Raw genomic sequence first — 67,500 nt, 5'->3', positions numbered from 1 at the left:
GACAGATGCACTTTTATGACGGATAGATGCACTTTTATGATGGACAGATGCTCTTTTATGACGGACAGATGCACTTTTATGACGGATAGATGCGCTTTTATGATGGATAGATGCGCTTTTATGACGGATAGATGCGCTTTTATGATGGACAGATGCTCTTTTATGATGGATAGATGCGCTTTTATGACGGATAGATGCGCTTTTATGATGGACAGATGCACTTTTATGATGGACAGATGCGCTTTTATGACGGACAGATGCACTTTTATGATGGATAGATGCGCTTTTATGACGGATAGATGCGCTTTTATGACGGATAGATGCGCTTTTATGATGGACAGATGCACTTTTATGACGGACAGATGCGCTTTTATGACGGATAGATGCGCTTTTATGATGGATAGATGCGCTTTTATGACGGATAGATGCGCTTTTATGACGGATAGATGCACTTTTATGATGGATAGATGCGCTTTTATGACGGATGGATGCTCTTTTATGACGGACAGATGCACTTTTATGATGGATAGATGCACTTTTATGACGGATAGATGCGCTTTTATGACGGATAGATGCGCTTTTATGACGGATAGATGCGCTTTTATGCCGGATAGATGCACTTTTATGATGGATAGATGCACTTTTATGACGGATAGGTGCACTTTTATGATGGATAGATGCACTTTTATGACGGATAGGTGCACTTTTATGATGGATAGATGCACTTTTATGATGGATAGATGCACTTTTATGATGGATAGATGCACTTTTATGATGGATAGATGCACTTTTATGATGGATAGATGCACTTTTATGACGGATAGATGCTCTTTTATGATGGATGGATGCTCTTTTATGGACTTCAAAACAGAAACAGTGATTCACTGCCATTATAAAGAAGAATGTCATACACACCTAGGATGACTTGAGGGTGAGGAAATCATGGGTAATCATCATTTTTGGGTGAACTATCCCTTTTGTGTCGTGTCGAGCCCAGCTCAGCCTCACGTTGTTCCTATATATATATATGCATAGACACGCGCACACACACGCATTTTATGCACATTGTATTTATATTACAAGCATCAGAATTTCATCTTACATTAATATATATATATAAAACACAATTTATGCACTAAATGTCATATTTTTGCTTTTTGCAAAAGTTGAGCGGTTTTTCCCTCTGCGTTCTAACTGTTATACTATGAGCACAAATGTGTCAAATATGATACTAAACATAAACATATATGCAGGTTTTATTCTGTATTTTGGTCTAAATCTAATGAACTGCCAGAAGGTTTTACAGGTGAGTCGCGTGACATACTGGTTCATACTGTTTTATGTGATATGTGTAAATAAAACATTCTGAATCTGCACGTGTTGCTGTGGCGACCGCAGGTGAAACCCGCTCACGCCGCCTAGTGGAGCGGATGGAGAACTGCACTTTAGTTTCTATGTTCTGCTACTACTAGATCACATTTCAGTCTAATGAAACTTCGAATCCGATTCAGAGATGATGTGGATATGTACATTTTCTGACCAGAAGGATTTTAAAAACATCTTGTCGCGGGATTCGAACCAAATTTTCCTGACACCACTTGCGCATTCACGAACTCGAAATGTGTCCGTTTTTAAAAAATCGTTTAAAACCAGTGAATCTGCAGCATCACAAGAAGATAACTCTGATCATCTGCATGAAGAGACAACTTTGTCTCAATATTACAAAACATATATGTAACTTCACTTTTTTTCCTTCACCGGACTGAGACTCGAACCCATACTCGTCTGTTTGACGGTAAGTGACGTGACGACTGAACCACGTGACTCTACACAAGAAAATGAAAATTAATTTACATAAAATTATCAAGATGGAATTGGATTCAGCACTTGAGGGCTAAACTGACACCTTTACCAAAGACCTATATGATATGAGTCTTTGGTGTGTGTGTGTGTGTGTGTGTGTGTGTGTGTGTGTGTATATATATATATATATATATTTGAGGTGCACTCCGATTACTTATGAATGGGAGAAAGTCCCGCCTTCTAAATGAAAGAGCCAATCATTGATTAGTAAAGTCATCACGTCACTGCAGCTACCGTTAGAAGCGCCGGTTGCTATAGAAACAGGCAGAGTTTAGGCGCACGTTTAGAACTGAGCATGCGCAGTCCAGGCTGAAAATTCAGTTTTTTTTTTTTATCATGATTGGAGCGTTTAGAAAATAAAATGTTTGAGACAGTTGTTGTCAGATTTTATTGGGGATTTCAAATATGAAATTTATTCGTTAGCTTGTCAAACAGTTTTGGAGAAATCGATGTTTCCCTATTCAAACGGATGAGGCGTTTCTAAGATGGCCGCCGCCTTTACTGAATATTTTTGGCCACTTGTGTCAAACAAATATAGCAAAATATGTAATTTAATTTGCATTGATTTGAAATGATCTATTTTTTTTATCCTTGGCACTGCAAACATAGATAGATAGATAGATAGATAGATAGATAGATAGATAGATAGATAGATAGATAGATAGATAGATAGATAGATAGATAGATAGATAGATAGATAGATAGATAGATAGATAGATAGATAGATAGATAGATAGATAGATAGATAGATAGATATAGATCTATAGATAGATAGATATAGATATAGATCTATAGATAGATAGATATAGATATAGATCTATAGATAGATAGATATAGATCTATATATAGATAGATATAGATATAGATCTATATATAGATATAGATCTATATATAGATAGATATAGATATAGATCTATATATAGATAGATATAGATATAGATCTATATATAGATAGATATAGATATAGATCTATATATAGATAGATATAGATATAGATCTCTATATATAGATAGATATAGATATAGATCTCTATATATAGATAGATATAGATATAGATCTATATATAGATAGATATAGATATAGATCTATATATAGATAGATATAGATATAGATATAGATAGATAGATATAGATATAGATATATATATATAGATCTATATACCGAGGATAAAATGACAATTCCTATTTAATAAAATTATTTAATGATTTATTATAATGTGTGGGGCAACAAAACATGGCATGCTTGTCTTCTTAAGAATAAATATTGTGTTAGATGTATAAACAAGTTCTTGTATGGACTGTTATTATCTGTGTTTTATCTAATACTGTGTTCAAATAAATAATATAATTTAAATAAAGCGAGTCAATGATTCTTCACTGAACGCCCTCCTGTGGTGAATTAAATGAATAACAGGGCTGTTAATTATAACTCGAGTTTGCATTGATTTCATATTTAACTAATTAATTACACCATGTAAAACGGCAGAATTGCTCCTTATATTTAGTTGTAATGTTTACATCTGTAATGTACATTTAAATGTGGTGAACTGTGTGAATTAAACTCCTGGTAATAATGTGTGTTTTTGTGTATTTTATTGTAATTTTCTCACAGTGCTGAAAGCCTTATGGTGACTTTGAAACACTGAACACACTTAGTTACATTTATTATGAATTATCCTGTGTGGAAACATTTTTTTTAAAGAACTATATTGTTAATCCTATATAAAAATGACCTTGTATGGATTGAAACATCGCTGTGTGTTGTTTTTTGTCCTAGTTTATTATCATAAAGACGAACGGAGCCGTGTCGCCCTCCTGTGGTGAACTGCGTGAATTACACAGCCGCGGTCAGAGGAAAACATCGAATTAAAATATTTTTTAAATATTTAATAAAATATTAATAACCATGTCAAGCAGTAAAACATCTGGAAAATTACCTTTTTTATTTTCTATAAATATATTTTGCGTCTGATGCTGCAATATACTTTTTGAACGGGAGTTTGGCGTCATCCTGTGGTGAGCTGTGGGAATTACACCACCGCGACTTATTCAGAGCCAGAGGAGAACTTAACTGCATTCAATTAATTTGAATTGATTTCATATTATTTAATACATTTATTGATTACCCTGTGAGACAATAATACAACTGGAAAAGTTCGCTTTTGTTTAATAGAAATATATTCTTATAAGATTCGCGTGTGAACGCCCTCCTGTGGTGAATTCTGTGAATTACACTTAATTATTTCTTTTTTTTTTATTTCTTTTTTTTATTTAATAAATTACTGATTATGCTGTACGGCAACAAACCATCTGACACGCATTGAATGTATAAACATTATGAAAAATGGATTGTATTATTCTGTGGGTATTGTTCTGTTCTTCTACCTCCCGATTTGTTCAAATAAAAACATAATATAATTAAAAAAAAGGTAAGTCCAATGTCTTAATCGAATTCTGTGCTGTTAATTATTTGTACCATATGATTTCTAGTAATAACTTGAGTCAGAGGATACTGTGTTAAAATAAATTAAATAAAGCGAGTCAAATGACTCCCGTGGTGAATTAAGTGAATAACAGAGTCAGAGGAAATTATTTTGCATTGATTTCATATTAAATAAATTGTTCGTTACTATATGAAACACATAGTACCCCTTTTATTTATTTAGTAGTATAGTTTTACATCTGTAATATACGCTTGAATTGTAATGTAAACGCCATCCTGTGGTCAAATGTGTGAATTACATCACAGCAATTTATTTCTACAGCAGTAACTCTTGAATTAAATCATTTTTAAATAGATTCAAATTTATTTATTTTTTTAAAAGTATAATGATGTGCACGGATAAATCATTTATAACAAACACGGCAACATTCCATCAATAAACAATTCAAATACATTCATATTTCACGGCCACAACAGTATCAATTATGTAACGTAACATTTTAACGTTATTCGACAGACAATCTTTTTCTCCAGTTCTTTTGTGTTGAATATCACAACATATACACTTTAATCCACGATGTATTTGTTTGTAAAGGCTCTCTTTTTTTGGTAAATAAAAAGACTTTTATTTTGGAAAACGAAATAAAAGCCACCCGGTGGTGACGCTGACCGAGCTCATTTACTTTCTCCCCAGTTATTAAATATGATTTTAAGCGGATTTTGTATAAAGAGTCAGACCTTATGAAGTCCAGCGGGGCGTTTTGGAGGATCTGGATGAGGAAGATGAGCGCGGACTCTTCATCTCTGACCTTCAGACAACAGCAGGACGGAATCAGGTGAGGACTTCTGGCGTGACCTTTGACCCGAATCAAGCCCGCTGGAAATTCATCAGCATCGCACCTTTTTTGCATACACAAAATCGAACAAAAATACACCGATTGTCAACAGAACACACACAGATAGAACAACAGAAAACAAAGTAAATAAATACATTTGTATGTCAATTAAAGTAAACAAATCAAAGGCACTGCAAAATCAAGTCATTCGACTTGCTTTATCATTTACTGAAGATGAAACGGTGTTCAAATACTTTTAAAATACTTCCAAAAAAACAAGAACAATCAGTTTGTTTGTGAAGATATAGTGGAGTCATAAGAGTTATGGTTACATTTGGTAGGATATTATCATTAATAAATGCGCCAATACCTTTCCAAAGTTGTTCAGTGTAATGACCAGCTCAAAATAAATGCAAGACGCTGATTGATATTAATACACAGAGCAAAACTGCATTAAAAACAGTAACATAAAGGGCCCTATTGTAACTGATCTGAGCGCACAATCCGTTCATGTGTTCATAAAATACAGCAATTTAGCACCTAATTCAAAATGGCCGACAGCCGGCTCAGGTGCTCTTAGGGCGTGTCCAGATCATAGACTGTAAATAAATATGGATGTAGTGTCCGTGACGTCACCAATTGGATTCTGAAGAGCAGTTTTGAAGCGTAAAGTCGGGTCGAGCTGGCCGTCGCCATCTTGTCAGCGCGTCATCGCGCGCATAGATATTATGTATATCTATGATCGTGCGTCTCTAATTGAAAATTTTCTAGTGAGCGATCACATCTAAAATTTTCAGTTGGCCAAATTGAATTTTAATTGAATTAAATTGCATCAATTCACAGAAATTAAATTAGGCCAAATGAAAATTTTAGATGTGATCGCTCACTAGAATTTTTTTTTTTACAGTGTACTTAACGTAAATGCAGCTGTTGACTTGACTATTTATGCCATAATGACACAGTAGTTAAATAACTCAGTGTTTCTCAAACTTTTTCTGCCATTCCCCACTTCGGAGGTAGGAAAGGGTTCCGAGCCCCACCTGTCCCCAACAAAACCCCAACAAAATAAGTTAATAAGTTAAAAATAATACAAGTTAATAAACTAGGCTTTAAGTTTAACTGTTAAAATGTATTTTATTAACATCACATTTTAAAAACTTAACATCAAATAACCGCATTAAAAACTTTCAAATAGAGAAAATGAAAGTGCAATTATATTATCACTTTGCATGAAATAAGACTCAAAAGTAGATAAAAAAAATTGTGTTTGCATTTAGCCTCTGATAACATCGAATTCAGAAACTGAGAAAAACAAGTGTGGACTAACGTTAACGTTAGTTGTGCTTTGATTAATTTTGTCACTTTGCAAACTCCATGCATAAAAAATATGTAAAAAAAATTATCTCAAATTGAGCCGGAGGTGGTAAATTCCTAATAATGTACGTATTTTTTTAGGTATTTTAATAAGATAGATACCTAAAATACGTTGCGCATACAGCTCAACTAACGCGATCGTTATAAAGGTGTTTGAACAACAAAACACATCCACTTGCACATATTTGACAATCGGAATATCAGATATATCCTGCTATAGCTAACAAATGTGTGAAATTTTGAATAAAAAAGGAATTAAAAGCAGATCATCAGTCATTCAGCGCTATTGTGGCTGCGGTGTGACAAGCAATGAATGACGCGTCTCCATGGGAACCATAATGTGATACTAGGATCAATAACGGTCGCCTTGAAAAACGTTTAAACTTAAGTGTGAAAAGGTTAAGTAAGGCTTACATTTAAATGTGTCTTTGTTTTTTTGTTTTGAGTGTATGGTCAATAAATAAAGGAATTAAAAAGATGGTCATGTCTCTATTCCCACCCCACCACACTTTGAGAAACGCTGAGCTAACTTAACAGCTAACTTAGCAATACGGGTACCTTCGTTTGGTCAGGATTTTTCTTTTTTTTGCCTGGTGTCGACCAACAATGTCGATTTTCCGTCAGCTTTCTCCAACAATTCACACTCCAACCATTCATCCCAGCGACTGCGCAAAGTAGTGAACAAATTGGTGTGGTGGGCGAGGGGGTACATTACAGATTATTTAAAATATGATACTATCTTTATTGCTGGCAAATTACATTACGGTAATAAAGAAAATGAACAAAAGTATTAATTCGGAATATTTCTTATTTATTTTAATAGACTTTTTAAAAGACTCAATTTGTAATTCACTCAAATCACCACAGGAGGGAGAAACTCTTTTAAGTTCATTAAACTCGATTTGTGATTCACTCAAATCACCACAGGAGGCGAAACTCTTTTTAGATCTTCTGATATTTTTGTATATATACATTTATTTAAAAACCTACAAAATTACACAAAATTGATAATATATTTATTTATAACACAAGCTTAGCATTTATAAGTTTGCATATTTCAATGTCAAATTTCAAGCAGCTTTCACACATCACGTTAGAAATAATTTCTACAAGTGTAGCTCTGGTTTTCCCATAATTTAATAATAAATCATAAAATATGTTTGGTGTGTTTGTTTCTGGACAGAGTAGGCAATGAGTTCTCAATCAATGATGAGCATCTTTTACCAGCTTAAACACATTAAGATGAACTTTAAATCTGAAGCATCATCTCTCAGCGATACACACCTAATGAGTCGATTATAACACAAAGATCTCCATAAAACTCAAGAACAGCGTCAGCGTCTCAGACTCAGAGGCTCATGAGATGAGCTGTGGATCTTCAATCATTGAGTCCTGGTGAAGCCGTTCCTCATGAAAGGATTTCTTTAGTTTCATTGGTTCTGAATGATTAAGACAAAACTCCTGCCAAACAGAAGAGATTTCCAGACGATCACTTATTTTGCACTTGACTTCCACTTACCCTAAAAAATACGGTGTTTTGCCTGAGTATGCAAGTGTTAAATTAGGCTAGATGTTTTGGAATTAGGTCAGTGACCAAACTTTTACCCAAAAGTATATTGGCAATGTGGATGTAGAAACTGAAGTGCAGTTCTCCGTCCGCTACACTAGGGGGCGCACGCGGCTTTCACGTTCAGTCTGACACACCAACAGATTCTTGACAACACGACGACGCTTTCCCTGTTTCACAACTAACGCGTGTAGGGACTGTTTTAAGTGCAGATGACAGCTCAGCGACAGACTCTAATGTTACTCAACAGCTCATAAACAAACAAAACCGGCACACGCTGCGATAAAGTAACGCGACAGGAAACCGGGTGCCGCGCGACTCACCTGTAAGTATCAACAAACATTTCTCTTTTAAAATATCTAGTACAAACGGGCAACTAGTACATGGGATCTCTAACCAAAGGTGTTGTTGTTTGACAGCTAAGCATGTTTGAATGCATTTGCATCTTCTATAAAGGGTTATCACATGCTTTGTTTGCATGGGCTGAAACCGAAAATCAATAGGGCATTATTTGAGGGGCCATTTGTAGTGTGTCCGAAACCATAGTGGACGTTATTGAGTGCACTCATTCTATCCCACAATGCACCGTTTGAACAGCCGATGTACATCATCATATATCAATCCATGTGTCTTTGTTTACTGTTGCTTATTGTGAAGGAAAATCTCATTTAACTCTAAATGGACAAATATTTCTAATTATATACTGGAACAACAAACATTTGTTTTGTTAAAACTGCAGTTCATAACTGCGCTCTCGCCGTTAATAAACAGAACTGCGTCTTGCGGATGAACATTGCAGCCGGAGCTACTTCTCTCTGTTTATGTTTATGGCGAGTTGCGCAGGGACTGTGCTCCTCCGCGGCGGTTCCTACCAGACCGGCCTGAAATAGTCCCAATGTAAACACTTATTATAAGTGTACCACAATGATTCAGGGTAAGACAAAAACAGCGTTTGGAAAATGGATTCATGTTGTACATTCTCATTATATAATTTTTGTAAATATTGAACACAAAAAAAGTTAGCTTTAAATATCATCATCATAAACAAAACAAAATCTATGCTTTCAGGTTCCTTTAATCCCTCCCTATTCTAGTTTATGCTACTCTAACCAATGCATTTTGAGCACTTTTGTGTTTATTGTGTTTATTTGTGTACACTTTTACTATAGTGTTCTTGGGATTAGTCATCCTGTTTTCATTTGATTAATGAAATAAACATTATAGCGTGCCTTCCATCCAATAAATCACAATAATCTTTGTGCTTTTTTACTATTGATATGAACAAAGTCTCAGATTTCAAATTACGTCCATTTTATTACGAAATTCAAAAACATAAATACCATTTTGTCGCACTCGTGCGCAGCTCAAAAGAAGCGTGAGCGCGCACCGCCCATCTCACGTGAACTCATCCGCTTTAATATCGGTTTCAGCGCAAAATAAACATGAATGAGCATCCGAAAGTGTTAAAAGACACAGTACAACTTTCCAAAATCTGTATCATGTCACACGGAATCGCTTAGTTTTTCAACTGCGTCAGTCAGTAAAACAGCTTGTGAACAACGTCATGTCACATTTACCTCAGAAAAACCACATCCAGTCACTAGCGTAGCTAAATTATTATTTTTTTAATAATACTATTTTCTAACGTTTAACAATTCTTCAAAAATTATTTTAAATGTGATTTATTTTGTCATGCATTAGAACTCCGTTCTAATATTAATACAAATATGCTAATTCGTATCTTCAGTTATGTCACGCCAGTAGTAATGTTATGTTCTTCTCCGCTGCAATATCCGGATTCGAATCCAACTAGCAGCGCGTCGCACTCAAACACCAGCACTTATTTTAAAAATATATATAATTTAAGCAAATTTTATACACTTAAAGCAATATCATATCGCATATCGCATTATTTAAGCAGGTATTGCATACCGCATTTTTCCTCAATATTGCGCAGCCCTAAGAATCAAAATCGAATCGAATTGTGAAAGTTGTGTCAATACTCAGCCCTAATATACACTGCTGTATTGCAAAGAATTGAATTAATAACATTGTAGTTTGTACGATTAATGAACCACCAGTTTATCCAGCTCTACTGGTGTATATCATTAGGTCAGTTCATTTCATTTCATTTTAAAATAAATGTATTTACTTTTTAAAATATTTTCAACATATTTTAATTAATAATAATATATATTTTTTAGAAGCTTTTAAAAACGAATTTTATTGAATAATTTTTAATTTAATGTTAAACAATTGGATTTAAGATACTTTTTTTTTTTTTTTTTTTTAATGTGTGCCTATGGGTTTACTTTAAAACCAACAAAATAGCCTCTCTCACTGTGAGACGGCAGTGGTCCAGTGGGCAGAGCTTGTGCTGTGAGAATCAAGCCTGACGCAGGAGACCTGGGTTCAAACCCCAGCCCTGCTACAGAAATTTTGTGTCCGCATGTTTTTTGGATTTTTTTTTACATTGTAAATTATTATTATTTTTTTTATTAAAAAAAGAAAAAAATTTAACAAAAAAAATATTTCCCCTCTTTGCTGTCCTCCCTTCCTTCCTTTCTCTCTCAGGCCCGCCTCTCTTTCTCTCAGGCCCGCCTCTCTTTCCTCCTGGCACACGCCCACCTCTCGATCCGGCCTTCATCTCTCACACTGTGGTTGTTTCACCGCCCCAGGTATGTGTGTTAGTCCGTGTCTGTTTTGCTTCTGGTCCGTGTTTTTCTCGGCTGTAGCCGGTCTGTTTTACCGCCCCAGAGAACCCGTCTCGTACTGAGTATCCGGTTTCCTTCGCCACTTCACCTCTTATTCTGTGTACCGCCCCAGGTACTTTTGCTGTTGCCACAGCTTTCTGTCTTTGGTGTGATCCCCACACACACCGAGGTGGGGTTTGAACCCATGCCTCTAGCGCAGCCTTGTCCGCAACCAACGTGTGTTTAGCCACTAGTGCCATCGTGGCTTTCACACTGAGAGCTGCCGTTTGGGCCACTTTGTCTGATTTCACCACAGCGATTTAACTTAAGAAATATTGGGATTCGAACCCAGGTCTCCAAGATGAAAGCGCAACGCTTTAACTCCTGAGCCACTGACTCTGAGGAGAGTTTGATGTTCTGCTCAAGCTTTTATTGAGAGCTCTGCTTTAAATAATGAAAAACACTTACATTTGTGGGGTTTGAACCCAGACTTTCATGCTTGACAGATGAACAATCATCCACTGAGCCACAGAGCTTGTGATTTTGGGGTTTTTTGATGTTAAGTTTTGCTGCAGCATCAATAACAATTTAACGTAAGCAATAGTGGGATTTGAACCCATGACTCCAAGACGAAAGGGTAACGCTTTAACTCCTGAGCCACTGAATCTGTGGTGTGTTTTGGACGGTGTTTTATTGAGAGCTTTGTTTTATGTAATGAAAATTATGCACATTGGGGGATTTGAACCTAGACTTTCAAATGTAAAGACAAACAATTCTCCTCCAGCAGTTTGATTTAAGGATCATTAGATTTTATGTCTAGCTACAGCATTAATTACTGCAACATTTGAACAAGCTCTGAATCTGTTCAAGTGTGTGTGAAGGCTGTTTTGGATGTGGTTTTATTAATGTCATGAGATATTGAAACAAATGTATAATCGTTGTACATGTATGAAACATTATTTGCTTATTCAGTGAGTTTTTCTTTCATTTAGATCCAGAGTCCATCACACCTGCCTGAAGGTTCTAGTAATGCTTGATTTGCTGCTTCAGGTGTTTTTGATCAGGTTGGAGCTAAACTCAGGAAAGTGGCTCATCAGGATCGGTGCCATTTGGGACAGGGCCAAATAAAGCACTTCATGTGCACTTTCAGTGTTATTTTTAAATGTAAATGCAGACACACCTAATGTCCACAAGGGGGACACACTGATCAGATCTCACTCCTGTGCCTGAAATATTCATCAGTTTAGTTGTTATAGCAGTGATTAGTTTGTACATATAACATTTTGATACAGGCTTCATACAAGTATATTTATTCAATCAAATAACCAATAAATGCACAAAGAGTGACCAATCCCTCTGACCTGCCATATGCTCTGGGACCATTTTTGGGATTTCCGCCTGGATTTGCCCTACCCAAATTGAAAAGCTTCCCATAAACACATACAGTGGTCTAAATACACAATTTTGGTGATTACATAATTTCGGAAAAACTCATATTCCTCCATTCAGATTCATTTGAATAAATCTTGCATACATGATCCAGAAAAAAATATTTTTTAAAATCTAGTGGAAACGGCCAAAACTGTCTGCAGTCTGAGTTACACACTTTCAAAAATGAATTTATAACCAAAAGAAAATCAAAAAGCGCCTCTTTTTGGGGGGGGGAGGGGGGGGGGGTAGTAGTATTACAGGTCAGACAACATGTTTATCACTTTTAGCAGTGTTTTATGTAACTTCAAATGGTTTCCTGTAAAATGACGCCAACATTGTGTATTTAGAGACGACTGTATGTGGGTATAGGAAGCTTTTCAATTCGGGTCGTCCAAATCCAGGTCAGAAATGGTACCAGAGAAATTTAGTGTAAAGTTACTTTGTGTAAAACAAATGCCAAAGTGATGCACATGTCCATGACTCTAAGCTTTCAAATGGTACCACATGGTCAGAGCTCCTCCACAGACATTTACAATGTAAAGTATATACTTGATGATATACTGTGCAGAGGTTAAGAGGTTAACCTGTGTAAAAAAGTGACATTTGTCTTTGTATTTCTGTGTAGATCAGTTAGGCTGACTTTCCAGCCCGTTCCCCCAAACAAACATCTGAGAGGTGAATATACTCCTGCTCACTGCCGCCCTCCTCCATCATATGCCAGAGCTTCAGAAAGAGCCGTGGATTGGGAAGCGCTCAGCATCAGATGCTCCTCCAGGAGGCGGTGAATCTTCTGATCTCCTCAATCTGCTATGATCATCAGCAACAAGAGGATCTCCAAGAGCCACCTCAACACATTAGCATCATGTCATGATAATATAGTCATACATGTCATTTAACAGTCAGTTCTATGCCCATCCATTTACATAAACAAACTCACAACTACTTTTACCCAACTAAAAGTGTTTTGGAAGATCTTTTGTCCTGTATTTTGTGTGTTTACCTCTGAGCGTGTGCTTTTTAGCTCAACACAACACAAGTTTTCCCCTTCAGTTGAGGCTGATCTGGTTCATTCACTGAAACTCACAGATCCTCCATGTTTCTCTGCTGTTCTGATAAACCGAGACATTTGTTGTGAAATGTATTACATTTAAATCTAACTCTCACCTTCGACGGCCATCTTGTTTGTCGACTCGTTTGACGTTGATACACTTGTTGACCACAAGAGGAAGTCGTTGGTAATTTGGCGTATGCGCTTTTAATACAAGAAATAGGGACTTTTGCTTAAGTATGAGTATGTTAAAGTATGCATGACCTTTATAAAATATAGCCAGTGACCAAATTTGAAACATCTTTGAAACTGCAGGCATAATAATTCGAATATGATTTGTGTGGTAGAAACGGAAGCGCTGTTTTTCATCCGCTCCACTAGGCGGCGCAAGCGGCTTCTGCTTCGGGTGCTTGGCGACATGAAGTTTGTTTTGTGCCAACAACACGTATAGTAAACAGTTTAAATACATATCCTGAGGATGACAGCTTTATGACAGTATTTTAATATCAATAACCAGCACATATCCCAGCCATCAACAAATAAAACCGACACACGCTTCGATAAAACGCAGGAATCGAGTGACGCGACTCACCTGTAAGTATCATGTACAGTCTCTTGCATTATCCTTATTAAGTCCTTATTCTTTGCGCTTTATGTTTAATTTTAGATAAGTCATTAAGTATTGATACGTCATTGTGTTTTGTGATTGATTATAGCAGGCCTGTGTGTGTTTATTCAATGTTATGTCAAATGTAATGTGTTGTTGTTAATGCGTTTCCACGCGAACACTCAAACACAAACATGGACTAAAGCCAGATTTCCAGAGAATCACGATGAGGTTTTTAACCTAAAAGCTTATTTAAAAGGATATCAATTTTTTATCACGGACTTTGTTTACTTGCTAAACTCACTGACAGCTTTAGAAGAACCAATGAATTGTTGCTTTACCTTTATAAGTGTTCAAATAATCATCTTCTAATGTTCGTATGATGAAATAGATGTCTGCTGTTCCTGCTGTTTCATGCTTTTGTAGAGTTGTTGTGTGCAAAATATTTAAATATGTCTACATGTCATTTTTTTACGTGTGACCCTGGACCACAAAACCAGTCAATATTTTAAAAAATTGAGATGAAAGATGAATAAATAAGCTTTATATTGATGCATGGTTTATTAGGACATGACAATATTGGGCCGAGATATATTCAACTATTTGAAAAATTCGAAAATAATCAAAATGTTTTATGTTGTTTTACTAATAATTTTTGATGTATTATTTATGGTAGGAAATGTACTAAATATCTTAATGGAACATGATCTTTACTTAATATCCCAATGATTTTTGGCATAAAAGAAAACTCGATAATTTTGACCCAAACTATGTTTTGTTGGGTATTGCCACAAATATACCTGTGCGCCTTATGGGTCACATTTATCCATTTTTATTTAGACTAGCTTTATAATTGTGATATTGAGATATGAAGTGATGCCTGTATTGATGTTCCTCTACAGAATACAGGATGTGTTTGGATCATCAGAAGCAGACTGTGGGACGTGTGGCCGGTGACTGTAATGATGGACTTCTGCTCATGGACAGGTCATGTATATCATGTTTGTTGTTTGCTGCTAAATGTGTAGGTTAGCATCATTTTCTTTCTGGAGGGTCACCCCTTTAAAAAGCAAATGATGGGAACCTAAACGGGTGGGGTAGGGACGGCGGGGCAAAATTTTTATACAGCTAATTTTCTTTTTCATTAAATAAAGTAGCATAACCCCTGCTGGACATGGTGGTGGGGATCGGGGGGGACCCGAATCATCCCCGTCCCTTCACACACACACACACAGCATTCACCCGTATCGCGGAGATCTGGCTGGGATCGAACCAGCAACCTCTGAACCCGTGAGGCAGCGCTCTTACCTGTGAGCCACAGATCTCTTACTGAGACATGTGCAGGAACTTATATTTCACTTTTCACATCGATGATGTTACAATAAAACACACCGAGGTGGGGTTTGAACCCGTGCCTCCTGCGCAACCTTGGCCACAACTACATGTGTTTAGCCGCTTCACCACTGTGGCTTTCACACTGAGAGCTGGTGTTTTGGCCACTTTGTTCAATATCATGGCAACAATTTAACGTAAGCAAGTGGGATTTGAACCCACGTCTCCAGCGCCACCTCAGCATCAGAGAACGTGTGTTTAGCCGCTTGTGCCACTGTTGCTCTCACACTAGAGCTGGTGTTTTGGCCACTTTGTTTGATCCATTGGCAACAATTTAACGTAAACAAGTGGGATTTGAACCCATGTCTCTTGCGCAACCTCAGAATCAAAGACCGTGTGTTTAGCCGCTTGCGCCACTGTGGCTTTCACACTGAGAGCTGGTGTTTTGGCCACTTTGTTTGATCTAATGGCAACAATTTAACGAAAGCAATAGTGGGATTTGAACCCATGTCTCAGCACAACCTTAGCATTAAAGAATGTGTGTTTAGCCGCTTGCACCACAATAAACTTTGCAACCTGCTGGATTTGATCCAATACTTTCACACCTAAAAGCGGACGTTGATCTGCTCGACCGTAGAGATTGTGTTCAACTCAGCTTTAGCAAGGAATTATAATTATATTTCACTTTTATTATCTATTCATACTGAGATATTCTTGACGGAAATTCAGATGGATTTTAGTGTGAAAATGTTTCTTCATTTTGTCAAGCCAATCTTATATTCCAGCTTGTGACTGCGCCTCCTGTGGTGATTTGTGTGTGTTACAGCTGTTTGATCAGATGAGTTTAAATGCGCTACACTTCTCTAAGACGGTGAGAGCAGAAAAACATTTGAACTGCCAATTAGAACTGTTGACACTTTCTATGTTCAGTCCTGTCTTCTGCTCAAACAAATATATTTGCTAATAAATCATTAGAATTAATCAAGCTGTGCATTCTGTCACGATTTAAGCCAAAGATTTTAAATGTGTTTCTCCCTCCTGTGGTGATTAATGTGAATTACACCACAACAGATCAAGTGTAATGAACTTTAGTTAAATTAACTACACTTCTGCAAGAGGGTGACAAGAGGAGAATATACTCATAACATAAAAGAGTTTCGCTCTCCTCGATTTGTAATTCACTCAAATCACCACAGGAGGCGAAACTCTTTTAAAGGGATAGTTCACCCAAAAATGAAAATTCTGTCAGTAATTACTCACCCTCATGTTGTTCCAACCATGTAAGACCTTCGTTCATCTTCGGAACATAATTTAGTATATTTTTGATGAAATCTGAGAGCTGTCTCACTCCTCCATAGGCTTTCAGAGGGAATGAAACTTGATGGCCCAGAATAGTAAGTGAAAACGTCATTTAAGGAGTCCAAATGACTACAGTGGCTCTGTATTAAGTCTATCATGCGACGGAAATACTTTTTGAGCGGAAAAACAACAAAAATAACGACTTTATCACACTATTATTGTTGTTCAATTTGAGCCTCTGACGAGAGTTCGCGGGAGTGCCACGACACATACGCGAGAACTGAGATTACGGTGTTCTTCTTCTACTACTACTTGTTACTGGCTGCTCACTCTTTCGGAGTAGGGTTAATCTCAGTTCTCGCTCATGCGTCGTGGCACTCCCGCAAACTCTCGTCAGAGAATATAATATACTAAAATATACTAAATTATGTTCCGAAGATGAACGAAGGTCTTACATGGTTGGAACAACATGAGGGTGAGTAATTAGTGACAGAATTTTCATTTTTGGGTGAACTATCCCTTTAAGTTCATTAGACTCGATTTGTAATTCACTCAAATCACCACAGGAGGAGAAACTCTTTTATGTTATGAGTATATTCTCCTCTTCTCACCCTCTTGCAGAAGTGTAGTTCATTTAACTTAAGTTCATTACACTTGATCTGCTGTGGTGTAATTCACATAAATCACCACAGGAGGGAGAAACACATTTAAAATCTATGGCTTTAGTTTTTTCTAGTGTAATTCACAAATCGTGACAGAATGCACAGCTCGATTAACCTTAATGGTTTATTAGCAAATATATTTGTTTGAGCAGAAGACAGGACTGAACATAGAAAGTGTCAACAGTTCTAATTGGCAGTTCAAATGTTTTTCTGCTCTCACCGTCTTAGAGAAGTGTAGCGCATTTAAACTCATTAGAAATTCATCTGATCAAACAGCTGTAACACACATAAATCACCACAGGAGGCGCAGACTCAAGCTGGAATATAAGATTGGCTTGACAAAATGAAGAGACGTTTTCACACTAAAATCAATACGATTTTCCATCAAGAATATCTCAATATAAATAGATAATAAAAGTGAAATATAATTATAATTCCTTGCTAAAGCTGAGTTGAACACAATCTCTACGGTCGAGCAGATCAGTGTTCGCTTTTAGGTGTGAAAGTATTGGATCAAATCCAGCAGGTTGCAAAGTATCTTGTGGTACAAGCGGCTAAACACACGTTCTCTGATGCTGAGGTTGTGCTGGAGTTATGGGTTCAAATCCCACTATTGCTTACGTCAAATTGTTATTGATGCTGCAGCAAAACTTAACATCAAAAAACACCAAATTCAAAACCACATAAGCTCTGTGGCTCAGTGGATGATTGTTCATCTGTCATTCATGAAAGTCTGGGTTCAAACCCTACAAATGAAAGTTTTTTCATCATTTAAAGCAGAGCTCTCAATAAAACCTTGAGCAGAACATCAAACTCTCCTCAGACTCAGTGGCTCAGGAGTTAAAGCGTTGCGCTTTCATCTTGGAGACCTGGGTTCGAATCCCAATATTTCTGAAGTTAAATCGCTGTGGTGAAATCAGACAAAGTGGCCAAAACACCAGCTCTAGCGTGAAAGCAACAGTGGCGCAAGCGGCTAAACACACGTTCTCTGGCGCTGGAGACGTGGGTTCAAATCCCACTCTTGTTTACGTTAAATTGTTGCCATGATATTGAACAAAGTGGCCAAAACACCAGCTCTAGTGTGAAAGCCACAGTGGTGAAGCGGCTAAACACATGTAGTTGTGGCCAAGGTTGCGCAGGAGGCACGGGTTCAAACCCCACCTCGGTGTGTTTTATTGTAACATCATCGATGTGAAAAGTGAAATATAAGTTCCTGCACATGTCTCAGTAAGAGATCTGTGGCTCACAGGTAAGAGCGCTGCCTCACGGGTTCAGAGGTTGCTGGTTCAATCCCAGCCAGATCTCTGCGATACGGGTGAATGCTGTGTGTGTGAAGGGACGGGGATGATTCGGGTCCCCCCCGAACCCCACCACCATGTCCAGCAGGGGTTATGCTACTTTATTTAATGAAAAAGAAAATTAGCTGTATAAAATTTTGCCCCGCCGTCCCTACCCCACCCGTTTAGGTTCCCATCATTTGCTTTTTAAAGGGGTGACCCTCCAGAAAGAAAATGATGCTAACCTACACATTTAGCAGCAAACAACAAACATGATATACATGACCTGTCCATGAGCAGAAGTCCATCATTACAGTCACCGGCCACACGTCCCACAGTCTGCTTCTGATGATCCAAACACATCCTGTATTCTGTAGAGGAACATCAATACAGGCATCACTTCATATCTCAATATCACAATTAAAAAGCTAGTCTAAATAAAAATGGATAAATGTGACCCATAAAGCGCACAGGTATATTTGTGGCAATACCCAACAAAACATAGTTTGGGTCAAAATTATCGAGTTTTCTTTTATGCCAAAAATCATTGGGATATTAAGTAAAGATCATGTTCCATGAAGATAATTAGTACATTTCCTACCATAAATAATACATCAAAAATTATTAGTAAAACAACATAAAACATTTTGATTATTTTCGAATTTTTCAAATAGTTGAATATATCTCGGCCCAATATTGTCATGTCCTAATAAACCATGCATCAAGATAAAGCTTATTTATTCATCTTTCATCTAAATTTTTAAAATATTGACTCGTTTTGTGGTCCAGGGTCACAAATAAAAAAATGACATGTAGACATATTTAAATATTTTGCACACAACAACTCTACAAAAGCATGAAACAGCAGGAACAGCAGACATCTATTTCATCATACGAACATTAGAAGATGATTATTTGAACACTTATAAAGGTAAAGCAACAATTCACTGGTTCTTCTAAAGCTGTCAGTGAGTTTAGCAAGTAAACAAAGTCCGTGATCAAAAAATGATATCCTTTTAAATAAGCTTTTAGGTTAAAAACCTCATCGTGATTCTCTGGAAATCTGGCTTTAGTCCGTGTTTGTGTTTTAGTGTTCGCGTGGAAACGCATTAACAACAACACATTACATTTGACATAACATTGAATAAACACACACAGGCCTGCTATAATCAATCACAAAACACAATGACGTATCAATACTTCATTACTTATCTAAAATTAAACATAAAGCGCAAAGAATAAGGACTTAATAAGGATAATGCAAGAGACTGTACATGATACTTACAGGTGAGTCGCGTCACTCGATTCCTGCGTTTTATCGAAGCGTGTGTCGGTTTTATTTGTTGATGGCTGGGATATGTGCTGGTTATTGATATTAAAATACTGTCATAAAGCTGTCATCCTCAGGATATGTATTTAAACGGTTTACTATACGTGTTGTTGGCACAAAACAAACTTCATGTCGTCAAGCACCCGAAGCAGAAGCCGCTTGCGCCGCCTAGTGGAGCGGATGAAAAACAGCGCTTCCGTTTCTACCACACAAATCATATTCGAATTATTATGCCTGCAGTTTCAAAGATGTTTCAAATTTGGTCACTGGCTATATTTTATAAAGGTCATACATACTTTAACATACTCATACTTAAGCAAAAGTCCCTATTTCTTGTATTAAAAGCGCATACGCCAAATGACCAACGACTTCCTCTTGTGGTCAACAAGTGTATCAACGTCAAACGAGTCGACAAACAAGATGGCCGTCGAAGGTGAGAGTTAGATTTAAATGTAATACATTTCACAACAAATGTCTCGGTTTATCAGAACAGCAGAGAAACATGGAGGATCTGTGAGTTTCAGTGAATGAACCAGATCAGCCTCAACTGAAGAGGAAAACTTGTGTTGTGTTGAGCTCAAAAGCACACGCTCAGAGGTAAACACACAAAATACAGCACAAAAGATCTTCCAAAACACTTTTAGTTGGGTAAAAGTAGTTGTGAGTTTGTTTATGTAAATGGATGGGCATAGAACTGACTGTTAAATGACATATATGACTATATTATCATGACATGATGCTAATGTGTTGAGGTGGCTCTTGGAGATCCTCTTGTTGCTGATGATCATAGCAGATTGAGGAGATCAGAAGATTCACCGCCTCCTGGAGGAGCATCTGATGCTGAGCGCTTCCCAATCCACGGCTCTTTCTGAAGCTGATCTGGCATATGATGGAGGAGGGCGGCAGTGAGCAGGAGTATATTCACCTCTCAGATGTTTGTTTGGGGGAACGGGCTGGAAAGTCAGCCTAACTGATCTACACAGAAATACAAAGACAAATGTCACTTTTTTACACAGGTTAACCTCTTAACCTCTGCACAGTATATCATCAAGTATATACTTTAAATTTTAAATGTCTGTGGAGGAGCTCTGACCATGTGGTACCATTTGAAAGCTTAAGTAACTTTACACTAAATTTCTCTGGTACCATTTCCGACCTGGATTTGGACGACCCAAATTGAAAAGCTTCCTAAACCCACATACAGTCGTCTCTAAATACACAATGTTGGCGTCATTTTACAGGAAACCATTTGAAGTTACATAAAACACTGCTAAAAGTGATATAAACATATAAGTATATGTTGTCTGAGCTGTAATAACCCCCCCCCCCCCCCACACACACACACACACAAAAAAAGAGGCGCTTTTTGATTTTCTTTTGGTTATAAATTCATTTTTGAAAGTGTGTAACTCAGACTGCAGACAGTTTTGGCCGTTTCCACTAGATTTTAAAAAATATTTTTGTCTGGATCATGTATGCAAGATTTATTCAAATGAATCTGAATGGAGGAATATGAGTTTTTCCGAAATTATGTAATCACCAAAATTGTGTATTTAGACCACTGTATGTGTTTATGGGAAGCTTTTCAATTTGGGTAGGGCAAATCCAGGCGGAAATCCCAAAAATGGTCCCAGAGCATATGGCAGGTCAGAGGGATTGATCACTCTTTGTGCATTTATTGGTTATTTGATTGAATAAATATATTTGTATGAAGCCTGTATCAAAATGTTATATGTACAAACTAATCACTGCTATAACAACTAAACTGATGAATATTACAGGCACAGGAGTGAGATCTGATCAGTGTGTCCCCCTTGTGGACATTAAGTGTGTCTGCATTTACATTTAAAAATAACACCGAAAGTGCACATGAAGTGCTTTATTTGGCCCTGTCCCAAATGGCACCGATCCTGATGAGCCACTTTCCTGAGTTTAGCTCCAACCTGATCAAAAACACCTGAAGCATCAAATCAAGGATTACTAGAACCTTCAGGCAGGTGTGATGGACTCTGGATCTAAATGAAATAAAAACTTGTTGAATAAGCAAATAATGTTTTATACATTTGTTTCAATATCTCATGACATTAATAAAACCACATCCAAAACAGCCTTCACACACACTTGAACAGATTCAGAGCTTGTTCAAATGTTGCAGTAATTAATGCTGTAGCTAGACATAAAATCTAATGATCCTTAAATCAAACTGCTGGAGGAGAATTGTTTGTCTTTACATTTGAAAGTCTAGGTTCAAATCCCCCAATTTGCATAATTTTCATTACATAAAACAAAGCTCTCAATAAAACCTGATCCAAAACAACCACAGACTCTGTGTTTTAATCTTGAGATGCATGGGCTCAAATATCACGTGTTCTGTACAGTCTTTCATTATTTAAAACAAAGCTCTCAATAAAACACCAAACACACCACAGATTCAGTGGCTCAGGAGTTAATGCGTTACCCTTTTGTCTTGGAGTCATGGGTTCGAATCCCACTATTGCTTACGTTAAATTGTTGCCATGATATCAAACAAAGTGGCCAAAACACCAGCTCTAGTGTGAAGCCACAGTGGCACAAGCGGCTAAACACACGTTCTTTAATGCTGAGGTTGTGCTGGAGTCATGGGTTCAAATCCCACTATTGCTTTCGTTAAATTGTTATTGATGCTCCAGCAAAACTTAACATAAAAAAAACCCAAAGTCAAAACCACTCAAGCTCTGTGGCTCAGTGGATGATCGTTCATCTGTCATTCATGAAAGTCTGGGTTCAAACCCCACAAATGTAAGTGTTTTTCATTATTTAAAGCAGAGCTCTCAATAAAAGCTTGAGCAGAACATCAAACTCTCCTCAGACTCAGTGGCTCAGGAGGTAAAGCGTTGCGCTTTCATCTTGGAGACCTGGGTTCGAATCCCAATATTTCTTAAGTTAAATCGCTGTCGAGAAATCAGACAAAGTGGCCCAAACGGCAGCTCTCAGTGTGAAAGCCACGATGGCACTAGTGGCTAAACACACGTTGGTTGCGGACAAGGCTGCGCTAGAGGCATGGGTTCAAACCCCACCTCGGTGTGTGTGGGGATCACACCAAAGACAGAAAGCTGTGGCAACAGCAAAAGTACCTGGGGCGGTACACAGAATAAGAGGCGATTGGTGAAGGAAACCGGACACTCAGTATGAGACGGGGACTCTGGGGCGGTAAAACAGATCGGCTACAGCCGAGATAAACACGGACCAGAAGCAAAACAGACACGGACTAACACACATACCTGGGGCGGTGAAACAACCACAGTGTGAGAGATGAAGGCCGGATCGAGAGGTGGGCGTGTGCCAGGAGGAAAGAGAGGCGGGCCTGAGAAAGGAAGGAAGGAAGAGAGGGAGGACAGTAAAGAGGGGAAATATTTTTTTTGTTAATTTTTTTTCTTTTTTTAATAATAAAAAAAAAAGTACAATATAAAAAAAACACAAAAAAACCCCCCAAAAACACGCACACACAAAATTTCTGTAGCAGGGCTGGGGTTTGAACCCAGGTCTCCTGCGTCAGGCTTGATTCTTACACCACCAGCTCTGCCCACTGGACCACTGCCGTCTCACAGTGAGAGAGGTTATTTTGTTGCATTTAAGGTAAACCCATAGGCACACATTTAAAAAAAAAAAAAAAATCATCTTAAATCCTATTATTTAACATTAAACAAAAAATTTTTCAATAAAATTAGTTTTTAAAAGTGTCTAAAAATCTGATTTTAAAAGCATCTTAAAACAAATTAAAATATTAAAAATTAAAATATGTTGAAAATATTTTAAAAAGTAAATAAATGTATTTTAAAATGAAATGAACTGACACAATGATATACACCAGTAGAGCTGGATAAACTGGTGGTTCATTAATCGTACAAACTACAATGTTATTAATTCAATTCTTTGCAATACAGCAGTGTATATTAGGGCTGAGTATTGACACAAATTTCACAATTCGATTCGATTTTGATTCGTAGGGCTGCGCAATATTGAAGAAAAATGCGATATGCAATACCTTGTTAAATAATGCAATATTCGATATTGCTTTTAGTGTGTAAAATTTGTTTAAATTATATATTTTTTTAAAATTAGTGCTGGGCAATCGATTAATCTTGTGAATTCACATAAGTAACAGTCGCGTGCTCAGTCTATTCTCTACTATATGCGTCGACCTAAAATGTACACTTTCACAAAGTTGAAGTAGCCTATTAAAATCATTCAGATATTGTGTGCCGTTGCGATACGCATATCGCGATATATACATTTGTGATATTTCGATGAATTGTGCAGCCCTACCGATTATTTTCAGGTACAATACATGGCAAATTTTCTCAAGGAAACCAAATCTCTGAACTAATGCTGTAAACCAGTGGTTCTCAAAGTGTGGCACGAGTACTCAGAGGAATCACTAAATAAATTAATGTTAAAACGCATACATTTTAATTTGATCTTTATTTGAGTAAAGTTTTTGTTTTACATTTAAGTATAGTCCAGTTTTAATTTAACTTTACAACACATTTTAATTTGATTATTTTATTTACCTGTATGTAAGCACAGTGCAGTGTTTTTACAGTGTATTTACAATGTTAAAGTGGCTGATAACAATAAATATTCTTATTAGGAATAAACTGCCTAGTTTTTGAACTGTGCAGAGCTGCAGCTGAATAGTTAGACCTACTACGCTACTGTATTTTAATGTTGGTCATTATGGTGGTACCCGGAGAGCCAAATATTTTCTGAGGTGGTACTTGGTATAAAAAGTTTGAGAACCACTGCTGTAAACTATGTCAGTTGTAGCCTACTATAATATTGAAGGTAAAAATTAACTAATTTGTATGCAAACACTTAAATTACACTCAATGATAATTTTATATAATAATAAAGTTATAATATTAACTTTACAATTACATAAATCATATTTCTACTCCAATTCGTTTTTAAAATTATAAAAACATGCCAGATTTATTCATACATACATACATTAAATATTGAAGAACATTAAAAATGATAATGAATAGCCTATGTAATATGGTGCATATATCAAGTAAAATTATTTTTTCTCTCTGACTAACGAGTTTATGGACACTGGATGCAGTGGCGTAGGCAGAAAGTTGATGATGGCTGGGCCGGAATAATTCGCATTACCTTCATTTGGAAGAAAAATCAGACTGAAACAGCAAAATAGTAGCCTGGATGCCAGCCGAATTTAGCCCCGCCCACAATTTTTTTTGCTCGGGCAATTCGGTCTGGACTCGCTCCATAGAGGAGTAATTATGCCTGAACAGAAACTGTTCGGACCAATGAAATTGTCAGGGCGGGCTTTAGACGATGATGGACAGATGATCAACAGTAACGTAATCATCCACGTCATCGAAGGCGCTTGGGTTGAATTTGCTCTAATCCTAAACGGAGAACTTGTTCGTATATGCATTCACCTTCACTATTTCTCTCAGAAACGATGATCGTGTTGGTAAGTACTCTGTGTATCCTTAAATTATTTTATTACTGGCAAAGATCGTTTACACTCATTTTTTTCTTGTAACGTTACTTAATCCAGCGTGCGTGCAGACAGGGTTTCCAAGTGTTTTTGCAATGTCGCGCACAATTGCTACTCAAAACTATAGCCCAAAACAATAACTTTCCGGGGGGTTCTCCGGAAAAAAATGGCGTTTGGTTGGCAAAATATGTTATTTTGGCAAGGTTGCCTGCTAAAATTCGCATTCCTGGGTTTATATAATCACATAATTGGGGTCGCTTCAACCCGCGGACATGGAGAAAAACACGGACTTGGCAACACAGTGCAGTTGAGTTCTGTTGACATTTGACAACTAACGTTACGCGTCGCTCCGTTGCTCTGATTGGTTGTGGGTCTATCCAATTGAGGTCTTTCCTGGCTCGGTTGAAACACGCCCCATAATCAAAGCTCAATGGAGCGGTACCAGACTCATATTCTGACTAGAATTGAGTATGGCCACGCCAGGCTAGCAAAATAGCTCAAAGTATTCCGCATATGTTGGACCTTTTATTGTCTATTGTCTTGTAATATAGTCAGCTTCTACATGTTGACGCCTTCTCAAGCCCCGTACGAGCTGTGTGTGTGATGTTTGAGCGCGACGCGCTGCTAGTACAGTTTCGGATGCTCATTTGTTTATTTCTAGCCTGGCTCCGCCCTCCTACGTACTTCCGCTCAATGTTCATGTTCCTTCACAGGGCTGGACATTAAGCCGGTTCACATGCTTGTCCTTCGGACAAGTAAATCTGTCATTCAATTGTACGAGTAAACGAGTTGTTTTTTCGTAAAAATAATCTATTCTGAAGCAATATTCTCACCAGTGTTCAATCAGCTTTGACATATTTAGTTATGCATATTTGTGATATTTTTACAGTTTTATAAAGGGCATTTTTCCATAATTGTATTAAATATAGGATATGCTTCAGCTCTCATTTTATATTTTTAAATTTGATCTATAATTTAAATTAGAATAAGGCACTATAGAGCAGTTACCAATCAAATTAAATAATTTACACTGAAAAATTACAACTGCATGAAATAATTTTATGAGATTATTTTAAATATTTTTGAATATACAAATAAAAAATGTTGGAAAGATGAAACTAAACCACCAGTAGGTGGCGGCAGGTGACCGTGTTAATGAGCGAGTCATTGAGTCAATTCGCTCAAACGGCTGATTCATTCAAGAATTAGGCGGTCGTGTACGAATTTGTAATTGAATCTTTGATTCAACCGATTCATTCAAACGCTGAATCATTCAGTAACACGCACTGTTGCTGTGAGATGCGTTACGGTTCTGCTGTGATATTTGTTTGGAACTATTTTCGCTGGTGAAATAGAACAAAAACAGTCCATATTGCTTCTAAAATGTAAGTGACTTAATGTTAATGAATTGTTTATGGAACTTGCGAATGAAATCAGTGTCATTTTCAGCCGTGATGGTATTCAGGAAAACAACACTCTTGTTAGTGTGATGTTGCTTAACTGTATCATATGTTATGAATATAAAAACTACACAATTTTAACCGTGTATGTTAACTGAGTTTCTGTGTGTGAGCGGCGCTCATTTGTTTTCGGTTTTCTCCTCGAGAGGCGGCGCGAGCCTCAACAGCTCAACCTTGTCAGTTTGTTTTATATTATTATCCACTATCGATCTCCACTTACACTGAATCAGAATCATTATTGTACTTTGGTGATTCCCTAGTTATATTTTGTTTTGACATTTTACTCAGGATACTTGTCCGTCAGGCAAGTAAAATTATTTTTCACTTGCCCCTTCAAAAAATCCACTTGTCCCAGACAAACGGACAAGCGTTAATGTCGAGCCCTGCTTCAGTTCTCCGTCTGGGACGGCGGTATAGTCTTAGGTTTTCTCTGAACACATTTTTACCGGAGAGTGATGACGTTGATGTCGTGCGTTAGTTTGAGTTGTAGTTCAGTAATGGCGGCGGAGAAAAGATGAGAGGTCGTAATGTATTGTCATCATTTACAGCGGCTAGTCAGTGATTTTATTGCCGTCCGTCTCCCACCACCCGCGTTAAAATCCCCGGCCGAATGACCGACTGCTTTAGACAAACACCAGGTCGTGTGGTCATTTAACTGCTGTCCGAATCCACAGCTCTGAGTTTTCAAGAATATATCACTTCAAAATTCACTGTTTATATCCTTTTTGGCCCCTGCAGAGCACCGTACAGCTGCGCTTCGCTGTCATTCGGATGCATTTCTAGACTTTTATTTCTTTAAATGCTGGCGAGTGTTTTCAAGAGCAATATATTTCATCACCGCTCGAAAAATAAAAGGAAGAAAAGCACGTAAACATTTGAATTGGGCCGTTATTTACAGCAGCATTTATTCTTATCATACCAAGCATATGATATTTTATTTACAGTATGTTACGGAGCACGTGAGCAGCCGTTCCCGAACACAAAACTCTCCCCTGTGAATAAATCACCATCCGAATGCACGAGGTTTTATCTCTGAGGTGCACAATCTGCAGTTATTAATACGAACTTCCATGTGAGAAACAGAGGCGAACGGCGCACGACATACGTCACGACCAAACGTTAGCGATAGTTTTAAACTTCAACAGAGTTCCCGCCTTCAAGGAAATAAACCCTTGTCAATGGAGAGACTCTCTGAACAAATTAACTGTATCAGAGTCTGGCAGGGCCAGGCTAGTTTATTTCGCGCTGTAACTGATATTAAAGCGGATGAGTTCACGTGAGATGGGCGGTGCGCGCTCACGCTTCTTTTGAGCTGCGCAGGAGCGCCAAAATGCTATTTATGTTTTTGAATTTCGTAATAAAATGGACGTAATTTGAAATCTGAGACTTTGTTCATATCAATAGTAAAAAAGCACAAAGATTATTGTGATTTATTGGATGGGAGGCGCGCTATAATGTTTATTTCATTAAACAAATGAAAACAGGATGACTAATCGATTCTTGGGATTTAAGAATCGATATCGTTTCATAAAAATGAGAATCGATTAAAATCGAGAAATCTATATTTTTTTACCCAGCCGTAATAATAATCTTTATTAATTTTGCAGACGCTTTTGTCCAACGTGACTTACAAATGAAGAATACAGCAAGCGATTCGTTGTGAAGAGACAAATATAAACACAAAAGTGCTCAAAATGCATTGCTTAGAGTAGCATAAACTAGAATAGGGAGGGATGAAAGGAACGTGAAAGCATAGATTTTGTTTTGTTTATGATGATGATATTTAAAGCTAACTTTTATTCTGTTCAATATTTACAAAAATTATATAATGAGAATGTAAAACATGAATCCATTTTCCAAACTGTGTTTTTGTCATCATTATGGTATACTTATAATAAGTGTTTACATTGGGACTATTTCAGGCCGGTCTGGTAGGAACCGCCGCGGAGGAGCACAGTCCCTGCGAGACTCGACATAAACATAAACAGAGAGAAGTAGCTCCGGCTGCAATGTTCATCCGCAAGACGCAGTTCTGTTTATTAACGGCGAGAGCGCAGTTATGGACTGCAGCTTTAACAAAACAAATGTTTGTTGTTCCAGTATATAATTAGAAATATTTGTCCATTTAGAGTTAAATGAGATTTTCCTTCACAATAAGCAACAGTAAACAAAGACAAATGGATTGATATATGATGATGTACATCGGCTGGTCAAACGGTGCATTGTGGGATAGAATGAGTGCACTCAATAACGTCCACTATGGTGTCGAACTCCACTACAAATGGCCCCTCAAATTGTGCCTTATTGATTTTCGGTTTCAGCCCATGCAAACAAAGCATGTGATAACCCTTTATAGAAGATGCAAATGCATTCAAACATGCTTAGCTGTCAAACAACAACACCTTTGGTTAGAGATCCCATGTACTAGTTATCCGTTTGTACTAGTTATTTTAAAAGAGAAATGCATTGTGGATACTTACAGGTGAGTCGCGCGGCTTCCGGTTTCCTGTAGCGTTACTTTATCGTAGCGTGTGCCGGTTTTGTTTGTTTATGAGCTGTTGAGTAACATTAGAGCCTGTCGCTGAGCTGTCATCTGCACTTAAAACAGTCCCTACACGCGTTAGTTGTGAAACAGGGAAAGAGTCGTCGTGTTGTCAAGCGTCTGAAGGTGTGTCAGACTGAACGTGAAAGCCGCGTGCGCCCCCTAGTGTAGCGGACGGAGAACTGCACTTCAGTTTCTACATCCACATTGCCAATATACTTTTGGGTAAAAGTTTGGTCACTGACCTAATTCCAAAACATCTAGCCTAATTTAACACTTGCATACTCAGGCAAAACACCGTATTTTTTTATGAATAATAACATTAAAAACTAATGATTTTTGTGAATTTTTAAAAGAGATCTTAAAAGAGTTTCTCCCTCCTGTGGTGATTTGAGTGAATTACAAAATCAAGTCTAATGAACTTAACAGAGTTTCTCCCTCCTGTGGTGATTTGAGTGAATTACAAATCTAGTCTAATGAATTTAAAAGAGTTTTGTCTCCTGTGGTGATTTGAGGGAATTACAAATCTAGTCTAATGAACTTAAAAGAGTTTTGTCTCCTGTGGTGATTTGAGTGAATTACAAATCTAGTCTAATGAACTTAAAAGAGTTTCTCCCTCCTGTGGTGATTTGAGTGAATTACAAATCTAGTATAATGAACTTAAAAGAGTTTCTCCCTCCTGTGGTGATTTGAGTGAATTACAAATCGAGTCTAATGAATTTAAAAGAGTTTCTCCCCCTGTGGTGATTTGAATGAATTACAAATCTAGTCTAATGAGTTTAAAAGAGTTTCTCCCTCCTGTGATGATTTGAGTGAATTACAAATCTAGTCTAATGAGTTTAAAAGAGTTTCTCCCTCCTGTGGTGATTTGAGTGAATTACAAATCTAGTATAATGAACTTAAAAGAGTTTCTCCCTCCTGTGGTGATTTGAGTGAATTACAAATCGAGTCTAATGAATTTAAAAGAGTTTCTCCCTCCTGTGGTGATTTGAGTGAATTACAAATCGAGTCTAATGAATTTAAAAGAGTTTCTCCCCCTGTGGTGATTTGAATGAATTACAAATCTAGTCTAATGAGTTTAAAAGAGTTTCTCCCTCCTGTGATGATTTGAGTGAATTACAAATCTAGTCTAATGAGTTTAAAAGAGTTTCTCCCTCCTGTGATGATTTGAATGAATTACAAATCTAGTCTAATGAGTTTAAAAGAGTTTCTCCCTCCTGTGGTGATTTGAGTGAATTACAAATCTAGTATAATGAACTTAAAAGAGTTTCTCCCTCCTGTGGTGATTTGAGTGAATTACAAATCGAGTCTAATGAATTTAAAAGAGTTTCTCCCTCCTGTGGTGATTTGAGTGAATTACAAATCGAGTCTAATGAATTTAAAAGAGTTTCTCCCCCTGTGGTGATTTGAATGAATTACAAATCTAGTCTAATGAGTTTAAAAGAGTTTCTCCCTCCTGTGATGATTTGAGTGAATTACAAATCTAGTCTAATGAGCTTAAAAGAGTTTCTCCCTCCTGTGGTGATTTGAGTGAATTACAAATCTAGTCTAATGAGCTTAAAAGAGTTTCACCTCCTGTGGTGATTTGAGTGAATTACAAATCTAGTCTAATGACCTTAAAAGAGTTTTGCCTCCTGTGGAGATTTTGTGAATGACACGAGTCTGATCAGCTGAAATGCGCTACTCTTCTCTAAGAGGGTGAGAGCACAAAAACACATGAATAATAACAATGAAACTAATGATTTTTGCGAATTTTTAAAAGAGATCTTAAAAGAGTTTCACCCCCTGTGGTGATTTGAGTGAATTACAAATCAAGTCTAATGAACTTAAAAGAGTTTCTCCCTCCTGTGGTGATTTGAGTGAATTACAAATCCAGTCTAATGAACTTAAAAGAGTTTCTCCCTCCTGTGGTGATTTGAGTGAATTACAAATCTAGTCTAATGAGCTTAAAAGAGTTTCTCCCTCCTGTGGTGATTTGAGTGAATTACAAATCTAGTCTAATGAACTTAAAATAGTTTCTCCTCCTGTGGTGATTGAAGTGAATTACAAATCTAGTCTAATGAACTTAAAAGAGTTTCTCCCTCCTGTGGTGATTTGAGTGAATTACAAATCAAGTCTAATGAACTTAAAAGAGTTTTGCCTCCTGTGATGATTTGAGTGAATTACAAATCTAGTCTAAATAACTTAAAAAAGTTTCTCCCTCCTGTGGTGATTTGAGTGAATTACACATCGAGTCTAATGACCTTAAAAGAGTTTCACCTCCGGTGGAGATTTTGTGAATGACACGAGTCTGATCAGCTGAAATGCGCTACTCTTCTCTAAGAGGGTGAGAGCACAAAAACACATGAATAATAACAATGAAACTAATGATTTTTGCGAATTTTTAAAAGAGATCTTAAAAGAGTTTCACCTCCTGTGGTGATTTGAGTGAATTACAAATCAAGTCTAATAAACTTAAAAGAGTTTCTCCCTCCTGTGGTGATTTGAGTGAATTACAAATCTAGTCTAATGAACTTAAAAGAGTTTCACCCTCCTGTGGTGATTTGAGTGAATTACAAATCAAGTCTAATGAACTTAAAAGAGTTTGTTCCTCCTGTGGTGATTTGAGTGAATTACAAATCTAGTCTAATTAACTTAAAAGAGTTTCTCCCTCCTGTGGTGATTTGAGTGAATTACAAATCAAGTCTAATGAACTTAAAAGAGTTTCTCCCTCCTGTGGTGATTTGAGTGAATTACAAATCTAGTCTAATGAACTTAAAAGAGTTTCACCCTCCTGTGGTGATTTGAGTGAATTACAAATCAAGTCTAATGAACTTAAAAGAGTTTCTCCCTCCTGTGGTGATTTGAGTGAATTACAAATCAAGTCTAATGAACTTAAAAGAGTTTCTCCCTCCTGTGGTGATTTGAGTGAATTACAAATCTAGTCTAATGAACTTAAAAGAGTTTCACCCTCCTGTAGTGATATGAGTGAATTACAAATCAAGTCTAATTAACTTAAAAGAGTTTCTCCCTCCTGTGGTGATTTGAGTGAATTACAAATCAAGTCTAATAAACTTAAAAGAGTTTCTCCCTCCTGTGGTGATTTGAGTGAATTACAAATCAAGTCTAATGAACTTAAAAGAGTTTGTTCCTCCTGTGGTGATTTGAGTGAATTACAAATCAAGTATAATGAACTTAAAAGAGTTTCTCCCTCCTGTGGTGATTTGAGTGAATTACAAATCAAGTCTAATGAACTTAAAAGAGTTTGTTCCTCCTGTGGTGATTTGAGTGAATTACAAATCTAGTCTAATGAACTTAAAAGTTTCACCCTCCTGTAGTGATTTGAGTGAATTACAAATCAAGTCTAATGAACTTAAAAGAGTTTCTCCCTCCTGTGGTGATTTGAGTGAATTACAAATCAAGTCCAATGAACTTAAAAGAGTTTGTTCCTCCTGTGGTGATTTGAGTGAATTACAAATCTAGTCTAATGAACTTAAAAGATTTTCACCCTCCTGTGGTGATTTGAGTGAATTACAAATCTAGTCTAATTAACTTAAAAGAGTTTTTCCCTCCTGTGGGGATTTGAGTGAATTACAAATCAAGTCTAATAAACTTAAAAGAGTTTCTCCCTCCTGTGGTGATTGAGTGAATTACAAATCAAGTCTAATAAACTTAAAAGAGTTTCGCCTCCTGTGGAGATTTTGTGAATGACACGAGTCTGATGAGCTGAAATGCGCTACTCTTCTCTAAGAGGGTGAGAGCACAAAAACACATGAATAATAACAATGAAACGAATGATTTTTGCCAATTTTTAAAAGAGATCTTAAAAGAGTTTCACTTCCTGTGGTGATTTGAGTGAATTACAAATCAAGTCTAATGAACTTAAAAGAGTTTCTCCTCCTGTGGTGAATTACAAATCTAGTCTAATGAACTTAAAAGAGTTTCTCCCTCCTGTGGTGATTTGAGTGAATTACAAATCGAGTCTAATGAACTTAAAAGAGTTTCTCCCCCCTGTGGTGATTTGAATGAATTACAAATCTAGTCTAATGAGCTTAAAAGAGTTTCTCCCTCCTGTGGTGATTTGAGTGAATTACAAATAGAGTCTAATGAACTTAAAAGAGTTTCTCCCTCCTGTGGTGATTTGAGTGAATTACAAATCTAGTCTAATGAACTTAAAAGAGTTTTGCCTCCTGTGGAGATTTTGTGAATGACACGAGTCTGATGAGCTGAAATGCGCTACTCTTCTCTAAGAGGGTGAGAGCACAAAAACACATGAATAATAACAATGAAACTAATGATTTTTGCCAATTTTTAAAAGAGATCTTAAAAGAGTTTCACTTCCTGTGGTGATTTGAGTGAATTACAAATCAAGTCTAATGAACTTAAAAGAGTTTCTCCTCCTGTGGTGAATTACAAATCTAGTCTAATGAACTTAAAAGAGTTTCTCCCTCCTGTGGTGATTTGAGTGAATTACAAATCAAGTCTAATGAACTTAACAGAGTTTCGCCTCCTGTGGTGATTTGAGTGAATTACAAATCAAGTCTAATGAACTTAAAAGAGTTTCTCCCTCCTGTGGTGATTTGAGTGAATTACAAATCTAGTCTAATGAACTTAAAAGTTTCACCCTCCTGTAGTGATTTGAGTGAATTACAAATCAAGTCTAATGAACTTAAAAGAGTTTCTCCCTCCTGTGGTGATTTGAGTGAATTACAAATCAAGTCCAATGAACTTAAAAGAGTTTGTTCCTCCTGTGGTGATTTGAGTGAATTACAAATCTAGTCTAATGAACTTAAAAGATTTTCACCCTCCTGTGGTGATTTGAGTGAATTACAAATCTAGTCTAATTAACTTAAAAGAGTTTTTCCCTCCTGTGGTGATTTGAGTGAATTACAAATCAAGTCTAATAAACTTAAAAGAGTTTCTCCCTCCTGTGGTGATTGAGTGAATTACAAATCAAGTCTAATAAACTTAAAAGAGTTTCGCCTCCTGTGGAGATTTTGTGAATGACACGAGTCTGATGAGCTGAAATGCGCTACTCTTCTCTAAGAGGGTGAGAGCACAAAAACACATGAATAATAACAATGAAACGAATGATTTTTGCCAATTTTTAAAAGAGATCTTAAAAGAGTTTCACTTCCTGTGGTGATTTGAGTGAATTACAACTCAAGTCTAATGAACTTAAAAGAGTTTCTCCTCCTGTGGTGAATTACAAATCTAGTCTAATGAACTTAAAAGAGTTTCTCCCTCCTGTGGTGATTTGAGTGAATTACAAATCGAGTCTAATGAACTTAAAAGAGTTTCTCCCCCCTGTGGTGATTTGAATGAATTACAAATCTAGTCTAATGAGCTTAAAAGAGTTTCTCCCTCCTGTGGTGATTTGAGTGAATTACAAATAGAGTCTAATGAACTTAAAAGAGTTTCTCCCTCCTGTGGTGATTTGAGTGAATTACAAATCTAGTCTAATGAACTTAAAAGAGTTTTGCCTCCTGTGGAGATTTTGTGAATGACACGAGTCTGATGAGCTGAAATGCGCTACTCTTCTCTAAGAGGGTGAGAGCACAAAAACACATGAATAATAACAATGAAACTAATGATTTTTGCCAATTTTTAAAAGAGATCTTAAAAGAGTTTCACTTCCTGTGGTGATTTGAGTGAATTACAAATCAAGTCTAATGAACTTAAAAGAGTTTCTCCTCCTGTGGTGAATTACAAATCTAGTCTAATGAACTTAAAAGAGTTTCTCCCTCCTGTGGTGATTTGAGTGAATTACAAATCAAGTCTAATGAACTTAACAGAGTTTCGCCTCCTGTGGTGATTTGAGTGAATTACAAATCTAGTCTAATGAACTTAAAAGAGTTTCTCCCTCCTGTGGTGATTTGAGTGAATTACAAATCAAGTCTAATGAACTTAACAGAGTTTCGCCTCCTGTGGTGATTTGAGTGAATTACAAATCAAGTCTAATGAACTTAAAAGAGTTTCTCCCTCCTGTGGTGATTTGAGTGAATTACAAATCAAGTCTAATGAACTTAACAGAGTTTCGCCTCCTGTGGTGATTTGAGTGAATTACAAATCAAGTCTAATGAACTTAACAGAGTTTCGCCTCCTGTGGTGATTTGAGTGAATTACAAATCTAGTCTAATGAACTTAACAGAGTTTCGCCTCCTGTGGTGATTTGAGTGAATTACAAATCAAGTCTAATGAACTTAACAGAGTTTCGCCTCCTGTGGTGATTTGAGTGAATTACAAATCGAGTCTAATGAACTTAAAAGAGTTCAGAAACACTGTGTTTATTTGTGCGTTTATTATGTCGTCGTCTGAGACAGCAGAGAGTAGCTAGCGCTCTGTACCGAAGTTTTTCCGTTTATGGCTACTGTAGAAACATGGCGCACAAAATGGCGGCTTCACTGTAAGAGGACCCTGCGGTGTGTGTAGATAGAAAACGGCTCATTCTAAGCTAATAAAAACATAACGGTTCATTATGTAAGGTCTTTATACACCACTGAAAAGTGATGTATATTATATTGCACTTCTGTCAATAGATCCTCATAAAACACTACACACTGCATCTTTAAGTGTTCTGAATGTCATAGTATCAAATAATAACCGAAAGTTAAAGCAAATGTCATTGAGTATAAGTGAAGTACTAGCTAAACATCTGACAATTGACTGAGCACTGTATATTATATATCATCAGGTAAAATATCTTGCATCTCTCACAAGAAACTGATGTCCAATTTGTGAGTCTTTATTAAAGAATCATTTCAAACGATTCACGAATCAGTGGACTAATGTACAAATTCATACTGTAACGCCCGTGAGTTTGACCATCATGTGTTTATTTGAGTCTAAAAACAGTAGTACATCACTGAATGCATCATGATTTGAACTTGATTTACATGCTAAAGTGACTTGAAATTTGCACAAATCAGATGTTATTGTTAAGTTTGTAAACAGGCTTCTTATTAAAGTCATTGCAAAATATATCCAATGGAAACTCATTCAGTAGAAAACAGTCCTAGAAAAAAAATTAAATTTTTAAAAAGAAACCGAGCAAGGCACATTTGATTGGCTAAAAGTCCCTGAGTGTGTAATTCATTTCCAATCAGAGTCAAAACACCAGAGGGGCGTCGGCCTCATTAGCATATCGATGGAACTTCGGTCCTTTCAGCTTCTCACTGAAACGACTAGGCCCCGCCTCTTTCCGCCACTCAGACGCTGGATAGATGTACCACATGACCACACCAGATGGGTTGATGGACACAACGAAATCTGTGCTGTCCTTCAGCTCAGGTAAGGGTTTCGCCGAAAACACATCGAACACCTGAGAGAGAGAGAGAGAGAGAGAGAGAGAGAGAGAGAGAGAGAGAGAGAGAGAGAGAGAGAGAGAGAGAGATGATCATGTGTCTGAGCTCAATCAGAGCCGGATGTATGTTTGTGAACGCTCACCTCATAGACTCCAGGTGTGTAGCTCAGCGCCTTCAGAGACGTCATGTAGCGAAAGGGCATATCGGACCTCCTGCTGAAGAACACCAGAGCGCTGGCTCCTTTAGAAAGAGGCCGCCAGTACACCTCAATCCCACTCTTCTCCTGAGAGAAACACACAAGCATCGCGTTCAAAACGTGTTCAAAATAAGACACTACAGGAAAAAAATAGCCGGATTTTCATGCACTGCTCAGTTTGGAGCTGTATTTTGCTTCTATAACTTCAGACTAGTGAAAAGAAAACACATTGAAGTGTCAAGAGAGTAAGAGTCATTTACTTCATTCCTGAATGAATCAATGTTTTGAGTGAATCAGTTGGGTGAACCAATGATTCAATGTCCCATTCATAAAGGGAGTCATTTACTTCACTCCTGAATGAATCAGTATTTTGAGCGAATCAATCGGGTGAACCAATGATTCAATGTCCCATTCATAAAGAGAGTCATTTACTTCACTCCTGAATGAATCAATGTTTTGAGCGAATTGGTTGGGAGAACCAATGATTCAATGGCCCATTCATAAAGAGTCATTTACTTCACTCCTGAATGAATCAATGTTTTGAGCGAATCAATCGGGAGAACCAATGATTCAATGGCCCATTCATTAAGAGAGTCATTAACTTAATTCCTGAATGAATCAGTGTTTTGAGAGAGAAAAAAAAAATCGGACGAACCAATGATTCAATATCCCATTCATAAAGAGTAATTTACCTCACTCCTGAATGAATCAATGTTTTGAGCGAATCAGTCGGGTGAACCAATGATTCAATGTCCCATTCATAAAGAGAGCCATTTACTTAATTCCTGAATGAATCAGTGTTTTGAACGAACCAACAACTCAATGTCCCATTCATAAAGAGAGTCATTTAGCTCATTCCTGAATTAATCAATGTTTTGAGCGAATCAGTCGGGTGAACCAATGATTCAATGGCCCATTCATAAAGAGAGTAATTTACTTCATTCCTGAATGAATCAGTGTTTTGAACGAACCAACAACTCAATGTCCCATTCATAAAGAGAGTCATTTAGCTCATTCCTGAATTAATCAATGTTTTGAGCGAATCAGTCGGGTGAACCAAGGATTCAATGGCCCATTCATAAAGAGAGTAATTTACTTCATTCCTGAATGAATCAGTGTTTTGAGCGAATCAATCGGGTGAACCAATGATTCAATGACCCATTCATAAAGAGAGCCATTTACTTCATTCCTGAATGAATCAGTGTTTTGAACGAACCAACAATTCAATGTCCCATTCATAAAGAGAGTCATCTAGTTAATTCCTGAATGAATCACTGTTGAGTGAATCAATCAGGTGAACCAATGATTCAATGTCCCATTCATAAAGAGAGTCATTTAGTTAATTCCTGAATGAATCAGTGTTTTATCAATCAGGTGAAACAACAATTCAATGGCCCATTCATTAAGAGAGTCATTAACTTAATTCCTGCATGAATCAGTGTTTTGAGCAAATCAATCGGGTGAACCAATGATTCAATATCCCATTCATAAAGAGAGTCATTTACTTCATTCCTGAATGAATCAGTGTTTTGAGCGAATCAGTCGGGTGAACCAATGATTCAATGGCCTATTCATAAAAAGAGTAATTTAGTTAATTCCTGAATGAATCAGTGTTTTGAGCAAATCAATCGGGTGAACCAATGATTCAATATCCCATTCATAAAAAGAGTCCTTTACTTCATTCCTGAATGAATCAGTGTTTTGAACAAACCAACGATTCAATTTACCATTCATAAAGGATAATAATTAGATAAATTGTAATCACTTGACATCCATTTGTTAATTTGTATTTGATTATTAATTATAATAAATGATATTATATGTTGTGTGTTATTCACCTTGAGCAGGCGTCTGCCCTGGATGCCCAAGGGGTCCTGATTGATGCCGATCACGACTTTATTCTGCAGGATGGTGCGAGCCTCGCTGCTGATCGTACGCAGATCGTTGGACATGAAGAGAGGCGCGGCCATGATCGCCCACAGCGCCATCTGAGCGCGCGATTGGTCCATGCTGAGGCCGAAGTCTCCAATGAGCAACTGAGGATGAGGATACAAATGAGTATAAATCACGAGCAAACACTCCTGAGGTTTTCAGTGGTGATGACGTCCTCACCATGTCGGGGTCGTTCCACCGGCCCGGTCCGGCCGCAGGCTGCAGGACGTCCTGATTTTTGAAGAACCAGTCCACGATGCCCAGCACGCTGTCCCATGAGTCCTGGATGTCAGCATAGTTACGCCACAGGTTACAGATCTGACCCAGCTGAGTGTAGTCCACCTGAGAAACAAACACATTAACAGTATAAGACATTCCATATGTACAGTCAAACCAAACATGATCCAGACGGCAGATATAATGTTTGACTAGTGTGTGTGCAGGACACTACAGTTCATTTATACAAGTTAGGAGAGCAAAATAAAGTAAACCGTGAGATATCACACCCAAGAATTCTTCATACAGTGACTACCAGTGAAACTGGGAGCAAAATGATTCAGACACTTTGACCTGAGTGTGTTTTCTTTTTTAATAGTGGCAGGCACCGAATGAGCGGAGGCTGCTATTGAAATCGTTAGATTTCTTATTATATTATTCCGCCATTGGAGTCTATGGCAGCCCATGAAATTTGGTACACTGATAGAGGACAGTACCAATAGTAACCACACCAAATTTGGAGTCTCTAACTCATTCCCTCTAGCACCACCACCTGTCCAAAGTTTCACTCATATTTGCTAATAACTTTTGAACCCTAAGTGCTAGAAACAAAGCTCATGACGATTCGATCACACCCTATGAAGCCATTTTCCGTCATTAAAAAAAATCCCGCCATTTTGAATTTTCCCAAGAAACTACTTTTGCGAACTCGTCCTAGACGGGTTCTCCGATTTGCTGGAAAATTTAACCAGATCATCTTCAGGCGGTGCCAACAAAAAGTGATGGAATTCAAGTTGATTTGTCAAATCGTTGTCGATAAACTTGCAAACAAATTGTATGTAGCGGTTGCGAAAATACACATAAGGTTGTATCTCCGCAACGCTTTATCGTATTCAAACCAAACTTGGTACATGTCATCACAAGCATGACCTGAATACGAAAAATGGCTATTTTGCTTATAACTTCTGAACCGTTTGTTCAAAAATAATAAAAGATCATGCCTAAAATTACACACATGTATGGGCTTACTGCGAGGACACATAAACAATGGTGTGATTGTGCCTCTTAGTGGCGCTATAATAGAACAAAACATGAAATTCCCATTGACTACAATGCATTTTTCAGCCTTTTTGCCTAAAATCATCTTAAAATGTGTTTAATTGCTCATTGCTGCAGTTGATCTGACACTCACAGACATTTTGGCATGTCTTGTCTTCTTTGCGCTTGGCCCCGGTAATGCTGCTTGCAGATATATTTGCTAATGTGACCTTTGACACCACAGACTGAAGTAAATGAAGCATTGCTTGGTCATTGGTTGAGCTGAATTGGTATTATCTAATTGTGTCGTTAAATTTAACAGCTGATTGTAAAACCTTTCTATCAAAGTTATCTGACATTATCAAGATGAGTTTGCTCTGACAGTTTAACTCTGAGTTATTGTCATATTTTATTATTACCATTTTCTAAACTATAGCGAATAAACTGTGATCATGTGAGAAATGTTGAAGGTATATGAATAAATTGTGGTTTGACTGTATATCCCACAATACCATGCTTCTGTTGTATAGAGGACGAAACCTGCAAAAACCATAAATAAATACACAAATAAATATTCTACATACATACACATTTATAATATATATATATATATATATATATATATATATATATATATATATATATATATATATATATATATATATATATATATATATATATAAAAATGTGCAAATACATAAATCCACATATTTCTGCCCAAATATATAAATAAACGTACAAATAAATACATAAACCCACATATTCCTGCATAAATAAATATATAAATAATTAAATGTGCGCAGAGATAAATAATTAAATAAATAAAATTAATGTTGGGGGAAATAATACAACTTTTAACTTTTTATTTCCCCCAACATTTGTTTTATTTATTTAATTATTTATCTCTGCGCACATTTAATTATTTATATATTTATTTATGCAGGAATATGTGGATTTATGTATTTATTTGAAAATTTATTTATATATTTATTAATGAAAGAATATGTGGATTTATGTATTTATTTGCACATTTATTTATATATTTATTAATGCAGGAATATGTAGATTTATGTATTTATTTGCACATTTATTTATATATTTATTTTAGGGCTGTCAAAAGATTAATCGCGATTAATCACATCCAAAATAAAAGTTTGTGTTTACATAATATATGTGTGTGTACTCTGTTAATTATTATTTATATATAAATACACACACATTCATGTATATATTTAAGAAAAAAATATTATTTTTATATATAAAACATTTATATTTATATATATTATAGATTATATAAATGTATATACAGTATAAACATGCAAATATTTCTTAAATATATACATGAATGTGTGTGTATTGATATATAAATAATAATTAACAGAGTACACACACACACATATATTATGTAAACACAAACTTTTATTTTGGATGCGATTAATCGCGATTAATCTTTTGACAGCCCTAATTTATTTATGTAGAATTTTGTGTATTAATTTATTTATTTGCATATTTATTTATTGTTTTTGATTTCGTCCTCCATACTAGTTGGCGTTACTATAGTAAATCCATGGTAATAACAGAAATGGCAGCGCTTACCGGTTGGCCAAACTGGTATCGACCTCTAACAAAACTTAGTTTGCGAAATTAATCGCGAGCAGTGCAACTCACTTTAGGAGGGAGACCGCCCTGGTAGGCGGGCCAACTGCAGGAGTAGCCAATGGGACGGCCTGTAGCATTGAGGGCCTGTGACATCATTGGGTAGCCTGTATTTAAATAACCACAAGATGAGATGATGAGAACAGGAGCACAGCCCATAGCAGTCTTAAATCTTAAAAAGGACCTTTTATCATTTTTATAAGTTTGTAGACATTTAATGACACATTCCTATTAATAAACGTCTGTATTTTAAAGGTGCAGTGTGTAAGTTTTAGCGGTATCTAGTGGTACAACCGCTCACCCCTCCCTTTCGAAGAGAAGCTACGGTGGCCGACACAGGACAAACATGTCGTCGTCTGAGACAGCAGAGAGTAACTAGCGCTCTGTAGAGAAGTTTGTCCGTTTAGGGCCACCGTAGAAACATGGCGGCGCAAAATGGCGGCTTCCCTGTAAGGGATATGTAGATAGAAACGGCTTATTCTAAGGTAATAAACACATAACGGTCTTTATACACCAGTTATGCATATTATATTGCATTTCTGTCAATAGATCCTCATAAATATTACACACTGCACCTTTAATCAAGAAAATTAACGCATGTTACACAGTTAAAGGGTTAGTTCACCCAAAAATGAAAATTCTGTCATTAATTCCTCACCCTCATGTGGTTGGACACCCGTCAGACCTCCGTTCATCTTCAGACACAAATGAAGATATTTTAGTGTAAATCTGATGCTGAGAAAGGCTTCAGATAGGCCTCCATTGGCATTCAGTACATTTACACTCACAAGACCCATAAAAGGCACTAAAAACGTTGTTACAAAGTCCATCTCACCACAGTGACTCTACAATAATATTACGATGCGACGACAATAGTTTTTGTGCACAAAAAAAAAATCAAAATAACACCTTTATCCAGCTTGTTCTTGTCTTCCGTGTGTGTCTCCACGACGCATGTGTGAGAATATGACGCAGATCCGGCGTTCGGACACATGACCCAGAAGAGATTTGTTTACGAGCAGAGGAAGACGCGCGTGTCTAAGCTGTTGGATTCTACACTGATCGTGCTTTAGGTCTCGCCGTAGTGCTCAAAATGGGGCTAAAGTGTGTATTTCATGGATTCCCGAACGCCGGATCTGCGTCATATTCTCACACATGCGTCGTAGAGACACACACGGAAGACAAGAACAAGCTGGATAAAGGTGTTATTTTGATTTTTTTTTGCGCACAAAAACTATTGTCGTCGCTTCGTAAAAATATTGTAGAGTCACTGTGGTGAGATGGACTTTGTAACGACGTTTTTAGTGCCTTTTATGGGTCTTGTGAGTGTAAATGAACTGAATGCCAATGGAGGCCTATCTGAAGCCTTTCTCAGCATCAGCTTTACACTAAAATATCTTCATTTGAGTCTGAAGATGAACGGAGGTCTGACGGGTGTCCAACCACATGAGGGTGAGGAATTAATGACAGAATTTTCATTTTTGGGTGAACTGACCCTTTAATGTAACGGCTGGAGCAGTGTGTTGTGATTGTACCATAACCGCCAGTCTCAACACACTAACTAGCTCAAGCAGGCCCCGCCCCTTTATTCTGCGCATTAATTATTTAAACGGGGAATATTGTGACGTGTTGGTTGTTGTACCTTGTTCCTGGTAGGTGGAGTTTGAGTAACACCCGTCCAGCTTGAGCATGTCGATGCCCCAGTCAGCAAACGTCTGGGCGTCCGTCTGGACTTTATCCAGCGTGGTTCCCGGGTATCCGCCGCACGTGTGTGTGCCCATGTCCCCGTAGATGCCCAGCTTTAGCCCGCGGTCATGGATGTAACGCGCCAAATGAGGGATGCCATGTGGGAACCTGCAGATTGCACAGTCACATGAGATGATGGGGTAATGCATGTGTTCTCAGCAGAGGTGGACAAAGTACACAACTCCATTACTTGAGTAAAAGTACTATTCGTTAAATATTACTCCATTACAAGTGAAAGTTGTAAAGATAGATTTTTACTTAAAGGGTTAGTTCACCCAAAAATGAAAATTCTGTCATTAATTCCTCACCCTCATGTCGTTCGACACCCGTCAGACCTCCGTTCATCTTCAGACACAAATGAAGATATTTTAGTGTAAATCTGATGCTCTGAAAGGCCTCCATTGGCTCAATGCACTTTACACTCTCAAGACCCTTAAAAGACACTAAAGACGGCGTTACAAAGTCCATCTCACTACAGCGGCTCTACAATAACTTTATGAAGTGACGAGAATAGTTTTTGTGCGCAAAAAAACCCTAAATAACGACTTATATAGTGATGACGATTTCAAAACACGGCCTCATGAAGCTTCGAAGCGTTATGAATCAGTGAGTCGATTCAGCAGTTTGAATCGCCAAATTTCAGCAGTTTGGCGGTTTGACACGCGATCCGAATCATCATTCGGCTCAGTGATTCATAACACTCTTAACCGCTGAATCGACTCAAAAACTATTCTCGCCGATTCATAAAGTTATTGTAGAGCCGCTGTAGTGAGATGGACTTTGTATCGACGTCTTTAGTGTCTTTTAAGGGTCTTGAGAGTGAACCGTGCATTGAGCCAATGGAGGCCTTTCAGAGCATCAGATTTACACTAAAATATCTTCATTTGTGTCTGAAGATGAACGGAGGTCTGACAGGTGTCGAACGACATGAGGGAGAGGAATTAATGACAGAATTTTCATTTTTGGGTGAACTAACCCTTTAAGTACAGAAGTACTTGCTTTTAAAAGTACTTAAGTATCAAAAGTAAAAGTAAACGCATTCTTTTATTATCGTTGCATTGTTGTATGAATGCACGCTGTTCCATCATGGTGGTTTAAGCCATTTTTAGTTTTAATTGACTATAATAAGATTTTAGTAGATGTGACTTTCAGTATTTGTGCTCTGGCGTCTGAGAGGCAGCTTTCTGTGTGCACTTTCGTGTCGCGCACTTTTTCAGACTTATCCACGTCTGCTCTTCTGAATTGTAACTTTTAAGTATGACTGTGCTTGCGCGCACTGTGTCTGGGAACTGCCGCCGTCTATTTTGCCATCAATTGATTAGTGTTCAAAAAATACTTGGAAATCATTGACCTTCATGTGATCCTACAAGAGTGATTACTGATAGGCTGTCTGAAAAACAAACAAAAATCATGTTTTAAAGAAGAAAACAAATCACCCACTGACTTTCAAAGCGGCTACGACGTTCGACTTCGAGGGCCTTGATAGAAATGTAGTGGAGTAAAAAGTACGATATTTGTCTTTCAAATGTAGTGAAGTAAAAGTCATAAGTTTCCAGAAACAATATTACTCAAGGAAAGTACAGATACTCAAAAAGGGTACTTAAGGACAGTACTCAAGTAAATGTGCTTAGTTACTGTCCACCTCTGGTTATCAGGAGGTCAGAGGTCAGCACCTTTTGGGGTCGGCCTGGAGTCGGCCCTGATCATCTCTCTCCATGGAGGACCAGCAATCGTCGATATTGATGTAGACGTATCCCAGCTCTCTCCATCCGTCCTCGGACAGTCTGTCCGCCATGTCTGAGAACAGCGTCTCGCTGCAGGACGTCACGATTCACTCATTTACTTCAGTCAACATTAAAGTAGAAATATTAGATGAAAAACTTCAACTAAAAGAAAGTTGGAAATGTTGCCGTGGCAATAAACTGAAATAAATCAAAGCTGAAGCAGTAAAATTATTGAACTAACTAAAACTGCAATTAAAATAAAACGTATAAATATTAATAAAAACTATAATAGTAAATAAATAACACCAAAAATATTTTGTTAATTAAAAAAAGCTGAAATTAAATATAAATATTAGATGAAATCCTAAATAGTAAGATAAAAAAGAACACAATAAAATGATTATAAAACACTTAAATTAAAATAAAAACAGAAAATATAAAAATAGAATCTAATTTAAAATATTAATAAAACTATAATAGTATATAAAAAACACTAAAAATATTTTTGTTAAATTAAATAAAGCAAAAAAATTAAATAATAAAAACTACAAAAGTATATAAATAAAATAATATTTAAATAATAATATTATATAAATAATACTGTATTAAAAAATGTATTATAATACTATGGTAATATTAAATAAATATAATATTTAAATAATACATAATTTTGTTAATTAAAAAAGCTGAAATAAAATATAAATATTAGATAAAAAATTAACTAAAAAATTTGATGCAAAATAAACTGAAATAAATTAAAGTTACAATTATTAACTAGAAATAAATAAAAACTTAAACTTAATTTAAAATAAATAAAACCTAAATAGTAATATTTACTAAAAGAACTGACAAAAATGATTACAAATAAACTAAAATTAAAATTAAAACATAACATATAAATATTAATAAAAATTATAGTAGTATATAAATAACACTAAAATATATTTTTGGTAAATGAAATAAAGCTAAAATTAAAAATATGATTAAGAAAAACGTAAACTAAATGAACATGATAAATGCTGCTTTGGCAACAAGTTGAAATAAATTAAAGGTGAAGCAGCAAAAATATTAACTGAAAACAAATAAAACTAAAATTAAATTAAAATTAATTAAACCTAAATAGTAACATTAAAAAACTGACAAAAGCATAATTTTTTTAACATAACATAAATATTAATAAAAACTATAATAATATATAAATAATACTGTATTAAAAAAGAATTATATAACTATAGTAATATTAAATAAATATAATATTTAAATAAATATATTTGTTAATTAAAAAAAGCTGAAATAAAATAAAATATAAATATTAGATAAAAAAAAACGAAATAAATGAAAATTAGAAATGTCGAATAAACTGAAATAAATTAAAGTTGAAGCAGTAAAATTATTAACTGGAAATAAGTAAAAAATAAATTAAGCCTAAATGAGTAAAAGAACTGACAAAAAAGTTCACAAATAAACTAAAATTAAAATGTTAATATTAATAAAAACTATAATAGTATATAAATTAAACTATATGTGTTAATTTAAAAAGCTGAAATAAAATAAAATATAAATATTAGATAATAATAGAAATAATAGAACTTCACGTTTTGTTCTATTATAGCGCCACTAAGAGGCACAATCACACCATTGTTTTTATGTGTCCTCAGAGTGAGCCCATACATGTGTGTGTCAATTTCAGTGAAAATATCTCATTTCGTTTTGGAGTTATAGACATTTATATGAAAAAACACGTAAAAAATAACTGCCACCTGAATTTGATTGAATTTTACTCCCCCTTACTATCAATATTTTGACATTTGGGCATTAGCGTTAAGCTATCGACCTATGTTTCTGAACTTCTGACGCTGGTTTCGTCTTGATCAGACTTGCGGTTTCGATGATATCAGCTAACGTTTTATAAGCGCTAAATTACAACGCTGCATTAACCATACGCCGAAACCTGGCAAGTCTGGTATCGTTGGACTCGGCAAGGATTCAGGAGACAAAAAAAGTTACTCCCGTGAAAATAAGTCTATCACACCCAGAGTTATAAGCATTTAAAAAAACTCCACTAGGTGGCGCTGTTTCAGAACTTCTCAGGCTCTTTCAGGGCATTGTTCTGATGACCCATCCGGTTGTTAAGTCTGACGTCACACAGCAGCGCTTCCGGGTCCAAACGCTCTCTCATACCACAAGAAAAACAACAATCGGTGTTAATATACACACACAATGTGGTGTAATACTACAAAAAAAATTATTTAATCATAACCTTTATCTCCATACCAAAATTCCAGATGGCCAGACAGTGAATCATCTTTTATAAATCGTTAAAATATTAATGTCTGCGATGCTGTAAGCACAGAGACTGTTGTGTAGACTGCAAGTATTTAAAATGTTTAACTTTTTTAAATGTTTGATGTTTAATATGAATAAATAGCGCTCATAAACGGCCGTCGATGGCATTCTCAAGTGGAACGAGTTGAGGCTTGGACCCAGAAACGGCGTTCTTTACGTCACGACTTAACAAGCGGATACCGAGTTTCATAACAATCCGTTCAGGTGTTCATAAAATACAGCATTTTAGCACATAATTCAAGATGGCTGACAGCCAAAATGGCCGATATGGTAATCAGTTATGATTTTTGGAACGGTTCAGAAATTATAAGCAAAAATAGCCATTTTTCGTATCTCCGGACCAGTAGGTGGCGCTGCGCTGAAACGCTGCATGTAGCCTCAGGTCATGCTTGTGATGACATGTACCAAGTTTGGTTTGAATACGATAAAGCGTTGCGGAGATATAGCCTTACGTGTATTTTTGCAACTGCTACATAAAATTTGTTTGTGCGTTAATCGAAAACGATTTGACGAATCAACTTGAATTCAATCACTTTTTGTTGGCCCCGTCTGAAGATGATCTGGTTCAATTTTCGTGCAAATCAGACAAACCGTCTAGGACGAGTTCGCAAAAGTAGGTTTTTTGGAAAATTCAAAATGGAGGGAACTTTGTTTCTAGCACCTAGGGTTCAAAAGTTATTAGCATAAATATGAGTGAAACTTTGGACAGGTGGTGGCGCTAGAGGGATTGAGTTAGAGACTCCAATTTTGGTGTGGTTTCTATTGGTACTGTCCTCTATCAGCATACCAAATTTCACAACTTTCCCGCAAGCGGTTCTATGGGCTGCCATAGACCACAATGGCGGAATAATAATAATAATAAGAAATCTAACAAAAGGAGCCTCTGAAAAACTATAATCTAAAAATGAAGAGACTATATGAGTGAAGACCGTGCCGCTGTACCTGATGCAGTTCTGCGGGTCGTTCTGACAGTCGATGTCGCAGCGGAACCGTTCCCACGCCAACCAGCCCATCGGCGGGGTCCTCATCAGACCGTTGTCCAGAGCCAGGGTGGCCGCGGAGAACGCCAGAACAAGAGTCAGTGCTGACCGCTGCATCTCTGAATCATCCACACCACAATATCAACAGCTATTCTCAAGGCAGGACATTCTTAATAAACTTGTTAGAGACTTCCTTGTGATAACAGGAAGTGAAAATGTCTTTTTATGTCAATAATACAGCGCTTTACAGAAGATAATAGTGACAATATTTAGATCAATGTCAAATAAGAAACGGTGTGATGTGATTCCGTTTGTCCAAATGTAGCAATTTTGTAAACAAATGCAATTTGAATGTTTGACAGAGACGCTGAGAAACCAACACAATATTAAACGTGTTAATATTTTGCATTAATAAAGCTTTGCAACGAGTTTAAATGTTGTAAACATCATGAGAGAAACACCTGAACTCACCTGTCAGTGTCACATGATCACATGTGACACACACACACACACACACACACACACACACAAACAGGTAATTAGTAAACTTCCTTAATAACCCTAACCTTAATAAACCTTCCACACTTTCTCACACATACTGGAACAAACATCGATATTAATCAAATTTTTAATAACGCATCATCACAGTAAATGAGTCTTACTTTGACTTCCTGTTAGACACACTTCCTGCTAGAATGCACGACACGAATCTCTATATGCATTGCATACATTACAGCCTATATAAGTGAACAATGGTTTAAATCTCCACGTGCATCGACATTATATCGAGCTGCATTAATCAGATGAATATGAATAGAGTGAAATCTTGAATGAAATGACGTGTGTGTGAGTGATTATGGTTTCATCACTCACCGGATCTTCGATCTTCTCTCACTCCGAGTTAAATATCAGTGCTGTCTGTGAGCGGATCGGTCCGGTTCTGCTGCTGGAAACAGCTCTCTCTCCCTGTGTGTGTGTGTGTGTGTGTGTGTGTGTGTATCCAGCCGGTCACGTGACCGCGCTCATGTCATGTGACGCAGCATCAGCTGACCGCACACTTGAGGAAGTTCCGCATATATACAAAACATTTCACTTTTAAGCAGAATTGTTGGGATTTTAAAAGGAGAATCAGGTAAAGTATTAGAGCCTGTAATATTATATTATTAAATCTTAAAGTAATATAGTAATATTAAAGTCCCCATGAAATCAAAATGGACAGTGCTTATATTTGTATTGATTAATGCAATATTTAGGCTATTTTTAAATGATTTATCTGATATCCTCGTAGTCTTGAATCAAAATAACTTCCCTTCTTGCAGAAACATCAAGTAGAGCACAACAGTCGGTTCCGGAAGTACAAATTCTGTTCATATTTTTAATGATAACTTATAAACCGTTAGCACTTCTCCCTTACGAAAAGGGAATACTACAAATAAAACCAAAATACTACAGTTGGTAACCACAAATTAACCATGGCTTTGCTACTCTAACCCTAGTTTAACCATTGTATTTGTGGTAAAACTGTGTATATAAAATTGTAATCAATTGGCCAAAAACATGGTTACTACACTTTTACTATAATAAAACCATGGTTAATTCTTTTTAAAGGTCTGTGAGCGACGAGGTTGTTAATCAATGCTATTTGCTTCTACTGAAGCCATCAGCCTGCTTTAGTTCAGCTTATGTTTTTAAAATAATCATGTTTAATTGTGGAATTCCTCAAAACTACATTACCCATAATGCTGTACAGAAAAATTACACAAATCAGAGAGTCAAAAAAAACAACACGCCAAAATAGCTCCACCCACTCCCACGAAGCACTGTGACTTGTGTCGATCTCTCTACGCTAAATGAGTAGTTTTATATTTCTCCATTTTTAATTCAAATATTGCTGTTTGCAATGCTTAATGGGATTGTAGTTCTTTCCCTCACTAAAGCCGTTAAGTCTTTTTGTCTGATTTTCAGAAACCTTTTTGCTTCTAATCAAAGTGTGTAGTGTTGCGATTCTCCTCCGATTGGCTTATAACTCTTTATTTAATAATCCATGTGAGAAATGAATGGAAAATACACTGATCAGGCATAACATTATGACCTGAATAACACTGATGATCGCCTGTTAGTGGGTGGGATATATTAGTTTGAGGTGTTGACTCTGCCTCCGAATTCCCCAGATCTCAATCCAATCGAGCATCTGTGGGATGTGTGGAACAAACAAGTCCGATCCGTGGAGGCCCCACCTCGCAACTTACAGGACTTAAAGGATCTGCTGCTAACATCTTGGTGTCAGACACCACAGCACACCTTCAGGGGTCTAGTGGAGTCGACGGGTCAGGGCAAAAGGGGGACCAACACAATATTAGGAGGTCATAATGTTATGCCTGATCGGTACCACGGCCGTTGAAGGGGCACGGGGCGGGGACTAATGCACTGATATTGGGAGATACAAGGGTCCATGGCTCAACCATTGGATAGAGTGTAACGGCCAACTTCGATAACCAATCATATTACAGCCTTGACGTCATTGACGTGAACTTGCCTTTGGGGCGGGGCAACCTGTCACTCACATGAGACCATCCAATCAGTTCCCCACAGACACAGTGAAGCCCCGCCCCACATTTGTTCTTGTTCCAAAAGCCGTTTCAACCGGATATTCAACACAATAGCAGAGTAAAGACTAGCTCAACAGAGTCCGGTTGATCTAGAATAACTTGTTTTACAATCAAACACTCCCCCACACACACACAAAGGAAACACGTTATACACAGTATAATCTCTTTTTTATTACAAGATGAGCTTGAACAGTTCTCCACCCGATGCTAATTTGCACTTTTCCAAAGGTCCCTGTAGATTTGGAGAAATCCTAGCGTTTGCTCAGTACACTATTATACAGAAACGTCTCGCCGGCAGGTAAAACACAAACATCAGCACACGGAAAACAGAAAATATGCCCGGAAAACAACAGAAGATGTTTCGTAGAGACGCTGCTCGCTCTCGGCTGGATGGACGTGCATGTGTCGTCTAATGCCTTCCCGTTTCACCTACTTCAGCGTCAGACACACCAATATAAAGATTTACTACAAAATTTGTCTGTACAAAAACTGCTTCTCTCGTCTTTTTTTTCTCTTGTTTATAAATCTCCGTTGAATGACAGACAGTCGAGTTGCCTGTGGCAGACAGAATGGACGCTAGTAGAAAGTTTTTCTAGAAAAGTTGAAGTTTATCGAAACGACAGAACTTTGGCTTGAGTCGTTGATCATCATGAGCGTTAAAGCGGCCGCGGCCCAAATCGCACACTCTCTTCTTGAGTAGGTACTTATTGTGAACGTGATCCGCCATTTTGTCATTATGACCCCGCCATTCATACGCAGTGTTGGGGGAAACGCATTACAAGTAACTTGAGTTACGTAATAATATTACTTTTTCCAAGTAACTAGCAAAGTAACGCATTACTTTTCAAATTTACAACAATATATCTTTTTCACTTTAATTTGACTGACAGCTCTCCTGCCCCCATGTTGAGTAAAATAAGTGTGTGTGAACATGATGGTTATTGTGGTTCTAGACTAAATGTGAGCATTTATTTATCTCACTTGCACAGTAAAGATTCTGTTCTCCTCAAAATGAATAAAATCAGTCAAATGCTAAATCAGAATACTATGCAAACCTCCAATTATTAAATGTTAAATAAAACAACCATGTTTATGCATAATCTACCTTTATATTGAATTGACCAATGTCTTGCTGCTGACCTTTGATGATGAAAATTACTTGATTTTTTGTTTTTATTGGTAAAACTTTTTTCTCCTGTGTCCTCTTCTCCATTATCCAGAGCTGCGCCCTCTAGTGTTCATGCGGGAATCTGCATTTTTACCTCAGCCTGGGGATTATTATTTACATTTTGGTATGAAGAGGTCTTTACAAAAATATAACTTTTTTGTTATAAAAACAAAACAAAAACAAAAACAAGCCCAGCCCAGGTGAGAAAAAGTAACGCAAAAGTAACGTAATGGATTACTTTTCTTAAAAAGTAACTAAGTAACTAAATTAGTTACTTTTTAAGGGAGTAACGCAATATTGTAATGCATTACTTTTCAAAGTAACTTTCCCCAACACTGTTCATACGTGGCCATCTTATGCACACTTCACATTTCGTTTGCCAGCTACTGTGAATTCGGACATACTGTTTTTCTACTATTAGTAGGGAATATGCGATTTCGGACACAGCCTGTGACATACAGTACAACTGACGGATGTTGTTTCATGGATTTTATTGGTGCCTTCAAGTCAGAGTTCGTGCTGCACGAGATGACGTCACAACCATAGATATACATAATAAAGGCTAGATGTCTTACAGCGGAGTCTCTAACGTCATCACCGGCGGCCATCTTGTCACAGGCGAGCTTTCTGGCGGCCATCTTGTCACAGGCGAGCTTTCTGGCGGCCATCTTGTCACAGGCGAGCTTTCTAGCGGCCATCTTGTCACAGGAGAGCTTTCTGGCGGCCATCTTGTCACAGGCAAGCTTTCTGGCGGGCTCCTGATGTAAGGCAAGTGATCTGAACACAAATACTCTTATCTCACTGAAATCTATCTGGACGGATTTACAAATGGTTTGGTTTCTTACAAACGTTATTAACGTGGCTATAATTCTGGATGCTTGAACAAATTATGAATAATTATTCATAAGTATGCAGTGTCATAACTACATCTCTGACGTTTATAACAAACCAAACAGTTGGAAAATCGGTAGAAAATTGAGCAAGTTATAGTTATTTAAAAAGTACACGCACCATTAAAACACAATGTTAGGAGTGAGCGAGCTGACTGTGACAAGATGGCCGCCAGGTGCAGACGTCGACCTCCATTGGCCAGCAGCACGGACGAGACATCTAGCCTTTATTATGGATATCTATGGTCACAACGGCGTATCAAGCAGGATTTTCTTCCGGCTCCAACGCCCTTGGTTCAAAGAATTGGCTGTAATTATTTCTTTGTTTATAATGTTTTGCATCCCAGCTTTGGCCGTCTAATGCTCTTCATTTTCTTGCATTGGAAAAGCTTCCTGTATTTGTCAGTGAGTGAAAAAGAAACAAATTGTTCAAAGCATTCATTTCTTTCACGCACACCAGATCGTAATTAAGACTTTTGACATGCCAGGAACGTTCTTTCAATGTTGTATTTTGTGTTACAAACGTTCGAAAAACATTGCTGGGAGGTTTTCGTGTCACAAAACTAATAAGAACTCATACAGAACGTTATATAATGGTTACAGGAACGTTCCCAGAACATTTTTGTTTGTGGTTGTTCTCTTAAGGTTCTATTTTGTGTAACAAACGTTCTAAAAATGTTACAGGAAGGTTTTCATGTGGCAAAACTAATTAGAAGTAATGGTCATTTTTAATTTTTATAACCAAAAATGAACGTTCCAGAAATGTTCTCTCAAGGTTGTGTCACAAACATTCTTTTTTGAACTTTCTCTAATGATTATTTTTAGTTTCATTACCAAAAACGAACATTCTGAGAACGTTCTCTTAAGGTTGTGTGAATACTAATAAGAACTCGTTATATAGAACGTTATATAATGGTTACAGGAACGTTCCTAGTACGTTATTTTTGTTTGTTTGTTTGTGTTTCTGTTCTCTTAAGGTTCTATTTTAGAACCGAGCTTTGCTCTCATGAATCTATAATTTGTTGTCTGCCAAATTGTTTTGACTGAGGGCAAAGAGAAGTTTCATAACTTTATATTTTAAGGATTTTTAAATATACATGTAGTGAAGATAATGTAGGAGTTGCCTGGACCACATTTGTGGCTATTAATGCTTAATATATATGTTTAATGAAAATGAAAAGAGGCAGAGTGGTGTTTTATGACATATTTCTCATGGAGTGCCTTGAACGCGCGCCAATTTCGCTTCAAACGCTCGATTTCTACGCGCGTCCAATTCTCTGCGGACGCGCGAATGCATTCAAAATGTTCGCGCGTGAAACTAGACGCGGTAGACACGATTTTGACGCTCAATTCGCGTTTGGTGTGAACGCAGCATCAAGGTTCTATTTTGTGAAACAAACGTTCTAAAAACGTTACAGGAAGGTTTTCATGTGGCAAAACTAATAATAACTCATACAGAACGTTATGTAATGGTTACAGGAACGTTCCTAGTACGTTATTTTTGTTTGTTTGTTTGTGGTTGTGTTCTCTTAAGGTTCTATTTTGTCTAACAAACGTTCTAAAAACATTGCAGGAAGGTTTTCATGTGGCAAAACTAATAAGAACTAATGGTTATTTTTAGTTTTATAACCAAAAACTAACGTTCCAGGAAAGTTTTCTCAAGGTTGTGTCACAAACGTTCTCAGAACATTGCAGGAAGGTTTTTGTAAGACAAAACTAATAAGAACTTTCTCTAATGATTATTTTTAGTTTCAAAACCAAAAACGAACGTTCTGAGAACGTTCTCTAAAGGTTGTGTCAATACTAATAAGAACTCAAACAGAACGTTATATAATGGTTACAGGAACGTTCCTAGAACGTTATTTTTGTTTGTTTGTTTGTGGTTGTGTTCTCTTAAGGTCCTATTTTGTGTAACAAACGTTCTAAAAACGTTACAGGAAGGTTTTCATGTGGAAAAACTAATAAGAACTAATGGTTATTTTTAGTTTTATAACCAAAAACGAACGTTCCAGGAACGCTCTCTCAAGGTTGTTTCAAAACTAATAGGAACTCATACAGGACGTCATATAATGGTTACAGGAACGTTCCCAGAACGTTCTGTTTGTTTGTGGTCATGTTCTCTTAAGGTTCTATTTTGTCCAACACATTCTAATCTCTAATGGTTATTTTTATAACCAAAAACGAATGTTCCGAGAACATTTTCTCAAGGTTGTGAATAAGAAACATTCTAAACGTTGCAGGAAGGTTGCGTGTGGCAAAACTAATAAGAACTCATACAGAACGTTATATAATTGTTACAGGAACGTTCCTAGAAAGTATTTTTGTTTGTGGTTGTTCTCTTAAGGTTCTATTTTGTGTAACAAACGTTCTAAAAACGTTGCAGGGAGATTTTTTTGTGACAAAACTAATAAGAACTAATGGTTATTTTTTACTTTTTGTAACCAAAAACTAATGTTCAGAGAACGTTCTCTCAAGGTTGTGTCAAAACTAATAGGAACTCATACAGAACGTTATAGAATGGTTACAGGAACGTTCCCAGAACGTTCTGTTTGTTTGAGATTATGTTCTCTTAAGGTTCTATTTTGTCCAAAACATTCTAATCTCTAATGGTTATTTTTATAACCAAAAACTAACGTTCAGAGAACGTTCTCTCAAGGTTGTGTCACAAACGTTCTCAGAACATTGCGGGGAGGTTTTTGTGTGACAAAACGAATAATAACTACCGCTAATGATCATTTTTAGTTTTTAAACTAACGTTCATCCGGCGCTCTTGAAGGCATCAATAAACGCATCATTTCTCTGGAGTGATGTGAGCATCAGAACTGATCCGTGTAAAACATTGACTTCATCCGACGAGTCTTTCACAGAGCAAACCGAGATGAGCAGCACAGAATGAGAAGGTCCAGCGGGACAGAGAGACGGACGCCTCTGCTGTTCGGGTAACCCAACGCCGCTCTGTGAGGAGGGGATGTGGTTCTGAATCGCTCACGCATCCGGATTTCCACAGGAAACATCTTTGTGTCCGTCGTTTGGACGAGAGTTAGAGGAGAGTCCCGAGGGATCTGGAGGCTCAGGCCATGGTCTCTTTCCCCGGGAGCCTCCTGTCGTTAAAGGTGTGCATGTTGATGACCTCCTCTGTTTTGACGATGGCGGGCGGCTGAGGTTTCTGCTTCCGCCTCCGCTGGCATTTCAGAGACACCCTGAGCTCCTCCACCATCGCACTGCAGAACGAGCTCTGAGAAGACCAACAGAACCACACTTCAGCACAACAGCTCTGCTCTGGGCAATAATGACTTCAATACTCACTTTTGGGGGAACTATTGTGAAATCTAATGGCTATACTCAAAAAAATGCAGGGTTGAAAACAACCCAAGTTGGACTAACCCAGCAATTGGGTTGTTTTAACCCAGTGGTTGGGTTAAATGTTTGCTTACAACAACCCAATTGCTGGGTTAGTCCACTTTCAACCCAACTTGTTTTTAACCCAGCATTTTTTAGAGTGTATACTTTTTAAAAAAAATTGTGCATTTAAATTTCTGTTACCGTGATTAAATAAATATAAAATACACAAACAATCAAATAAATTGATTAATAAAAAAAACAAGTCAATAATTAAATAAACACAAATAAATGAATAAAGAAATAAACTGGTAAATTAATTAATATAAAAACAAGTAAATAAACAAAATAAAATTACAATATAAAATACAAATAAATAGATCAATAAATGAAACAAGAAAATAATTAATATATAAAGACAGGTACATACACAAACAAATAAATCAGAAAACTAAAATTAAATAAATATAAATCAACTACATAAACAAATATAAAAAACCCAAGTTAATAATTAAATACAATAGGAAGTAAATACACAAATAAAAAAATGTATGAATAAAAGGTAAATAATTAATAAAGTAATTATTATATAAAAAACAATTAAATAAATATTAAAAAACAAGTAAATAATTAAATATAAGAAGAAGTAAATACACAAATAAAAAAATGTATGAATAAAAGGTAAATAATTAATAAAGTAATTATTATATAAAAAAACAATTCAATAAATATAAAAAAACAAGTAAATAATTAAATATAATAAGAAGTAAATACACAAATAAATAAATGTAAAAAAACAAGTAAATAATTGAATAAGCATAAAAAGAGGTAAACTAATTACACAAACACAAAAATAATAAAAAACAAGTAAATACACAAACACACTAAAAAAAAAGGTTCTATATAGCACCAAAAATGGTTATTGGCTCGTAATCATAGGGGAACCTTTTTTAGTGCTATATAGCACCAATTTTGGTGCTTCAGTGGTTCTTCAGCGGTTCTTCAGAGGTGCTTTATAGCACCTTAATCAAAGAACCGCTGAAGAACCGGTGAAGAACCGCTGAAGAACCTCTAAAGAACCGGTGAAGAACCGCTGAAGAACCACTGAAGAACCACTGAAGAACCGGTGAAGAACCACTGAAGAACCGGTGAAGAACCTCTGAAGAACCTCTGAAGAACCGATGAAGAACCGCTTAAGATCCGGTAAAGCAACCTCTGAAGAACCGCTGAAGAACCGGTGAAGAACCGCTGAAGAACCGGTGAAGAACCACTTAAGAACCGCTGAAGAACCGGTGAAGAACCGCTGAAGAACCTCTGAAGAACCGGTGAAGAACCTCTAAAGAACCGGTGACAAACTGCTGAAGAACCTCTAAAGAACCGGTGAAGAACCTCTGAAGAACCGGTGAAGAACCAGTGAAGAACCTCTGAAGAACCGGTGAAGAACCGGTGAAGAACCTCTAAAGAACCTGTGAAGAACCTCTAAAGAACCGGTGAAGAACCTCTAAAGAACCGGTGAAGAACCTCTGAAGAACCTCTAAAGAACCGGTGAAGAACCGGTGAAGAACCTCTGAAGAACCGGTGAAAAACCGCTGAAGAACCTCTAAAGAACCGGTGAAGTACCTCTAAAGAACCGGTGAAGAACCGCTGAAGAACCGGTGAAGAACCGCTGAAGAACCGGTGAAGAACCAGTGAAGAACCGCTGAAGAACCTCTAAAGAACCGGTGAAGAACCGGTGAAGAACCTCTAAAGAACCGGTGAAGAACCTCTAAAGAACCGGTGAATAACCGGTGAAGAACCAGTGAAGAACCGCTGAAGAACCTCTAAAGAACCGGTGAAGAACCGCTGAGGAACCTCTAAAGAACCGGTGAAGAACCGCTGAAGAACCGGTGAAGAACCTCTTAAGAACCGGGGAAGAACCTCTAAAGAACCGGTGAATAACCGATGAATAACCGGTGAAGAACCTCTAAAGAATCGGTGAAGAACCGGTGAAGAACCTTTAAAGAACTGGTGAAGAACCTCTAAAGAACCAGTGAAGAACCTCTAAAGAACCGCTGAAGAACCTCTAAAGAACCGGTGAAGAACCGCTGAAGAACCGCTGAAGAACCTCTAAAGAACCGCTGAAGAACCGCTGAAGAACCGGTGAAGAACCGCTGAAGAACCACTGAAGCACCAAAATTGGTGCTGTATAGCACTTAAAAAGGTTCCCTATGATTACGAGCCAAGAACCATTTTTGGTGCCATCTAGAACCTTTTTTTTTTTTTTTGAGTGAAATGACTAAAATAAGAGTGTAAATGATGTAGTGTGCGACACACGCGGAGCAGAGGAATGAGGAGTACCTTCTGAATCTGTGCGTTCTGCCTGGACTTGTAGAGCACCTCTCCGACGGCCACGAACACGGACAGCACCAGGCCGGCCGCCAGAACGATGAAGATGCCCCCGATGTTCTGCACCCCCAGAGCACTGGCCTCCTTACTCTCCTCCTCCGGGCAGCCGTTGCCTCGCCACCACTTCTCCTTCATCATGTGCAGCTTCCCCTCCTCCTGCAGCTGAAGGATGGCGATGGTGATCTTGTCTCGATACGGAGAGCCTGCAGGAGCACCAAACTCAGCTTCAAAACATCACAAACGCTAACGGTATCAATCGATAACAAGCTGGGACAAAAAAATAATTAGGAAAATTGTTTACTTGTAAAATCTAAATCTTCCTTTTAGAGTTGTGAATGCTGTTCTAGGTTATTTTGTTTCATTTTCAACGAATAATGGCTTAAATATTAGTCTGTACCTTGAATAAATCAAACACAATATTCATTTTTGGGGAAATTATTCTTACATTTCATGCCGAGTATTTTTTTTTAATTGTGTTGTCATGTTTTTCTTCAATTGTCAGTTTTTTTCTGTAACCACAAATGTATTTATTGTATTAAGTAAAAACACAAATAAGTAAATAAACAGATATAAAATAAATAAACAAATAACTGTTAAAAACAAGTAACAAAAAAAAATAAATATATAAAAACAAGTACATACAAAATGTATGAATTAATTAAATATAAAACAGGTAAATATAGAAATAAATAAATATAAAACAAGTTAATATGCAAACACATAAATAAATACATTTATATAAAAAACAAGTACATACACAATTAATTCATTAAATATAATACAGGTAAATAGACAAATAAATAAATATATATATATAGCAATTTAATATGCAAACACATACATATATAAATAGATTAATTAATTAATATAAAACAAGTAAATAAATAAACAAATATAAAAACATACAAAAATAAATATAAAAACAAGTATATATGTAAACACATAAATAAAAAAATAAAAAATAATAAATAAAAAACAAACACACAAATAAATTAATTTTAAAATTAAGTACATACACAATTAATGAATGAATGAATGAATGAATTAATTAATTAATATAAAACAGGTAAATAGACAAATACATAAATAAAAAAATAAGTGTATATATGCAAACACATAAATAAATAAATAAATAAATATAAAAACAAGTTCATACACAATTAATTAATTAATAAACATAAAACAGGTAATTAGAAAAATAAATAAATAAAATAAAAATAAGTGTATACATGCAAACACATAAATAAATATAAAAACAAGTTCATACACAATTAATTAATTAATAAACATAAAACAGGTAATTAGACAAACAAATAAATAAAATAAAAATAAGTGTATATATGCAAACAAACAAACAAACAAATAAACAAGTGAATACATAAATAAATAAACAAATATAAAAACAAACACACAAATAAATAATAAATAAATATAAAAACAATTACATACACAATTAATTAATTAAACATAAAACAGCTAATTAGACAAATAAATAAATAAAATAAAATAAAAATAAATGTATATATGCAAACACATAAATAAATAAATACATAAATAAATAAATACATAAATAAATACATAAATAAATAAATAAATATGAAAACAAACACACAAATAAATAAATAAATATAAAAACAAGTACATGCACAATTCATTAATTAAATAAACATAAAACTGGTAAATAGACAAATAAATAAATAAATAAAAATACATAAATATAAAAACCAAGAATATACGCAAGCACATGAATAAATAAATAGATGAATTATGTAATATAACAACAAGTAGCTAAATAAATACACAAATATATAAAAAATACACAAATAAATAAATATTATAAACAAGTAACCAAAAATAAATATGAAAACAAGTAATTACAAAGAAATAGATAAGGGATGAGTGTATGATGCAGCTGAACATCGTCTCCTCCACGCTTCAGAGATCATTACAGGAGATTTCCTCAACGCACTGACTCCGGGAATGATTCCCGTGTCCTCCGGTGGATCAGCGGGACGCGTCGGATCAAAGCGATCGGGAACACCGGCGCCGGCTGTCAGACGCGCATCAGCCTCCGACACACATCCGGAATTACGGAGTGTGAAACATGTGCGTTTAACAGGATTACCCAGATGGGAGTGGGAAGAGGATTTGCACGGATAAAGACAGATAAATATTTCCTTTTCCGTGTTCTCCACCCGCACAGAACTCCTTTCAGATATTAATGTTTACATAAAGCCTCAGATCAGAGGAGACTCAAGGGAAATTAAACTAGTTTAAAGGGTTAGTTCACCCAAAAATGAAAATTCTGTCATTAATTCCTCACCCTCATGTGGTTGGACACCCGTCAGACCTCCGTTCATCTTCAGACACAAATGAAGATATTTTAGTGTAAAGCTGATGCTGAGAAAGGCTTCAGATAGGCCTCCATTGGCATTCAGTACATTTACACTCACAAGACCCATAAAAGGCACTAAAAACGTCGTTACAAAGTCCATCTCACCACAGTGACTCTACAATAACTTTACGATGCGACGACAAGAGTTTTTGTGCGCAAAAAAAAATCAAAATAACACCTTTATCCAGCTTGTTCTTGTCTTGTGTGTGTGTCTCCACGACGCATGCGCGAGAATATGACGCAGATCCGGCGTTCGGACACATGACCCAGAAGAGATTTGTTTACGAGCAGAGGAAGACGTGCGTGTCTAAGCTGTTGAATTCTACACTGATCGTGCTTTAGGTCTCGCCGTAGTTCTCAAAATGGGGCTTAAGTGTGCATTTCATGGATTCCCGAACGCCGGATCTGCTCATATTCTCACGCATGCGTCGTGGAGACACACACGGAAGACAAGAACAAGCTGGATAAAGGTGTTATTTTGATTTTTTTTGCGCACAAAAACTATTGTCGTCGCATCGTAAAGTTATTGTAGAGTCACTGTGGTGAGATGGACTTTGTAACGACGTTTTTAGTGCCTTTTATGGGTCTTGTGAGTGTAAATGTACTGAATGCCAATGGAGGCCTATCTGAAGCCTTTCTCAGCATCAGCTTTACACTAAAATATCTTCATTTGTGTCTGAAGATGAACGGAGGTCTGACGGGTGTCCAACCACATGAGGGTGAGGAATTAATGACAGAATTTTCATTTTTGGGTGAACTAACCCTTTCATTTGGAGAGTAACTGAAATTATTACAATATCAAAATATTAAAAACTTGTGATTAATCGCGATTTATTACCAGTGTTGGGGGAAACGCATTACAAGTAGCTTGAGTTACGTAATAATATCACTTTTTCCAAGTAACTAGTAAAGTAACGCATTACTTTTCAAATTTACAACAAAATATCTGAGTTACTTTTTCACATTAATTTGACTGACAGCTCATGTTGAGAGTTAGTGCAGAGGTGTGTGTGTGTGTGTGTGTGTGTGTGTGTGTGTGTGTGTGTGTGTGTGTGTGTGTGTGTGTGTGTGTGAACATGATGGTCATTGTAGTTCTAGACTAAATGTGAGCATTTATTTATCTCACTTGCACAATAAAGATTCTGTTCTCCTCAAAATGAATAAAATCAGTCAAATGCTAAATCAGAATACTATGCAAACCTCCAATAATTAAATGTTAAATAAAACAACTATTTTTATGCACAATCGACCTTTATATTGAATTGACCAATGTCTTGCTGCTGACCTTAGATGATGAAAATTACTAGATTTTTTGTTTTTATTGGTAAAACTTTTTTCTCCTGCGTCCTATTCTCCATTATCCAGAGCTGCGCCCTCTAGTGTTCATGAGGGAATCTGCATTTTTACCTCAGCCTGGGGCTTATTATTTACATTTTGGTATGAAGAGGTCTTTACCATTGCACAAAAATATAACTTTTTTCTTATAAAAAAACCCCAAATAAAGACAAGCCCAGCCCAGATGAGAAAAAGTAACGTAACGCATTACTTTTCTTAAAAAGTAACTAAGTAACTCAATTAGTTACTTTTTAACGGAGTAACGCAATATTGTAACGCATTACTTTTCTTAAAAAGTAACTAAGTAACTCAATTAGTTACTTTTTAAGGGAGTAAAGCAATATTGTAACGCATTACTTTTCTTAAAAAGTAACTAAGTAACTCAATTAGTTACTTTTTAAGGGAGTAAGGCAATATTGTAACGCATTACTTTTCTTAAAAAGTAACTAAGTAACTCAATTAGTTACTTTTTAAGGGAGTAACGCAATATGGTAACGCATTACTTTTCTTAAAAAGTAACTAAGTAACTCAATTAGTTACTTTTTAAGGGAGTAATGCAATATTGTAACGCATTACTTTTCTTAAAAAGTAACTAAGTAACTCAATTAGTTACTTTTTAACGGAGTAACGCAATATTGTAACGCATTACTTTTCTTAAAAAGTAACTAAGTAACTCAATTAGTTACTTTTTAAGGGAGTAAGGCAATATTGTAACGCATTACTTTTCTTAAAAAGTAACTAAGTAACTCAATTAGTTACTTTTTAAGGGAGTAACGCAATATGGTAACGCATTACTTTTCTTAAAAAGTAACTAAGTAACTCAATTAGTTACTTTTTAAGGGAGTAATGCAATATTGTAACGCATTACTTTTCTTAAAAAGTAACTAAGTAACTCAATTAGTTACTTTTTAACGGAGTAACGCAATATTGTAACGCATTACTTTTCTTAAAAAGTAACTAAGTAACTCAATTAGTTACTTTTTAAGGGAGTAAGGCAATATTGTAACGCATTACTTTTCAAAGCAACTTTCCCCAACACTGTTAATTACAATGAATTAGTTAATTATTTTAATCGATTCTTGTGAAACCCTTCAGTCATTAGAGATGGCCGTGGTGACAGGTTTGTGATGATGATGATGGGATGGCGATGGCTTACCCATGGGCGTCCCCACGCCGTAGGCCTTGGAGTCGATGAGGCCTCCGACCTGCGTGAGGTTGCAGTTTCTCTGCGTGACGAACTCGATGGCCGTGGACTCCATCAGGAAGGCGTAGTCGGAGGTCAGCACGCGGTGGATGCCCTCCTCCACACTCTTCACGATCACTGACTGACGACGGCTGTTCATGAACTCCCACATCTTATCATACGTGGAGATCTTGGTTTTCTACAGCAGCAGAGACACACACACACAGACACACACACACACACAGATGATGAACAGTTCATACTCAGAAATATGATCCATATACTGATGCTATTCTGAGGAATTCTGCATCATCAACTCCGCTATTGAAATAAATCAACATTGAACTCAATTCATCTGAATAATGACACTATTGTCTTCTGTAGAGCTGCTTTACAGCTGAATTTAATTTTTCATAATTGATGAATTTTGCAGCATCAACTCTATTATTGAACTGAATTGAATCCAAATTGAACCGAATTTAAAAATGAATTGAATCGACTTGAACTGAATTGAATCATCATAGAAATGAACTGAATCAAAATTAAACTGAATTGAATCACATTGAACTGAATTGAATCAACATTGAACTGAATTGAATCACCATTAAACTGAATTGAATCACCATTGAATTTAATTGAATCAACATTGAACTGAATTGAATTGCCATTGAACTGAATTGAATTGCCATTGAACTGAACTGAATCGCCATTGAACTGAATTGAATCACCATTGAACCGAATTGAATCACCATTGAACCAAATTTAATCACCATTGAACTAAAATGAATCACCCTTGAACTGAATTGAATCAACATTGAACTGAATTGAATCACTATTGAACTGAATTGAGATGAATGAAGTTATTGTCTTATGTAGAGCTGAATAAAATGTTTCATAATCGATGAATTTTGCAACATCAAGTCTGTTATTGAACTGAATTGAATCAAAATTGAACTGAAATGAATTGAGTTGACACTATTGTGTTTGGTAGAGCTGTTTTACAACTGAATTGAATTTGTTTTTATAATTGATTAATTTTACATCAACTCTGTTATTGAACTTAATTGAATCGCCATTGAACTGAACTGAATCGCCATTGAACTGAATTGAATCGCCATTGAACTGAATTAAATCAAAATTGAAATGAATTGAATCACCATTGAACTGAATTGAATCTCATTGAACTGAATTGAATCAACATTGAACTGAATTGAATCAACATTGAACTGAATTGAGTCAACATTGAACTGAATTGAGATGAATTAAGCTATTGTCTAATGTAGTGCTGAATTGAATTTGTTTAATAATTGATGAATTTTACATCAAAATTGTTATTGAACTGAATTGAATCACCACTGAACTGAATTGAATCACCACTAAACTGAATTGAATCACCACTAAACTAAATTGAATCACCACTAAACTGAATTGAATCACCACTAAACTAAATTGAATCACCACTAAACTGAATTGAATCGCCATTGAACTGAATTGAATCAACATTGAACTGAATTGAATCACCAATGAACTGAATTGAATCAACATTGAACTGAATTGAATTGCCATTGAACTGAATTGAATCGCCATTGAACTGAATTGAATCACCATTGAACTGAATTGAATCACCATTGAATTTAATTGAATCAACATTGAACTGAATTGAATTGCCATTGAACTGAATTGAATTGCCATTGAACTGAACTGAATCACCATTGAACTGAATTTAATCACCATTGAACCGAATTGAATCACCATTGAACCAAATTTAATCACCATTGAACTGAAATGAATCACCATTGAACTGAATTGAATCAACATTGAACTGAATTGAATCACCAATGAACTGAATTGAATCAACATTGAACTGAATTGAATTGCCATTGAACTGAACTGAATCACCATTGAACTGAATTGAATCACCATTGAACCGAATTGAATCACCATTGAACCAAATTTAATCACCATTGAACTGAAATGAATCACCATTGAACTGAATTGAATCAACATTGAACTGAATTGAATCAACATTGAACTGAATTGAATCACCATTGAACTGAATTGAATCACTATTGAACTGAATTGAGATGAATGAAGCTGTTGTCTTATGTACAGCTGAATAAAAATGTTCATAATTGATGAATTTTGCAACATCAAGTCTGTTATTGAACTGAATTGAATCAAAAATGAACTGAAATGAATTGAGTTGACACTATTGTGTTTGGTAGAGCTGTTTTACAACTGAATTGAATTTGTTTTTATAATTGATTAATTTTACATCAACTCTGTTATTGAACTGAATTGAATCAACATTGGACTGAATTGAATCAACATTTAACTGAATTGAATCACCATTGAACTGAATTGAGATGAATGAAGCTCTTGTCTTATGTAGAGCTGAATTAAAATTTTCATAATTGATGAATTTTGCAACATCAACTCTATTATTGAACTGAATTGAATCAACATTGAACTGAATTGAATCGCCATTGAACTGAACTGAATCGCCATTGAACTGAATTGAATCGCCATTGAACTGAAGTGAATCGCCACTGAACCGAATTGAATCAAAATTGAAATGAATCACCATTGAACTGAATTGAATCACATTGAACTGAATTGAATCAACATTGAACTGAATTGAGTCAACATTGAACTGAATTGAGATGAATGAAGCTATTGTCTTATGTAGAGCTGAATTGAATTTGTTTAATAATTGATGAATTTTACATCAACACTGTTATTGAACTGAATTGAATCACCATTGAACTGAATTGAATCCCCACTAAACTGAATTGAATCACCACTAAAATGTATTGAATCCCCATTGAACTGAATTGAATCGCCATTGAACTGAATTGAATCAACATTGAACTGAATTGAATCGCCATTGAACTGAATTGAATCGCCATTGAACTGAATTGAATTAACATTGAATTGAATTGCCATTGAACTGAATTGAATCACCATTGAACTGAATTGAATCACCATTGAACTGAATTGAATCACCATTGAACTGAATTGAATCACCATTGAACTGAATTGAATCAAAATTGAACTGAATTGAATCACCATTGAACTGAATTGAATCACCATTGAACTGAATTGAATCAACTTGAACTGAATTGAATCACCATTGAACTGAATTGAATCAACATTGAACTCAAAATTGAACTGAACTGAATCAAAATTGAACTGAATTGAATCAAAATTGAACTGAATTGAATCAACATTGAACTGAATTGAATTGCCATTGAACTGAACTGAATCACCATTGAACTGAATTGAATCACCATTGAACCGAATTGAATCACCATTGAACCAAATTTAATCACCATTGAACTGAAATGAATCACCATTGAACTGAATTGAATCAACATTGAACTGAATTGAATCAACATTGAACTGAATTGAATCACCATTGAACTGAATTGAATCACTATTGAACTGAATTGAGATGAATGAAGTTATTGTCTTATGTACAGCTGAATAAAAATGTTCATAATTGATGAATTTTGCAACATCAAGTCTGTTATTGAACTGAATTGAATCAAAAATGAACTGAAATGAATTGAGTTGACACTATTGTGTTTGGTAGAGCTGTTTTACAACTGAATTGAATTTGTTTTTATAATTGATTAATTTTACATCAACTCTGTTATTGAACTGAATTGAATCAACATTGGACTGAATTGAATCAACATTTAACTGAATTGAATCACCATTGAACTGAATTGAGATGAATGAAGCTCTTGTCTTATGTAGAGCTGAATTAAAATTTTCATAATTGATGAATTTTGCAACATCAACTCT

General features: G+C 36.3%; 2 protein-coding genes and 1 long non-coding RNA gene across 5 annotated transcripts in view; 1 reads left to right on the top strand and 2 right to left on the bottom strand.

The window, feature by feature from the left end:
* Window positions 1-8,207: 8,207 nt before the first annotated feature.
* On the top strand, window positions 8,208-14,413 carry LOC307126432. 2 transcript variants are annotated; one of them, XR_013816493.1, is made up of 3 exons: window positions 8,208-8,407; window positions 10,657-10,760; window positions 12,832-14,413. It is a non-coding gene; the product is annotated as an uncharacterized lncRNA (long non-coding RNA). The 2 variants fall into 2 exon arrangements; XR_013816494.1 differs by lacking the exon at window positions 12,832-14,413 and adding an exon at window positions 11,768-11,888 and having other exon boundaries at window positions 8,268-8,407.
* A 21,560-nt stretch (window positions 14,414-35,973) lies between these two features.
* Window positions 35,974-49,419, bottom strand: naga (N-acetylgalactosaminidase, alpha). Of its 2 annotated transcripts, none has more exons than XM_079817335.1 (9): window positions 49,260-49,419; window positions 48,349-48,505; window positions 45,010-45,150; window positions 43,233-43,444; window positions 41,603-41,697; window positions 38,861-39,022; window positions 38,587-38,784; window positions 36,695-36,835; window positions 35,974-36,569 (listed from the first exon to the last, which is right to left on the bottom strand). In XM_079817335.1, the coding sequence occupies exons 2-9, from the start codon at window positions 48,501-48,503 to the stop codon at window positions 36,357-36,359; spliced, it is 1,317 nt and encodes a 438-aa protein (XP_079673461.1). In that variant the 5' UTR covers window positions 48,504-48,505; window positions 49,260-49,419; the 3' UTR covers window positions 35,974-36,356. The 2 variants fall into 2 exon arrangements, with proteins under 2 accessions (XP_079673461.1, XP_079673462.1); XM_079817336.1 differs by having other exon boundaries at window positions 36,064-36,569; window positions 45,010-45,178; window positions 49,260-49,382.
* Window positions 49,420-54,932: 5,513 nt separating this feature from the next.
* The window catches only part of LOC307127242 (glutamate receptor ionotropic, kainate 2), a gene marked incomplete at its 5' end in the record, with an annotated part of 88,198 nt that continues 75,630 nt past the window's right edge, over window positions 54,933-67,500 (bottom strand). The window contains 3 exons of the mRNA XM_079818363.1: window positions 54,933-56,288; window positions 58,730-58,980; window positions 63,664-63,889. Of these exons, the coding sequence (XP_079674489.1) occupies window positions 56,124-56,288; window positions 58,730-58,980; window positions 63,664-63,889 (642 nt within the window). The 3' untranslated portion in view covers window positions 54,933-56,123. The remainder of the gene's footprint in view (window positions 56,289-58,729; window positions 58,981-63,663; window positions 63,890-67,500) is intronic.

The sequence above is a fragment of the Gobio gobio genome (assembly GCF_949357685.1).
Source record: "Gobio gobio genome assembly, chromosome: 5".
In the NCBI taxonomy this organism is placed as follows: domain Eukaryota; kingdom Metazoa; phylum Chordata; class Actinopteri; order Cypriniformes; family Gobionidae; genus Gobio; species Gobio gobio.
This window is presented reverse-complemented; position numbering and strand designations above follow the sequence as displayed.

Coding starts and splice junctions, on each gene's coding strand:
- naga (XM_079817335.1), bottom strand. CDS start 48,503: ATGCAGCGGTCAGCACTGACTCTTGTTCTGGCGTTCTCCGCGGCCACC. Junction 39,023..41,602: donor AGGGCGGTCTCCCTCCTAAA/GTGAGTTGCACT, acceptor TTTGTTTCTCAG/GTGGACTACACTCAGCTGGG. Junction 36,570..36,694: donor ACACACCTGGAGTCTATGAG/GTGAGCGTTCAC, acceptor TCTCTCTCTCAG/GTGTTCGATGTGTTTTCGGC.